The sequence below is a fragment of the Callorhinchus milii genome, unplaced genomic scaffold, assembly GCF_018977255.1.
Source record: "Callorhinchus milii isolate IMCB2004 unplaced genomic scaffold, IMCB_Cmil_1.0 Scaffold6, whole genome shotgun sequence".
NCBI classification, from domain to species: Eukaryota; Metazoa; Chordata; class Chondrichthyes; order Chimaeriformes; family Callorhinchidae; genus Callorhinchus; species Callorhinchus milii.
Window position 1 is genome coordinate 5,512,466 of NW_024704747.1, and position 72,089 is coordinate 5,584,554.

Sequence of the window (72,089 nt, forward strand, 5' to 3'; positions counted from 1 at the left end):
CATAGTCACTATGCTTTACAATAAATTTTGAGACATCAATTTGACGTGAACGCATCATACTGAATTATTATTTCTTATTATCTTGTCCCCATGGATGCAAGGCTTTTTGGAGCAAGAAACTTGGCTCATTTTCTTCCCTGGTCATTGAGGCCTATCCTTGTGTCTCCACTCCTATCCAGGCTGAGATCATCCAACACAATAAAGGGCAGTGACTTGTGCATTTTGGCCAGGATACTGAGAAGAATTTTACTTTTCAAATAGCGGCATGGGAGCTTTAATGTCCACCTGAACAGGTAGACAGGACCCTTGCCTTAATGTCAGCTGGGGAAGAGTGAGGATATTACAATTGGGCCCAGTATCTCTAAGCTGGGAAGAGCTTAGCATTCCAGATCACTCTCAAGTGGAATCTCATGATAGTGTATGAAAAGGAGAGACACTGGGTGAAATACAGGATTAGCTGATTGCCTCTGACACCCCAACTGTTTAACAGTCAGCCCAAACTCATTCCCAACCCTACTGACCTGCTCCTCCTTTTCTCAGAGTGAACATTGGTTGCTTCATGCCTTTCGGTGGGAATTATTTAGCCATTCTGCCTCCACTCTCCGAAACTCCATCCCAGAGTTCCTTCAACTCGACCCCTCCCTTCCCAAGTTCAAAGCTCGCCTCAAGACATACCTCTTTGACTAGTGGATGAACTATAAAAAGCAAATAAAAACAGAAGTTGCTGGGAACACACAGCAAGTCAGGCAGCATCTATGGAGAGAGGAAAATGAGTTAACGTTTCAGGTCGATGACCTTTCGGCAGAACTCAAACTCTAACTATAAAACTATCAAAAGCAAAGCCTTGTGTCAGATAGAAACATAACGTTCTGCTACACAGTTCATGATCTAATTAGTCAGTTCCCATCCACTGATATTTTTAAAATGAATTATTTTTTGTTTTTGCTGATTTTTTTTTGACATTCCACCAAGACTAATTGGGAATCGTTGCAGTCTCGCAAGCCTCAATGCTACGTTGTGTTGTCTGACTTTGCTTTGTCAGTCTGAAGTCAGTGATACTTGCATTTATTCTGTAAACTTATTTCACCCAACCTGCTGATTTTTTTTTAACAAACATTTTTTTAATGCTATTTCTGCGGGAGATCAAAAGCAACATAACTGCATCAATTCCTCCCCCAATGTAATTTGGTGTTGGGACATCACATGGATGTCTTTCATTTCCAGTTAGATTTGTAGATTGTGTAGTATAACTGAGTTAGTCAACCATGCCTTAAAAATACAGAAAGGACCTAATTTGTAAGATCTCCATGTGACTTGCTTGAAAGATTGCATTGGTATTAATAGATGGTTTATTTCTCTATTTATTTGTCCATTATGACACACTTTTGGGGGGATTATGATTAGGGAAATTCCTGTTCAGTGCAATAGGTTGGAATAACAACAAAAAATCACTTTGAATAAGATAATAATCATTGTATTTTGTATAGTGCCTTTCACATTGGGAACCTGTCAAAGCGGTTCACAGGATATACAGGATGTGGAGTAACTGTAGGCGAATATGGCACCTAATTTGCAAAGACCAATGTCCCAAAAAGAACCATGAAGTGAATGGACAATTTTATCTGAAGGATTGTTGGCCAGGACACGGGAAGAGAAACTCCCTTCTCTTTTTGAATAGTGCCAAGAGAATGTCCATCTAATAATTTGGTGTCACTCAAACCACGACTGTTTGTTGGACACTGCTGTGCGTAATTGGCTACCGCGTTTCGCCCACAAAACTATACAGTCAATTCACTTTACGGTATATTCTGTGTAACTTTGAGACTTCTCGAAGACGTCATAAGGCGCTATATCAATTGCAAGGATTATTATTATTATTATTATCAGACAGCATGGTAATGCGCTACGAGACGTTACCTCGTGTGTAAAGGGCACTATATAAATGCAAGTCGTTGTCGTTTTTGCTGCAGTGTCAACTTTTCAATGATTACTTTATACGTTAATTTTTTCTCTATGTTTAGAGGTAAAAAAAATATATAGGCTGGTGCCAAACAAGAAGACGCTTTGTATTAACTGCGAAACAGCGCCCCTTTAATAATGCCCCTTAAAGGTTTTGTTCCTCCATGTATTTTTGGGCACCAAAGCTGTTCAAGCGTTGAAGCCTTATGCCACGAATATCAGTGTTTTAATGCCCAGCTGTCCTACGGAATGCACAGAGCTTTTACCATAGTGTAGGCAGTGAAGCTGCCTGTGTAAAATAGGCCAATGATTTCCAATCCTTTCTTTTAAAGTGGCACCACAGTCATGGGAGTCACGGGAGGGGCCAAGTGGGGAGTGGGGCCGGGGAGAAGAGAGAAAGATTTGGGGAAAGGGCAAGGAGAAAGTTTGACAACCCAATTTTCATTTCTTAACGAACAGGTAACCTGACAACGCAAATCATCTCTGAGCGCCTCTCTTGAGCTTGCCTTTAATGTTATAGAAAGTGACACAAAGCTCCACTCCTTGTACCTGTATAAACAGGTTGCAATGTCACCCGACAGAAAACGCTTGATATAAATTCACCTCTAATCTCTGCTAGGTCCTATATAGTCTTTAATCCCTAAAAGCTACTTTGAATGCTCAGGTGGAATAATATTTATTAACAGTAAGGGCCCTGGTTATAATCAGTGCTCAGCTGTCTTAAGTCGACATACCTTATTCAGTTTTAATGGGATACGCCAACTTAAGACTGATTAGACTGATCTGGCTCCTGTACTATTTCTAAAGTGTAGGCTGGGCTACCAATACAGAGAAGGAAGTGATACAAAGCACTGATTTAACTGTTCATCTTGTACTTGTTAAATATTAATTATACCTGAGCCTTTCTCTGTTAAACCGTGCGGTTCTTATTAATTGCTTCCAAGTGTGTGTATCAGGTGGTAATATGACTGAGATATTCCAAGGTTGAGGCAGCTAACGCTTTAAACCTTGTCTGTGAATAGATTTGATACCATTATTAATTACGTTCCAAACTATTCTTGTTGCCTTTTACCAAAAAACTCCGGCAAAATGAATATCCAATGGCTACTGCAAACAACGGCAACAATTAATAACGAAAAAAGTGCCACTTTATCTGAGAAAGGCTCATTTGTCCTCTGGTGCCATTCAGTACTTAGGTTTATAAATGCATTCATACGATGATTCATTGTTGACGAATCTCCTTCTGACATTGTGCGTTCAGAAGGTGAAACAAATGCCTTGTGTAACAAAACAGATGTTACAAACATTGCAATTTCATTCTGTTAAAATAATCTGTGCACACATCCCTTCGGCAGCACTGACAGCATTAAAGGGCACATGTCATTCTGCCGTCAACATGGAGCATTATCTCAATATGTCGAGGCGCCTGTAACGATTGAACTATTTCCGTAGCAACGGCGTCTGGATCACATCTGTAGTGTGGGCAAGTGAAGCCCACAAGAGACAATGATGCCAACATTATACCAACCAACAAGTGAAACAGCAACACTGCAAAGGGATCCTGCTGGGCCATTTATAAACACTTTATTTTTGCTTGCAAGCCAGAAATGCAGAACGCCACATGCCCTTTAAGATGATTATCAACACACAAGATTGGTGCATCTCACTCGTAAACAATTTTAAACCTTTCCAACCTGTCATCTGATATTTTGCACTTTACCAACCAATGCATTTGAAAGCAAATCATTGAGTGACTGGGTAGATTGAGATGGTACTTTCGCCTTGCGTTCCTTAGTTCAACATCAAACCCATTATGATGGGAATGCAGTGTCTTAGAGTCCTACAGGAAATTAGGTTTAAGCAGTTTCAACCCAGTTGCTAATGAGCATGTGCCATAATGCATAAGTGCCCTCATTTCTAAGCGAAAATGCCAAACTCACTCAACATGTGAAGAGCGTATTGTTGAAACTCCTCAGAAACAGTCTCGCTGAAAAGATTGTGTGCAGCAACACTCTGTTGCAAAAATGAGCACCACATCAAACCGTCCACATACAGCCAATTTATTTAACTCATGAATACATTACATGAAAAGTGGCCCCAGCTATTCCCAGGGCCAATTTACAATCGTCTGTTTGTGCAGTGGTCAGAGGCTTCATTCCTGGCTTGCTCAGGTAGTTGATTGTCATTATTGCTGATATACAGGGGCCGAGTGGCTTAACTTATCACTAGTAATAATTTCCGAAGCAATGGATATGAATAATGGACCACAGCAGCTGAATGGTAGCTGAATCCTGTTATGCCCAGTTTCCACCAGAAGTGCTTTCCAAAGTGCATGTCCTAATATACAGGGAGAAATTCCTCCTGAGTCTGGATTACGCTATTTCCATAACATTTTAGAGCCTCCAGACTTCGGCAAATTGTTGAATTTGGTCCTAACTTTAAAGTCAGTTTCCGTAGTTCTTAAAAGATGTTATAGAAAATTCACTGAAACTTAAGGCTGTACTTGCCAAATTTCAGATGCTTTAAAATCTAAACCCAGGCATATATTCTCCCCTATAAGAGTTTAAAATTGCGTGGTTAAGAGCTGGGGAACAACTCAATTTGAATTGCGATTGGAATTGGAAAGAAATAAGCCGAAAGTATTGACAGGAGAAAAAAATTATTAAATCAATCAACTTATAAACATCGTGGAAAAATCAGCTGAAATCTGAACTCAATTCTGATCAAAGCTGGACTTTGGATTCAGACCAAGTCTTCGACGCTCATCCTACAATGTGGGATGAATCTAGAACCCATGGTAGATCTGATCCTGACTCAATCCGGTTTACACTCGAAGCCTGACTAAGAGTTGGCACCATAGAAGGATATGATGTCACTGCACTGTTATTTATTTATTGAGCTTTTCTCTTCCAGCCCCTTTTCCTTTCCTTTCCACCCCCTTCCCCCCTCCCTCCCGAAATTCAATCTGATATTTAAGATCTGAGTTCTGCTGTTATGGTAACAGTACAACACTCGCAATTGCAATGAAGCAATGAATGGCACATAAATGCAACCACACCATTGTTTTTATGTTCTATGGGAGTAGAGATGTGGTGCAAAGTCAAGCCAAATTAAAAGCGACGTTAAATGAAATGATCTTCAATAGACTCCACTGTATTCTCGCTGAAGGTTTATTTACATGCAATTCACAGCAACTTGTCAAATCTCCCCAAACAGCCAATTCTGATATGATGAATAAAAAACAGTCCCACTGGTACTGGGAATTCAAATGAGATGAAAGTCAGACATATTAAGATTTGGCAGCTTCTTTTGTGTTTGCCTCCCCCTGCCCCACCCACTTCCATTGACAGAGGAACACACAGAGCAGACGTGAAAATAAAATATATTCATCCACAGTTGATTCCCCTACATGTGCAATGGGCCGCACATTGTTCTTGATGGGTGCAGCGCTTTGGGTCAGTTTTTTTCTAAAAAACGGGGGAGCAAACAAGATAATTTTATTCCTCTTGAACGTCTATGTTTATCACAAATAAGCACTAATAAGTTAACATTTGAGCTGCCAGCACTCATGTCCTCTGAGGAGTTATTGTGCGGCGAGGTGTGATTGTGGCAGGCACATTACTTTTGAAGACTCCGAATTCCACTGTCAGGACTCAGGCAGCTCATTAACGCAGACTCCCCTCTCCTTCACTGCTCACCATAAAAGGTGTTTACAGCAGGATAACCCAATGTGACAGGAATCCAAAGCATGGGGGCCACAAAGTCTAGCCTGGCGCTCCAATACAATGCTGGGGAAGTGTGGTCTTTCAGGTGAGACGTTAAACCAAAAATAAGAACATAAAAACATAAGAAATGCTAGACAAAAAAAAGACCAAGGTCCATCCAATTTGCCTTCCGCCTTTCTGGCGGTCGCATGCACACATGTCCCAAACTAGCTATGTACTATATCCCATAATGTTATTTCCTAAAAGAAAACTATTTAATCTGTGTTTGAAGGGATCAACACTTCCTGCTTCAACCATCTCCTATTGTAAGCCTGTTCCACAGGTCTACTATTCGCTCACTGAAATAGTGTTTGCGTAGATTCCGTGTAACCAAAGTCTTGGCTATCTGATCCAGGTGGACGTTAATGATCCCACAGCATTATTCAAACAGAGAAGGGAGTTTCTCCCAGTATACAAGCCAGAAAACGTAGATAAAATAAACCGTTCACTTCATGGCAGTTTGTGGGACGTTGCTGTGTGCAAATTGGCTGGTGCGTTTGCCTGTAAAACACACAGTCACTACACTTCACAGTAAATCAATACAGATATTGAACCCAAAAGATCTTGTGTAAAATTGCTATTCACAGGAATTTTTCCAATGCTGGTAGGAGATCCAAAGCTCTGTAGTCAAAGCAAATTTCTCTCAGGCCATTATAACCTGTAAAACATGGCACTGTACATTTTCATTTCCAAAGGAAAGCTGCTTTATTTTATTAGGCAGCTGACAGTTATGCACCACATTGGGGAACTTTGACAAGAACAGTTATATATACTGTACAGAATCACCTTGGATCAGTCAGGTGTAGTGCAGCTGAAATAAATACAAGCTAACAGATGGCTGCCAGTGAGATACAGGCTTGGAGCTCAATCAAGCTCTTCTGATGGCTTTTGAGTGACTTACGAACACCATCAGAGCCCAGAGATTCAATTACCATCTTAACGTCACTATCGGACATTTCTTATTATTTATAATGTGTATCATACAGTTGCTTTCAGCAATCCTTTTTTATTATTATTATTATAACAGGAGGAAATTTGTGATGTTTCATAACAGATTCAATTGAGTTATTGGCAACCATATACCACTGTACTTTCCCAGCTACAACAACCTCATCCTTTAGAGGCTCTCGTTTGAGCATGCGTCTATACCTATAAGTTTACTTTGAATTACAGCGGACCTGCCAGGCATTTCTTGCAAGTTCCTCTATCTTCTTGGTTGAATCTTGATGCCACTCACTATTTCATGATGGACAGAGCACCTAAGTGACCTTGTTGGATATTTCTTCATCCCTGCTCATCTTCATTTCCCTAATAATTTCGAAAGCCATGAGGCAACCTCAATTTGGCTCAAGATCTAATTGTTCATACCTAGCCGTGGGGCAGCATTACATCTCCATACCCCAACCCCAACTCCAAATGGCCAGACTGATATAAAGAACTTCTGTAATAGAGGGAAATCAAAAGCATGAGCTGGAGCGATGAACGACTCTCAGCAAACAATCGAGTGAAATCGAGCTGTTTCCAAATGCAAGTTTTGCGTTTTTCAAAAAGAAAACTCTAAGATATTACCATCAAGGTTCTCAGTTGTTCCATCTGCTACATCAGTCTCCTTTACTTCTGTACTCCAAATTTAACATCTAAACTTCAAACACTTTAGTCAGCAGGAAACGGATATCTGCAGAAACCAATCTACTGCTTCCAATTTACTTTGAAAGAATTCCCTTTTATTCGGTGCTCAATGCCTACTGTGGATTTTGATGTGGGAAATGTTGCATCGATTTTTCTCGTGTATGTTTTACTTGCTTAAAAAGTGCTGCATGATTTGAACCAACTTTTTCCATTCCTAAGGCTTTTTAATAGTGAACAGCATTTTGTAAGCTGTCCTTTCTTACCACTGCAGGGTTGAAACAGGCAAAATTTAGTTCAACTCCCCCAATCTTTAATTGAACATAAATTCTCAAGAAAAGTATTTGAATTGTTACTAGATGACCCATCACACAACAACTTTCACTTTATATAGCACGCTTTGCAGGAATTACTATTTTAGGCTTATGACTTGAACACTTATATTACTTATCTTGATGTGAGTTTCCTTTGTAAATCTATGAATCCCATTTTATTCTTTATTTCTCCTTCTCAACCCCTCCCCCCACCACTCACGCCCCTTTCCTTCTATCCCATTACTCAGCAGGTCCACACACACACACCTCCTGAATCAGGAGAGCATTGATGTCCCAAATCCACAAACACAATGAATCCTGTTCACTGGCTGATGCGAGGAGGCTCATGATGTGCTGTGTAGAATGGACTCCTTCACTGGTCACTTTTCCCCTCCTTGAGCCAGTGCTGAAAGCCACCCTCCAGGGAAAGGCCAAATAAGAAAGTCAATCAAGCCAAGGACTCAAACTCTGGCTCCTGGTCAAGATTTGGACTCTTGTGTCAGCCACCAGGCTGCCCTCATTTATTTAAAATTGTTTTCATTCCCATCCTGGTTTCATTATTTTCTAATATAAATAAATGTCAGCACTGGCAGGTTATTTAATTTGAGTCATGAAACTGTAACTGTGTGTATAATGCAAATATGACTTCATTCACATCATTTACTCTACAAAGTGATAGATTGGCAGGAGTGTAGCACAACGCACAGTAATACACTTTGCTTATCAATCATTAAAATGTTACGTTAATTATTTTTGAGCTAATTGTTACCCTCCTGGAAATAATGGCATTATTACAAATTTTGGCAAAATAGCAATACAAGAATTTTAATTAATTACTGCAAGAAGCATTCACATCAGGACTATCGCGATTTAAACACCTGGTTTAAACGCAGTTAATGTCCATGTCGGGATACGTGGTTGAAATGCCTTTTAAAAACAGCCTATGTTTCACCAACATCTGACAACTTCAGGGTTCATTGCAGAACTGGCAGGGAGTTCATTGAAACCTAGGAGAAGAAACGCATTAATGAATTGTGGGCAAGCAGCCTGCTTTAGTGACTCCTGTTTTATACAACTCTCGTACTCAGTGGGGTTGGGAAAGGTTAGGGGCTAGTTGGGAGGCAGATCTGGTTGTGTGCAGTTCCAAATGTGATTCCAGGCTGACACAGGGATTATAGGAAACAGATGACTTACGCTTCTAATTTGTGGCCTTAAATTGCAAACAGAATTTCAGGAGTTGAGTAAAGTAATAAATAGCAATAGAGGAAGCCACACACAGCCAAATCAGTATGTGGTGGTTGTAGGTTAAAACAAATGCGAAGGGACAGGTTATGATGGTTTACTGTATTGCAGAGAAAATGTCTTAAATTGCCATTGCGAGAGCAGATAAAACTGCACACTGCTGCACGTTTCTTTTCTATGAAGATCTCTACCTATTTCAAGCAAAACGGTGTACAGTGTGATATTGCATAAGATCAGATACGAGCGACACACTTTATGGTTTTTACAGGCCACGGAAGATAAGTTTTTCTTTACGGTTTAGCAACTGTTGATTGATGTTCTTTTTATCTCTCTCAGTCAGCACTGTTCATACCAGAAGTCTGGTGAAAGCAACTGGAGAAAGTATTCTCTAAATAGAGTCTGGAATAGAATCATCTCCCCGGCTCACCGACAGAGAGGGGAAGATAAACTATTAACGTTGTTAAGAAAGAAGCATTTTGTTCTCAATTCGTGGGTTGAGGGTACAATTTGGCACCACTCCGAAGCTTATCAAATCACGCGCTCATCACAGTTTTTTTGAGCAGACAATGATTCTTTACACCAGGCGATCATAAAACCCTACATAATACGGGTTGATTTGTGCACAGGACCTGAGTTAACACTGTACATAAACTGCACTTCCAACCGGAGCAAACATAACTTTAATGTGAATAATAAGTCTCCTTTTAAAAGCAGCCTGGCATGTAAATGTTAGGAATATGAACAATGCAGACCACCTTTTATGGTCAGACACTCATTAATTTCAGGAGCTGGGAGTGCTCTGAAATTTGCAAATAAGACATCTCAAATTAGTTTTTTTTTGGAAGAGCCTTCCTCCTCGAATAGACCAAAGGCAGTATTTTACAAGCCAACAGTGTGACCTGTTTATACTAAGCATTTTTTTTCCAGAATGCATTTAAGAGTGCAGGCTTAGAGAGTACGTTATAAAGTTTTCCTGAAGGATTTGTTCTCCAGATAGAGGAGTTCAGATAGTGGAGTTACTTTATTTGGAGGAGACAAGGTCACGGTGACATCACAGATGATGTGATACTTGTACTGCGGAATGTGCCCTTTTTTTTTGTTTGTTTAATGCAACTCATATAGTCCTGTGTGATTCAAGCTTATTTAGCACCGTTTCACAAGTTCAGATCCCGCTGCTGACTTGGAGCCTACTAACTACCACGGACCCAGGGTTGTCAGCTCTCAGCCAGGCTGTTAAAAAGTGGAATGCTTCCTACCTTGGAGCGAAACATGCAAAGCTTTCATCTTGTCCCTCATTAATGGGCCTCCTGTTTTTTCCTTCTTCACGGGAGGCCCAAATATTTGGTGAGGCATAAAGCTGAAAAACAACCTCAATATCTAGGTTGAACATCACCCTCACAATAGCAGGATTGGCCACTTTGTGCTGTACATCATTATCCTTAATCCCCCGTTCCCAACACATTTACCTTGCTTTGAGACTATCAAGGAGTGGACACAACTCTAGTTCCTTCACTCTCCGGGGTGAACATATACACAAATTGGAATAAATGCTCTAACCTTCCCACATCACTAGGATGTGGACACATACAGTTTCAAGGGTGACCACCTTCTGTAATTAATAAATGTCTGTCCTTAAAAGGCAGTCTGCATCGTTCTTATTCTTAACATTTACAAGCTAGACCCTCCTCTTCAACCGCGCCTTCGGTCACCCTCCTACTCCTACTCTCCCTGCACTACACCCCTCCTGATCCCAAACCCCTGCTCGGGTCCAAATCCCTGACTATCCAGCACCTTGGGATGTCCTCCTGATATGAAAGTTCTGAGACCCAGCTGAACAAAATCAAGCCAAGATCCCATATCCAGTAGTGAGGGAGAACAGTGCAATCTGAATTTAGAGGAGATTCTCAACTCTCTTCCTGGCAGAGTTAGGGAAAGACTAACCCCTTGCCTGAATATAAGAGAAGATCCCTTCACTGATGATCAGTAACTGGACAGATTTTCATCCTGGATCATTGGGGATTGAGGCTTTTTTTCAGTCAGCCGGGTGTCTGATACATGTGGAAACCCATCACCATGCTTAAGCATATCCAAACCAAGCTGAGAATTCCATGCATCCCACCAACACATGAAAATCCCAGAGATAGATTTTTGGAATGGAATACACACTCTCTCCCTGGAGGGATGCATCCTGCTTACCTAATTCCATAAAGTATTAGGTGCAGGTTGGCAAGAGCCAAGGCTTGGGGATTCCAGAGTGTGCGTTGGGATACTATATTCTTCCAAGTTCACCTGAGATTGGGTGCATTTTCTCCAAGCACCAGAATGGATACATGCCCTCCCTGGTCCCTCAGAAACTGAATACCTCACCCCTCCCAGGTTACCAGTGAATGGAAACCTGCCCCTCCCAGTCACAGGAACCAAATGTTATGAAATCATCAAATGTGGTTTAAAAACTAGGTGGAAGCTGTGAGAAATTATGTTTATTTTTAAAATAAGGGAACAGAAACAGCGAGCAAAAGCACCCTAAGCCTGTGTGTAAAAATCGCTGAAGGGAAGCAATGTCACTGACAACAAATCGATTGACAAATCATGGTGTTTTAGCAACTAGTTCAGTGACCTGGTTGAATCATAGTGGTGTCATGCGATTTACCGGCTACTTGAAATTTACTAATTTGGCCAAATTTACTCATCTTTGCAAATCTGTCACTGACGATTTTCAATTTTGAAGATTTGTTCAGGGTTGATCTTTGAGACTTTCCGAGTGCAGAAATGATGGGGAAATTCCAGCATTTGTCAACTACGGGATCAAATTAAAGGTAATTCGTAAGTTGGATTTGTTGTGTAAAATGTGACCTCTGGCTTGTGTATCTATCGGATTGTACAGTTAGCAGCCAAGATTCACAGCCAGCAAATGCCAAATCCCAGATCAGCAACATTCTCCAGTTTACTCTCCAAACCTTCCTCCACCTCTGAGTCAGAAGGTGTGGGTTCAAGCACCACCGCAATTTTGAACTCACGGTCTAGGCTGATACTCCACAGTTCAGTGCTGGAGGAGTGCTGCATTGTCAAAAGTGCCGTCTTGCAGATGAGATTAAGGTCCCGGCTGCCTATTCTGGTGCATGTTAAAGATCCGATGCCACCACAGTACTCGAAAAAGAGAACAGTCTCTCCCAGTGTCCTGGCCAATAATCCCCAAGATAAAATTGCTCATTCACTTTGTGACTGTTTGTGGGGCATAGCTGTGTGCAAAACTGCTGTTCACCTACAAAATGCACAGTTGGTATATCCTGTGAAGGGCTTTGAGACGGCCTTCTGAAATGGAAGGCGTTCTATCTGATGCAAGTATTATTATTATTATCCATTGTGGTCCATCATGAGGAAAATTATTTCAACATTATCCAAACAACATGTTTTTCAGAGCTTGCAGTTTAAAAAGGGTGGAACAGGACTACACTGGGTGCAAGTTGATATCTCAGATGCAGCTCATGCCGTCTCATTCCCACTTGTCAGTCTACTACTGCAGTGCAAAGGGAGGCGGAGGTGGGGGGGGAAACAGGAATTGAACTGAATGAAAAGTTATTGAGCTCAATGTTATTATCCTAAATTGTGTCTTACGGGCATATTTTCTGACAAACTGTTATAATTTCTAGAGCAGCCACCAATCACAGTGGGGGTTGTGGTTGTTGCTATGAGTTACATAACCGGTCATTCAGAAATGTGCTACTAATGCTTTATTTGAATGATCGCTGTACTCGGTGCATTATTTTACAAACAAGTGAATTATAAGAGTTTGTGACTGCACAACAACAAGTACAGTCAAGACTTTTTGGGGGGAAAAAGCATTAAAAATTGCAAACAAAAGGTAAAGAGGAAGGAAGTGAACTGAAGTGTATTGAGAAAGACATTGCAGAAACATTGCAAACCAACAGAACAGAACAGACAGGGCAACACTGAAGTGTGACTGTTCTTTATGTCAAAGTCAAGGTTAATTCATAGGTCTGGGAAATTGCACCTATTGACGAGGGTGAGAGTGTCACTTTGGCTAACTTTCCAATCACAGAAGTGCTACACTGCAAATGAAAATATGTTGAGCGGAGTTTACCACTAAATTAGTTATTCAACAGGACCAAAGCCAAAATGCACAGTGAACTGGGATAGCTTAGTTCCGAGTCCATTCAGACCTCAGTAAAATTTTGGATGAGATGTAAATAAGATCTTTGGTTCCTTTAGCTTTTTGAAAATTTCTAAGGAGTGGGTTGGGACATAAATGAGGATCTTCATAAAAGGCATGAGTAGCCGCCAGACTGAACTGGAAACTTAAAAAAGGGATCCATAGTGCTTCTTTGTGAAACCAATACTGTATCAGATTGGCCCAGCTTGTAACTTGAGATCTTTGGGTCTCAGTTTCATGGATGCAAGGCCAATGTCAGATCTTCCAGTCTAGGCTGACACTCCAGTGCAGCACCACCTAGGCTCTGTTGTTGGAGATGCTGTCTTGTGGATGTGACATTTAAACTAAGCCTGTTCAGGTGGATGTTAACTAACCCAAGGATGTTTCTCCCAGTGTTCTGGCCAATATTCCTTCAGATGAATTGGTCATTTGTCAATGTTTGCTCTTGCAAATTGACTGCCACTTTTGTTTACAAATACACAATTACTGCACTTGAGGAAACAGTGAAGTGCTTCAAGGGTTTTTGACAGTATAGGTGCTGTATCATACGCAACGATTATTATTATTTGGGTCTTTGCCCTTGAATTACAGCCAATGCAGACTGGATTTGAGTGGCAGAGATCCTTTCACAAAATCGGTGCCATATATGGGCGGAGGGAGATGTGTCTCTGGGCTATGGCTAGGACGGTGGGTTTCATCATCACACCTTTAATTTCCTGGCATCTGTGTCTGCAGCCTCAGCATCAAAGTTAGGTGTTAAAATGAATGAATATTTAATTTGATATGTGGTGGTCTAGTAAAAGGTGTCCAATTTCTGCCAGTCAAGCAGTGAATCTAATGGTGTGATGAGCTTGCATCTATGGCAGGAAAATAAAGCAGTGAATAAGTGCATGAGCTAACCATGTGGACACGTTAGAATCAGGGTCAGCCTGGCTCGGTTGATAGCACTCGATTCTTGAGTCAGAAGGTTGTGAATTCAAGTCCCACTTCAGGACTTTGAACTCATAGGTTAGGTTGATACTCAAATGTGGTGTTGTGTGGAAATTGATTGCCACATTTGCTTACACAGTCACTATAGTTTGCAGTGGAGACGTTAGGGGCACTGCATAAAATGCAAGGACTATTATTATCCTAACATAACACTTCCTATGCTGATCTGTGCTTCTAGTCCAGCCTCTGTTTCACCTTATGTGCACAAAACTCTCAACAGGGAAAATGCTTAAAGATGCCTCGTCACCCACACAAATAAGTTCTGTTTTAAACTACGTCAACTACAAAATAGGTTTGGCGGATTTTCGCCTAGAGTGACATCTGACTGTCAGGTGATTTCACTTCTGCTACGGCCTCTGTTGCTGCCTTCATGACCAGGAGCAATGGGTGGGGAGGGGAGGCAAAAGCAAACTGGCAAAACAAAGCTGATGGTGCTCTTGCTATTATCTGTGCCCAGGGTAGTCCTCTATTGGAGTGGCCTTTCAATAGACCCAGTATCTGACAGGGCTAATCAGGAGACGACTTGGCACTTAACCCAGTGGGGAACAAGGCTCTTGTTGATCCAGTGGGTGCTAAACTACTCAGCCTTGAATATCAGCAGGTCTTGAATTGCGAACGTTTCAAAATGTAAAGAAGCCAAATGCAAACTACTCTACTCCTCATTAAAAAAAAATGGGTTTTGTTGAAATTAGCTGAGGTGCTGACTGTGAATCAAAGAGGCTTGAAATTTCGCTAGGCCCACCCCTGAATTTGATTGGAAAGTCACCTTTTGAAAGTCCTCTCACTCATCTACAAATCCTTTCATTCCTTGTCACCTCCGGACCATTCTGACCTGCTTTCTCCCCCACTCCCCCTCCCTCTGGCCTCCTGCTTTTCCCCCGTCCCCTCCACCATCAACAACCACGCTTTTAGCCACTAAGCTCCGAAGTTTTGGAACTCTCTCCTCCAATCCCTCCGCCTTGCCCCCTTTCTTCCCATCTTTTAGATCACGAGTGAAGACCTTCTTTTTCGATGATATTTATGGTCACCTCCTCCCTCCTCTAGCTTGGTGTTAGTCCATTGTTAAACACTCCGAGAAGCTGCCCACATGAAGGGAGCTATATAAATGCAAGTTGTTGTTGATGTCTTAAGAAATGCAGGAACCAAATACAAATAAAGAATAAAGTCAAGAACCTTCTACAATTCTGAGCAATCCTAACTAAATTATAGCCTAAGACTGGGTGGAATCTTTCGTCTTAAAATGGGATGAGGAGAGAGGCATTACACTGTACTTAATCTAAATTAGATTACAGTATAAAATGAAGGCAAGTACTTCCATTACAACTATCTACACAATTAATATCGATAAATATTTAATGTACTTGAGGAAGGGATCTTTTCAAAAGCCAATGAGTTAAGCCTTCCTATTTAAGTGCACTGCACTCTTACTAGAATGTAGTCCTCAGAAGGAATGCATTTTCTGCGTTCTGCTTTACACCGAACATCCCATAACATTATAAAATGTTATACAAAAAGTCAGACACTAAGGTCCAGTAGTCATATAAGACAGACAGCAATATAACATAGAGCTTTATAATGAATGCTGGCTGTATAATGCATGCCTTGCCTGTTGACTCTTCTGAAAAGTTTCCCTTTCCCCCTGAGGAATGAATTCCAGTTGACAACCCAAGCAGAATGCAAATGGTGAGTGCCTGGAGTGCTTATGTTACCAGGAACTGTACTGCATTGCATGATTCCACAGGTAAATGTTGATCCATCCCTGGTTGGTGTGCAATTGGCTGGCGCGTTTCACCCACAAAATATGTCATAGAATGTGTTCACATAGGTCTAACATGCAAGACAGCTTCACACATGGTTTGCCAAATTCACACAATACATTCCGATAATCCTGATTCCCTAACTGATGTAAAAGTAAAAGCTACCCGAAAAACAAAAGTAGACATCTCAGTCATCATGGACTGCTGTCAATCACTGCTGAAACCCCTCAGGCTAACAGTTTAGTAGAAATAGCCTCAACAACATTCATTGCTACCAATGGGGTCAGTATCTACAAAATGAATTGAACAGGACAATGCATCAGGAGTTGTTTGGCAGAAAAACGCTCTTAAAACAAGAATAGTGTCAAGGGACTTCCTGTAGCAAAGTAACCCAGCCAGACTTTACATTTTACAAGTACAGTAAAGTCGAACTCACTGATGGAAGAGGAATTTTTTGGTATTATTTTATACTCACACTATAGCCTGTGGGTAAGATATATGCACAGACAAAATAGGAGGCTTATAGGTTTTGACCATAACCAGTAATTAGCAGCGTTATCAAATGTGATGCTGCAGAGAGCAGTAAACACATAGCTTTTGGACAATATTTCGAAAGTTAATAATAATAATCATGCTTGCATTTGATAGAGCGTCTTCGAGACGTCTCAAAGAGATTCACAAAATATACTGTAAAGTGAATTGACTATATTTTGTGGGCGAAACACAGCAGACATGGATTGAGTGAACACAGCAGCCATGGATTTATTTTAAGTTTTTTGAAGGAAATATTATCCCCAGAAAAGCGATCCACTGATCGACTAACAACCGGGTTCCTACTTACTGTTAGGTAAACAGAGAAGTGTGGAGTAAGGAAACTGGCCCAGCGTTTTGTCCTGTCGGGAATCGAACCCAGGTCTCTCGCTTGCGAGGCGAGTGCTCTAACCACTGAGCTACAGGACTATTTGAGGCTTACTCAAACAAGGTGATACAATCAACTGCTGAAACACTGATATAATGAGATCACAAGCAGCACTGCAACCCTTTAGCTTGAGAGAGGGCGAGCCATGAAGGCAGTCCGAGGCAAAAAGCATGAAACAATCAGTTCTCTCCATTGTTTCTTAAGGATCTCTAGTGTTTTGTCAGTTTCAGTCTCATTTCAGTCCTCTAGTTAGGACATGGGTCGCTTTTCATTTTAGCCATTCATTTTGGTCATACCTTTTAATTATTTTGTAAGCCTCATATAACGAAAGTCATTAATAAATCGAATGGCCATTTTTGTTTATCAGTCCTTAGCGAAGGTCAATAACACCAATCCAGACAGAATGAATACTTGTAGACTTTACAGAAGCACTCGAGGTAAACAAAAACAGTAGGAATCCAATGAGGATAAAAATCCACCTGGGTCGAGATTTACTCGAGTAACGTAGCATTTCAAAGCCTGCAGAATTGACAAAATTGTTGAATGCAGCTTTAACTTTTTGGGTTTAACTATTTTCTGAAGTGTGAATATGAGGTGCGAACAGAATCAGACTTAGCAGTGACACTCTCCACAGTTGAAAATCTCACTGCTCACAAGTGAAGAACAGCCAACAAGGCTAGATACTGAACACCCCTGTGGACCCGTAACCCCAGCTAGACGCCCTTCATTGAGGAAAAGCAATCGTCACAAATATGTCATCATGGCTCAGTTCTGGAGGTTGTATCGAACAATCCATTGTTCGTGTCTACTGTATTTTGTAAATACATGTTTGATCCCTGGCAGTACAGTGGGGGGGGTGTAATTATGGGTGTATGGTCATCGGTGGTCTAGTGGTGAGGTTAATTATGTGTTTGATCCCTGATAGTCTGACGGTAGGGTTAAGTATATATATATATATATGTAATCTTTGGTGGTTTAGTGGTTGGAAAATGTCCTTTCTTGGTGGTCTCACAATGGGTATGGGGTAGTGGGTATGCATCTAACCTACAGTGGTTAACTGGTAGTCCATAGAATACCAAGCCTATGCATCGGTTTCTTGGTGATCTGTTCGTGGGGTTTGAGCATCTCGTTGTCTAGAGAAGGTCATTGACATCAATGCTCTAACTTCTCATTTGAATGTGAACTGTCCAGCTTTAAAGACCATTTCAATTCACAGTTCACATGTACGTACAATCCTCCATGTCAATCAGATGGAGCATTCTCAGGAGAGTAAAGAATGGAAATATTGTTCAACTTGATCCTGTGCAGTTGGAGAAAGGGGCCTCCTGTACTAATAACTCTGGATCTATAACAAAAGCAACAACACATTTGTATAAAGCCTTTCACGTCAGGACGATGTCCCAAGATGCAGGACAGTCAGGATTTGGACCCGAGCTGGGGGTTGGAATCAGGAGGGGTGGAGGCCAGGGAGAATAGTAACCAAAGGTGTGGTCGAAGAGGACGGTCTTGAGATGGGCCTTAAAGGAGGCAACATAGGGAGCGAGGTGAAGGGACTGTTCGATGCAGTTCCAAACAATGGGGGCTGAGAGGTTGAAGGTCTGACCACCGATGGTGAGCGACAAGGAGCAGCCTGGAGCGTGCTAAGTGGAGGGAACGGGCAGGTCTATATGGATTTAGAAGGTCATAAAGTTAGGGAGCACCAAGGCTGTAGAGGGCTTTGAAAGCGATATATATTTCTAAGCACACATCATACAATTGTTTAATCCTACTGCCTCGACCCTTCTCCTGCTCACCAACTGGCAAGAGTTTTCACAACCAGATTATACCACTTTGGATACTAGCAAATTTGGTTTAATTCCCAATAGGAGCAAAAAAAAAGCTACAACTTTGACGAAAAGAAAACTCTCATCAAATCCCTCCCTACCTTCCTAACCCCAACTACAAAAAGGCAATTGAGCATAAATGCCCAAATATCAATCTAGAACTTTAATATACCGAGTTGCATTCCGTAGATAACATTCTCATTGTCGGAGCTTTAATAATTCAATGGAAGAATTAACCATCTCTGTATATATACTTTGTTAACCTTTGGTCTTTATGCACAGAAAGTCTAGACAATTCAGTAGCAAAAGGACCTGTAGAATATTTATTTATTAACCAGCTCGTCAAACAGTTGACAGCAAGTACCATTTGATGATTCCCCCACCCACCGCCCCCTCCATGCTCTTTCTTTGGTCGTTTCTCTCCACTTCCTGCCCGTCAGATTATATATTTTGATATTTAATGTTCTTTTTAAATCTGCAAGATAGCATCAGGCACATGCTTCAAATCCAGGACTATTATATGGTGGCCACAAAGGATTTGCCTCACAGTGTCTGAAAAAAGCAAAACAAAAATAAGTTATTTTGGGTGAAAGAAACCATGCATTTATTTTGGGATAAAACATAGTTCTGAGACAACTGTTCATTTATAGATAACCATGCTCTAGGCAGCATTTATCTCAGTCTGTGACTTGTAGCTCTTTTCTTACCTTTCACCTTTATCACTGTGAACCCGCTAACGTCAGCATCTCAGTTGATCTGTGCTGTCTTTGCTGGTACTCAGTGTGCTGGGGGTGTGCTGCATTGTCAAATGTGCTGTCCTTCAGATAAAAAATATTAAACCGAGATCCAGTCTGCCTGCTTAGGTGGGTGTCAAAGATCCCGTGGCACTAATCGAAAAGAGAAGGGAGGTTCTCCCTGTGTCCTGGCCAACAATTCCGCAAAAATAAAATACAATTGGGCATTTATTCCACTTTACATTATATCTTGTGAAGTGTTTTGACACATCCTACCAACGTGAAAGGCACGGAATTATACATAAGGGTTATTAGTGTTATTCTTATTGACATTTCTGAAGATGAAGAATATGAAATGGTAATGGGGAAAGAGCAGGGAATTGGGATTAGAGGCGTTAACTCCAGTGAATAAACTGGCACCAGTTTTGGCTCTATGGACCAAATAGTCTTTAGTGGGGTAATGTCTGTGATCTTAAGGTTGTTGGGAAGTCAAGTCATCTACTGCCAGATTGCACTAGGAATGGTATTGAATCTTTCACTACAATGGCTTTAGTGTATGGAAGTCACAATTGATAGTGTTTACTTCTTAACACCTTGTAATGGGAAACGGAGACTTGGCTTTCCCTAAGAATGAATCCAACCTTGATTGGCCATAATGAGAAAGGCTTAGGTGAGTGGACAAGCACAAGTCTAGGCCTTCCTCAGACGTGTTGCCTCTGCTGTTCTGAGGATCAGTCAGGGGAAGGTCATTACTCAGTCAATCAGCTGCTTGGATGAGAAGTGACAAAACAGATTGAGGTAACTGGGAGTATAAGCGTTTCTTCTGACCTTAAGACTCCATGGAGGTTTGGAGCAGCTTCTTTACCGTTTACCAGAGCAATCACGGTGGTCTCGATCCATCTGCTGCCACCTTTGATCTTAACGGTCTGGCTGCTTACTCAGTGGCAACATCATCGTGCGATAAATACATGTTTTAAGAAAGAGGTAAGTTTAGGTTGGCAACGCAGAACCTCCATACCTTTTTATCAATGAATGTTTTAGAAAGGCTCATTACTACAGTACATATTGGTTAGTACAAGTAGATCCAGGATTTGATGGTATGATATTTGGCAGGTAAAAAACTTGACCGGTATCAAGCTTTAAGAAGAATGCAAAATTATGTTGCTTATAGTGGAAACATGAGAGGGTATCATGCACCTGAACTGTAATTTGTTGTTGTTGAAATACTTTTAATAGCCTTCCCTTTACACAATGGAGAAACAATGGGTACTATAATCATATAATAATAATTATCCTTGCATTTGATATAGCATCTTATCAAGTCTTCGAGACATCTCAAATTGCTTCACAGAATATAAGTCAATATACTGTAAAGTAAATTGACTGTATATTTTGTGAGTGAAATGCGGCAGCCAATTGCGCACAGCAGTGTCCCACAAACAGTTATGGATTAAATGACCAAATTCTTCTTTTTTTTTGAAGGGATTATTACCCCCAGAAAAGCGATCCACAAATTGACTAACAACCAGGTCCTATTTACTGCTAGGTAAACAGAGGCGTGTGGAGTAAGGAAACTTGCCTAAGGTTTCGCCCTGTCAGTAATCAAACCCAGGTCCTTTCGTTTGCGAGGCGAGTGGTCTAACCTCCCTCCTTCCCTCACTCACTCCCTCAACTGAATTGAGATGATTTTGTGGTCTGGGAAGAGTTAAGAGTGTAAAACGCTACTGAAATAAATACATTGCAAGTCAGCATTTGGGTAAGGTGTGAGCATGCAGCCACCATGGGGATAAAAATTGCAGTATTTCTAAACACATTCTGTTCTTATATTATCGCCAGCGACAATTACTGAACGGATTGCTTTGGTAATGCCACAATTTTGGACCCTGTGCGTGTTCTCTGCACATATTTCCTGCGCTCTTGAAGCTCTGCCTACCTACAGTGCTTGAAAACATGGCAGCTTCATAGAGGCCTTATTGTTGGCCTGGCCCTGATCCAGCTTGTTAACTATTAGAGTAATGGGTAATTGGTAACAATGCTGTGCAGGTATTGCATCCCCTGACAACCATCAGTGGTAGAAACAGCTCACCTTATTAGTAGTCTCATGCCACTAGAGATTTGCAGACGACATCTCCCTTGCCAGGACAAGGTAAGGAGTGTTGGCAGCTCTCCCATTGCCCTGCCACATTGCTGGTTCACATGGAGATATGTATGCAGCTGCTCTTTGTGAACCTAATGAGCCTTTTTCTAACATCAGTAAAGGCGATGTGTGAACCGGAAAACATAAAGAGTCTAAGTACCCTCTCTGTAACGCTTTGTGTGCTATTGGATTGAAAACATCAGCAATCCTGCCCCTCCATTCACTCTCGGAACTCTTTTTTGTCAAATATGGTAGGGAGAAGCGGCAATTTGGGAAAAAAAAAGAAGCAGTTATAGCTTGACAGCTAAAGAAAACGCAGCCCTTTAATTATGTAGATGAGTGATTCACTTCCATCATAATAAACTGCCCTTGTTAATGTAATACTTGTTAATGGGCTGGTGGATAAAGATTCCTGAAGGGGCCCTGACTGAAACAAAATGACTAGCTGCTGGATTGGAAGCATAGCCAAACCTGCCCTATTTTTCCCCCCTCCCCTTCATCAAATCGTGCTTTAATTGACTGATGCTGTCTTTAGGAGTGACTGGAAAAAAGAGTCATCCCTTTTGTCTCCCCGGTAAAATAGCAGGATATTTATGTCCGCTAATTAGAGGACAGAGGAATGAAAACATCTTTGCAAACAAAACAAATGAACCCGGGCACTTACTATAATGCTAAAGTGATGCCGAGTATCTTTAAGTGGTCCCTGACCTGCTGTATAAGACTCTGATGAGTAGCTCATTTTAAAAAAAAATACATTAGAACAAACCTACTGGCACAACAATTATTTTGGCGCAACAATTATTTAGACCATAATGAATGAGAAGGCGTGTGTTTATCGTAGGCTTGAGCTCACCAGAGATTGGCTTTCCATGAGCTTAACCAAGCCCTAACCAGCCAGTTGTTTAGCTGTCATTTTAACCCTTTTACTATAACGCTTTACTCTCCAGACAAGCTTTGTCCCACCTCACGTGAAGGCTGAAAAGCTCATTGGCTGAAAGTTGTCACAGCCAACGAGGAATACATCGTAATACATAGTGCCATTGACACTTGGAACGTACCAAGTGTTCTCTTCCTCGAAGGATGAACCTATTATTTATTGTGCTCCATGTTTGTGATTTTGGGACATCCTCCTGACGTGAAGGCGCAATATAAATGTAATTTTGTATTGTAATTTACATTCAACTGAGAAGGATGTACCAGCAGCAACAATGCCCACACTTCTGAAGCATCTGGGAGAGAGCTGTTTGAGTTTCAGGCTCACATGACTTGCCAATCTCAGTCTGGTTATCTGGGGTGAGGAAAGGTTGGCAAGGAAGGGAGAAATGGTTGGAGGGAAAAGGAAGAGAGGAAAAAAGGGTGATATGAATGAAGGATAAGAGGGTGGAAAGAATGAAGAAAAGTAGGGAAGGAGAAAAGGTTTAAAGAAAAAGAGGGAATTTGAGGGTACGAGAGTTTGGGAATTCACACCTGCTGGAAAGAACCTAAATTATTTTATTTTACAATCCAAGACAGATTTGGGATACTCAGTATCAAAAGATGTGCTTTGATGAATTTTATCCACACGAGAGTTCAAAGGAAATTTCTATATTTAAGAGGGAGGGAGATTTTCTATGGCTATTGATATTTGAAACTACCAAACAGGGTCTTTGCTGCCTCTTTAAGATTAAGTGTAGGTCCAGATGGATGTTAAAGATCTCATGGTGCTATCTGAAAAGGGAATGGAGGTCTGGTCAACAGTCCTCAAAATAAAATTGGTCATTCACTTCATGGCTCCTTTCAAATGGACGTTAAAATCCAAAGGTGCTATCTTGAAGAAGACTAGGGAGTTTCTCTGGGGTCCTGATCAATCTGAATTTGATCCAGATTGATTGATCTCACATTGGTCATCTGATTGCTGCTTGTGGCACATTCCTGGCGGAGATTAGCTGCCACAATCTTACTTCACAGTTACTTCAAAGTAACTCGTTCTGTGAAGTGCTTTGAGACGTTTCGACATGATAAACCACCTTGCCAAATGCAAGTACTTTTACATATGGGTACACATCAAGGACAGAAAAGTGTTAATTGTTTACCTGGTCATATTAGTTAAGCCTTTGAAGACTTCTGCAATTGATCACAGAATCCACATGAAGTCTCTTGTCTTACTGTTGTTTTCATAGTAATGATAATCCTTGCATTTGATATTACTCCATATCACGTCAAGCAACTTTATGTACAAGAATGTACCACAAACAGTCAGTCATGAGGTGAATGGCCAATTTTAACGAGGGAATTGTTGGCCAGGAGACCTGGAGAAACTCCCTTCACTTATCAATGTCACGGGATCTTTAACAGCCCACCTGAACAAGCGATTCTCAGTTCAGCGTCTTTAAACAAATGAATGATGGGACCTCCGACAATGTAACGCTCATTCGCTTGCTCAGCACAGTACTGGAGCGTCAGCCTAAACTGTGGCTGCATGTTTTTCATCTGTTGAAGATTATAAGGAAGAATTACAGACCTGTAGCAAATAGAACTCTTGGAACTGACTGAATACTGTAAATCTTGCTGTGTTTCCTTTGTTGTGGAGTTTATCTGCAGCGTCAGTGCCCGGAGGGTTAAGAGCTCTTCATAATCTAATCACTTTTCATTCAGGAAAATCCAGAAATGCTTTTAATCCTTTGATCTGGGAATCAGAAGATGCTTTAAAGTCTAGCTGGCTGCAAACGGTTATCAATTTTTCTTATAGTAATTAACTATGGATTATGATAAATTAATCACAGTTTTTTAAAAAAAATCTTGTTTCTATTGCATCCAAGATTGTTATTTAATTTTTTTTGTCTCCTTTCCCCCCCGCTACCAATAGCACCCCCAACAGCGCCCTTCCCCCCCCTCCTCCCACCTCACCCCATACCGCAAGCTGTTTTTATCCTTTCAGATTTGAAAACAAATCCTTAACCCATTAGCTCTGATGTTTATTTCCCTTATAAATTAACAGATTGTTAGAGCCATGCTAAAGGTGAAACAGAATACAACTTCACTGACAGCTTTATAGGCTGAGTCTCTGAGTGAAACGTCTGGAAATTCTCCTGGCTATTGTCCAAGACATTCAGGTAGAACAGTCGGTTCATTGGTCATGTTAACTGAAACAATCTGGCTCTGAACAAGCCCACCTTGGGCTCAGCCAAGTGTAAAGCTTAATCGCTGTGCCAGGCCAAGACAGAGGGAATTATTTACCTTAGGATATAAAGTGAGTGCTGGAGCTGTGAAGTGTGGAAACATGTGAGTGTCAGGTTTGATCACCTACAGGTTTCTCACAGTTCTGCCAAGGTCAGCGCGTTTAAACTGCCAGCAATAGATGGAGACGGACACTGTGTCAAAAAGGTAGAAGGGAGATTAAAATGAAGAGGAGAGTTGAATAGTGTTAAGTAGACGGGCCAGAGAGGAGAGCTGGAAGAGAAAGGAAAGAAAATATCAAAGGGCAGAACAAAAGGCACAATGTAATGGGTGTGTGGGACCGCAGGGGGGGGATGGGGGAAGGGGGAGGATGGCACCCAAAAACAATATCTTAAGGAATGAGGAAGGAAGAAATGGGAAGAAATCAAAGCCTCAGTTTGATGCGAATTTTTTTTAATATATGTGGTCAGATTTCTAGTTAACGGGCAGGAAATTTGGCAACCTTTATGGAAGGTAAAGGTTTTAGGTTGCGAATGCAGTCAAGCAGGAGAACGTAGAGAAAGGGAATACTGTCTACTAGGTGTTTTCGCAAAGAACGTGTGCGTGGAGCGTATAGGGAGGGGGAGTGGGGGAAGCAGGACTGTGACGCAAATAGGATTTAAAGCTCTCTTTACATTTTGCATCAGAATATGGGGGTGGGAGAGGAGAAAGTGTTGTGTGTTATCACCATCAGTCCTGTAGCTCAGTGGTCAGAGCACTCGCCTTGCAAGTGAGACACCTGGGTTCAATTCCAGGCAGGGCGAAACCTTGGGCAAGTTTCCTTACTCCACACACCTGATAATAATCCCTCCAAAACAATAATAAATTGGTCATTTTCAATCCACAACTGTTTGAGGGACACTGCTGTGCGCAATTGGCTGCCGCGATTCGCTCACAAATATACAGTCAATTCACTTTACAGGGTATTTTGTGAAGCGCTTTGAGACATCCAGAAGCCGTGAATAGCGCTATATCAAATGCAAGGATTATTATTATTATTATTATTTACCCTCAAAATACAGGGTCACTACACTTCACAGTAGTGCTTTGAGATGTCCTCTCGACGTGAAAGGCAGTACGTCAATTGGAAGGATTATTATTATTGTTCCATGCGATAATTATTATCAGTGATGTAGACTGGAGTGGAAAACTGGGATGTCACAATAGACAATCATCACACATCAAATCTATTATGAAATTTCACATTTTTCACCCAATATCGGTCGTGTGAAGGAAGGGGAAGGGGTACTCTAAGTGAAATACTGCTCAAGGCTGAAATTACAAGCGAGAAGGAGGACATCAATGGAAATGTTAAGGTTTGTGATAAAGGCCTGTTCGCCAGTGTGAAGAAACATTAGTTATAAAGACAAGTGCAGAATATAAAGGGGAATAATGTCTTCTGATCACTAAAAATAGCAATTTTGTTTCTCTTTTAAGATTTTTAATGCATCATGATGTGGTTCTTTTGGCAAATGTTTAGCTCATATGGGTAGGGTGAAGAGGCTGTGACATTTTCACCCTACATTCAGTGCACAATGAGTGTTGCAGTGACTTTCTTTGATGAAGCTTAAATCACTGCGTCGCCCATTTGCCAACAAAGGATAACATTTGTTTCATAAGGCATTGCCCCTTTAAGGAACAAACACAGCAAGCTCAGTTGGGAGAGACTGAGAAAAGTAGGTGAACTAACTGGTGGAATTTAAATGACCTTACTTGTCCCCCCCACCCCCCCAACTCCCCTTTCCCAACCACCAAAGTTGAATGAACATATGTACTCTACAACACTTCCCTCCTCCAGAATGCCCCTGGGTCGTAGACAGTAATGCAATTAGATATCTGCTGCTATTTCAATTGTCTGCCAAAACACCATTCAAGTCTATTAAAGTATCATGAAAAACACCCATTACATCAATTTTCAGCAATGGCATAATTATTCTCTTTCTGGAATGTCATACGGAGTGAGTCACTCCGCCAGAGTGGGATTTAATCTAAAAACTCAAGGAATGCTTTATATGAGAACAGAGAATAGGGAGGGCCCTGCTCGCTCCCGGGTTTGTTGCTGTACATGTAAAGAAACTTTTCATAATTGAGCTTTTGTTACACGTTGAATGTGCATTGCTTAGATCTGAGGCAGAAAAGCAGACCTTGTAGACCTAGGCTTCAGTTACAAGGAACAAAGATTCTATCTTGAAAAATGGACTCTCTAAAAAAAAATTTTCACGATGCGTCCATTTCACTTTGTAGTGGATATCAATGCAGGATGAACGCTGTTTTTTTTCTTAAAAATAGTACTACACACAACATTTAAAATATATTTGCAGAAATGGAGCTTGATTTGGAAAATAATAATCCTTGCATTTGATATAGCGCCTTATCACGGCTTCGAGACGTCTCAAAGTGCTTCACAGAATATACTGTAAAGTGAATTGACTGGATGTTTTATGGGCGAAACGTGGCAGCCAATTCCTCACAGCAATAGCCGAGTAACAATAACAGATGTTAAGATGTGACAGATGTGCTATTTAAGACTAACCTATTCTTTTAGAAGAGACGAGATTTAAGTTTTATCTTTGCAATGACCTGTTTGTTGGTTTATTGCTTGATTTGGACCCTGATTTGACAAGAAAGAATATTTGCCAGCATCTTTCAGGTTTTCATGTGTTTACACGGCACCCTTTAATGCCTGGTAACATGAAGGACGCATGGATCCAAATGTGCCCCCAAAATGCTGCTAACTGGAGGGCATAGAGTTACACACTGCTCGAACGGAAATCCAAGGCTGCAAATGAACAACTTTTAACACAGTTCTAAGATTGGCATCAGCATGGTCTTGAGAGCCTGCCTGCGTCTCAATCAGGGATAAGTACATGACATGTAATCCAAAGGAAAGAAGACATTGTTGGGACATGGAGGAAAAGCTGGCAGAAGGCATTGTGAAGTCCAAAGACCGTGATACTGATAGGTCTGCATGTTCACACGGTTAATTCCAAATTTCAGCAAGGCTACAACAACAACAACTACAAAATTACACTTGTATAGCTTCTTTCACGTCGGGAGAACATCCAAAGGTGCTGGACAGAGAGAGTTACGGACCTGAGCTGAGGGTCAGAGTGGGGGAGGGTGAAGGGCAGAGGGGGAAGCAGGGAGATCGAAAGCACGGTCGAAGAGGAGGGTCTTGAGGTGGGTCTTGAAGGTGGCAAGGGAGGGGGTGAGACGGAGGGACTGCAGTTCCAGATGGTGGGGGCAAAGTGGCAGAAGGCCCGCCTGCCGATAGTGGGGCGAGCAAGGCAGGGGAGGTGAAGCAAGCCGGAGCCCACTGAGCGGATGGAGCAGACAGGGTGGTAGGGGGTTAGGAGGTCAGAGAGGTAGGGGGGAGCCAGACCGTGGAGGGCTTTGAAAGTGATAACCAAGATCTTGAACTGTATCCTGTGTGTGATGGGAAGCCAGTGGAGTTAGGCAAGGATGGGGGTGATAGGGTCGCGGAGCCAAGTGCGGGAGAGGACACGGGCTGCAGAGTTCTGAATGAGGTTATTGTAAAAGTTGTTGGCAGAGACTAGATAATGCAGCTTACATTTGATATTGTGCCTTTCACGTCGGGCAAACATCTCAACATGTAATGACCATGTTTTGTAGGTGGAATGCCTACCTTGCAGGAGAGTGGAAAACACAGAAGGAGAAAGTGCCTCAGACTGGTTTAAAAAAAATGAGTTAAAGCCCCTAAGTGGGTCATATGTTTGTCCACGTGTAGAAAAGTGGGTGTAGAAACTAAATCATTGTTTGGGGCTTAGATAATAATTGAACAAAAATTTGGTGGGGGGTAACTGGGGAAAGAAAAGTAAATGTTAAACTCCTAAAATATATAGATTGCCTGTATTCTAATTTAATTAGAAAACAAATTAGCCCTACTTCAGGACTTGAGCTCATATTGTCTAAGATGACAGTCCAATGCAGTGCTAGTGGTGCGTTGTTTTATCAAAGGTGTCGTTCTTCGGATGATTCGTTAAACTGAGGTCTACAGGCCTATTCAGTTGGATGTTAAGGAACCCATGGCACTACTCAAAAAGAGAAGGGAATTTCTCCTGGTTTCCTGACCAACAATTCCCCCAAAATAAAATTGGCCATTTAATTCATGGCTGTTTGTGGGACATTGCTGTGCACAATTGGGCTACCACATTTGACTGCAAATACAGAGTCACTCCACTTTACAGTAAAATCCTGCGAAGCACTTTGGGCCATCCTCCCAATGTGAAAGGCACAGTACCAAATGCAAGGAATATTATTATTTAAATGAACACTTCAATTTACTTATTATATATTTTATATTATTATATTACTTATAAAGTCTATTCCAAATTCAATGCAATGCAAAATTCAATGCAAAAAAAAATAAGTTTTTTTTGACAATGAATTTAGAACTAACTTTCAAAAGTAACATTGGCTCCTAAATAATTTACATTCGGAGAAGATTCGCTGTTTTCAACAAGGAGAAATAGTTCAATATGTTTTGAAGGCAGCGATCCCTTTAACAGTACATTTTTGGCAGTCAATAAATGCAAGGGCAGATACGGGCAGATTCTTTTATAGTTATCCAGCTTTGGTTCTTTAAAGGAAAGAGTTAAAGGAAAGTGGGCACCCCTGTGACTGGGCTGCCAAACAGCTAGCACGATAATAACAACATGCACGGCATTTGGGGATCAAAGGCACATCACGACTGGAAGAACAAAGTACTTTTACAAATCCCTCAAGGTCTTGCAACCAATGTATTCTCTGGGTAGTGGGGGCGTTACTTCCTGTCCAGTGATATGACAGTGATAATCTACTCCAGGAAAGTTCAAAATAGCTCCAGAATACCTTCAAACCCTCACACGGGCTTGAAGGATGAAGAGAGCATTGGATTGGTAACATAGACGTACAAAATAACAATCCTTGCATTTGATATAGTGCCTTTCACATCAGGAGGTTGTCTCAAATATAATGGCCAAATAGTCTTCTTCTGTTCTGTAAATTTCTATGGTTATATATATATATTCAATGGTGGTGAAAAATGGCTTAAAATATATTCAATGTAAAAATTATCACTCACAATCTGTTATGCAAAATTGCATTTTGCACTCCAGTGTTTCGTAACAAATTGTGTGACATCTTATTTTACGACTGGTCAACAGGATTAGTACATGTGACAGCAAAGAATGTGATTTTGTCCACAGGGACATTTTATGTTGGAAAATGACCAGGTCAGTCAGGATCGGGTGCTTGCTGAGGTCGAACCCAGAGAAATCACACAGAACGATGTGAAATTCTTAAATCCACTCCTAATTTGGAAGACGTTCAATAAATACACAGAAAAAAGCTTCCAAACCAGGACAGAATTTAAGATTCTTACAGTCCTGCACTATAATAATAATACTTGCATTTGATATAGCACCTTATCATGTCTTCAAGACATCTCAAAGGGCTTCACAGAATATACTGTAATGTGAATTGATTGTATATTGAGTGGGTGAATAATAAAATAATAATAATAATCCTTGCATTTGGTATAGCGCTTTTCACGTCGGGAGGACGTCCCAAAGCGCTTCACAGAACACACTGTAAAGTAAATTGACTGTATATTTGTGGGCGAACGCAGCAGCCAATTGCACACAGCAATGTCCCACAAACAGTCGTAGATTGAAAATGACCAATTTATTATTGTTTTGTTTTGGAGGGATTATTATTAGGTGTGTGGAATAAGGAAACTTGCCCAAGGTTTCGCCCTCTGCCTGGAATTGAACTCAGGTCTCTCACTTGCAAAGCGAGTGCTCTAACCACTGAGCTACAGGTGAAACATCTGAAGACAAAATAGTCTTGCAGCCTAAGACTGGATGGAATTTCAGACCGCAGGACTGACTCTTACAAGAACAACAACAACAAATTACCATAAATTATATTTGTATAGTGCCTTTCACGTAAGGAGGACATCCCAACCAGTCATCGTGGTTGCAAGCCCCTCAGAAAGGCTCCTCACCAGACCATATTGTGTGCACTCTATCCTGTATGCAGTACAGCGTGAACATTAGGTATGAATGTTTGACCCTTACATGCGATGCTTGAGAGGGGTGACCCTGTGAGCCAATTGTAACATCCTCATATTTGGGATTCTCAGTTAGTTAGATTCAGTTAGTGAGATGCTTTAAGTGGATCTCCTTTGCAGAATTTTTTTACCAGCCCAAAGGGTTGTAACTGAAAAACATTTGCAATAAAAATATCAGAGGGATAGTTGTTAAAATTTTGTCAATAAAAAAAGCTATTTGTATTTATGAACAAATGATGATAAGATACTAAACCGCGCAACAAATAACGTTTGATGCAGAAAGAAGTCAATAGATTTTCTCCTATTATGTTATTTCCACAGATGCTGGGAAATTGCAGAGTGCTCAGTATTCAAAGGTTTGGTGAAAAAAAATTGTTTGACATCTCAAAGACAGCGAAAAAAGAATGGACCATATTTAAATGGGGTGGAATGCTAGCTAATCAAATAATAATAATCCTTGGATTTGATATTGCACCTTATCAAGTCTTGGATACGTCTCAAAGCGCTTCACACAGTATACTTTAAAGTGAATTGACTATATATTTTTGAGGGCAAAACCTTTGTGTCAACTAGATTTCATTTTAATTGCAAAGAAATCAACACTTGTCAACTCTGTGTCTCACTGTGTTCCCATTGTTCTAAGTGCTTGTGAGAAAGTCTTTGGGTGTCCATTATATTGGTTAGTTATGTTATGATGTACTTTATGTTGGTTAGTTGTGAAGTGCCTTATGCCGGCTCTGGCCTCCTGCTTTATCCCTCGGCCCCTCCGCTCCACCATTGGCAGCCGCCCTTTCAGCCGCTGCGTCCCTAAGCTTTGGAACTCTCACTCGCATCCCCACCCACCCATCCTCTGTTCTTTGTTTTGGAGCATGACTGAAAACCTTCCTTTTCGACCGTTTTTACAGTCACCTCCTCCCTCACCCCAGATCAGCGTCAGACTCTGCCACTGTTAAGTGCTCCAAGAACATTGCCCTGCGTGAAGAGTGCTATATAAATGCAAGTTGTTGTTGTTGTATTGTGTGCTCTCTGAAGGCTCTCTGTAAGCACAGGAATTGTGTGAGTTAGGGTATCAATCATGACTGACTGCTTACCATAGCTGCTGGTAATGGTATTAAAAGGACGGGATGGGCAACAGTTCCAATTGCCTATAACACCCCACCCCCCACCCCCCACCCAAAAAAAAATACATGCAAAAAAACGATAATACAACTCATAATGTGTGCGTGTGTAGTTAGTTATCCGACCAGCACTCCTTCTGCATATGTTGAACATATCCCAAAGGAGTCCTGTAGCTCAGTGGTTAGAGCACTCGCCTTGCATGTGAGAGACCTGGATTCTATTCCCGGCTGGGCGAAACCTTGGGCAAGTTTTCTTACTCCACACGCCTGATAATAATCCCTCAAGAAACAAAAAATAATAAAATTGATCACTCAGTCCACGACTGTTTGTGGAACACTGCTGTGCGCAATTGGCTTCCACGTTTTGCCCACAAATATACAGTCAATACACTTTACAGTATATTCTGTGAAGCGCTTTGAGTCGTCTGGAAGATGTGAAAAGCGCAATATCAAATGCAAGGATTATTATTATTATATCAGCTTTTGTTGGACCATTGGCTGTTTATGAGCTGGCATTTGATGCCTTAGTTTGACCCATCAGGCAATCGAGGCATTACTCAGAATTCAGTGTTCACCACAGGATTGGGTTTTGGATGAACAAGACTTTTCAGTCCATTTGATATCATCCTTCCAGAATGCCCATTCTCCCATTCCTCCCATCACAGTAGCAAGCCCTTTCTTAACAGTCCAGTGTCTTGGCCTCAATGATCATACTTGGGAATCTATTCCAGTTGTTGATTACTCTCCGAGCAAAGAAATACTTCCTATTGTCTGTCCAGAAACTGCCCTTTTCTACCCTGAATCTGCACCTTCTTGTTCTGCTGCCCTGCCATATCTGAAAGGATTGTTTTGGGTTTGCTTTCTCAATCCTATTTAAAATTATATATAGCTCTATAAGGTCCTCAGTGAGAGGTGCTCTTTTCAAGGCCACAAAAGCGCCAATTTGTCTAAGCTTTGCTCGTATTTCATTTCCTCAAAGACTGGGAATCAGCCTTGTGACTCTCCTCTGTAATGCCTTCATCGTCTTGAAGACGTGATATGGCGCTATATCAAATGCAAGGATTATTATTATCATTATCTCCAAATGTAGGGGTATACAGAGTGCTCGAGATGAGGTGGAAGGCATTCTTTGTGTAGACGCTGCCGATCTTATGAATAAATAACCTTCTGGAACTGCCAAGCCACGAGCTTTAAAACGCTTTAGGAAGTACACATTGTTTATTAGCTAGTTTTCAAATTACTAGCAACTCTCATTCCTGGAGTTGAGTGAAGTCATTTTAAAGTGGAATTTTTTTTTGTCCTTTTGCTTGGAAATATTCTTGAAAGGGTTGCAGTGTGATTCTGAAGTTTAAATGATGGTTGCTGTCGGAGTCAAACAGATAATTATACTCCAGGCTGCACTTCACTCCCTTACATTGACTACCACATCAGTTCACCAAGCAAAGTAGAACAGAAATAAAACCTAACCCACCTAGTTCTGCCTTTGCTGGATGTTTTTCTTTTAGGTGAAAGGTAACCCAGTATCACAGTTCAGGACATTTTGTGATAATGGCAGCATGTTACTTCTCTGAATGACAACAGGCTAAAGCTGTTGACCAACAATGAACACACGTATCTGTTATTACACAATGTCATGATCCAAAAAGGGAAGGTGGGTGGTGTAGTTTAATAATGTGTCATACTGTTTGCGCAATAAGGTATTTGGAAACACAGAGGCAACAGTCCGTCGGGAACTCTCTGTCTGAGTTTACGCTTCAAGGAGCTCTTCTGCGAATCACCCGCCTGTGGTTATGTCCGTGACCCGCAATACTAGCCGTGTTCCAGCCAGCAAGTCTGGAGAGGAAAATGGAACCAGAGGAAAGGTCTCCTCCAAAAATGAAAGGCAAAATGCACACAGCCAGCTATTTCCAGTTATTTCCAGTGCTTTGGGACGTCCTCCTACACAAATGTAATTTCTTCTTGTTGTTGACTATTTCTGCAAAGACTCCCACTCGCAGAAGCTCTCACCAACACTGGTCAGAATTGATCACCGCAGACTTCCTGAAGCTTTTTACCTGCTGATTTTCAAAATGCCCTTTTTTTTCCAACTTGCAACACATCACTTCTTTTCTAACCTTACAATGCAAAAATTTACATTGTTTTCGAGCCTTTTATGTCAGGAGATGTCCCAAAGCACTTAGAACTTTACACACAAATGTCTGAAACACTCAAAGAAGTTTATAAAAAAAGCTTTAATTACTACAGAATGTCAGAGAACCTGTCCCACATTTCCCAATAGCTTCAGTGAGCATGAGTATGATATATGTAATCGAAGCGTAGAGGTGCAACAACTTAAAATTGCACAAGGGAATACTGTAGCACATTTTTATAGCATACTAGTAAATGTTGTAAACTGATGTTTTCAATTATAGTGGTTCAGGATTAAGCTCTGTACTTGATGGCTAAAAAAAATGCTGAACTGACCTTGCATAACCCTACACGGCAAACTGTAACGACTTTATACCACTTCATACAGTGTAAAACTATATTACTTGACATTTCATCCGCCAACTCTTGGCACAATAAACATCCAGTGTTTATGCCACACATGTAGAGTTTAGGATAGTGGTGGAAATGTTGAGATCTCACTCCTCAAAGCAGTGGAAGTAAGTGCTGGGCAGTAACAGGGAGCCTAACAGCCCACACCTGACCAACATACCTCCCACATTGACAGCCAGTATCGCATAGCTTCCAATGGCCAATACAGTTAAAGACCATGGAGGTATAGTTCTATCACCACTTTTAATTCCAAAGTCAGAGCCGACACCAACAGTGATCCATCCGGTGCCCTGCAGCACAACATATCCTGGTTACCACTGGGTGAAATCCAATTTGCATATACTGACATTGAAGTTGTTTACTAGAAGTTATTTTCGTTCTGGAGAACTGAGCACAAAGGTGAATTGTTAAACTAAACAGTTCACTCCCCTTGTGGCTTAATATGGGGCTCTAAGGGCCCCACATTCAATGGGGAACTGAGGCAAGCAGCGAAGGCTACGCGTTCTGGTACAGATAAGGCATGATCTAATAGCATAGCGGAACAGGCTCGAGGGTCTGAATGGCCTACTCTTATTCCTTATGATTCATTCCATGGCTTGTGTTTGTGTTAACTGAACTCATCCCTGGTGATGTTAGTAACAACGTGCCACTGATGGATTTCAACACTCACAGGCTGAGAAGAACAAATCAGCCAGGATGCCCACCGTCTCATTGCTGATCAGTGATCGATCCTTGAAAGTTCAGGAGTGGATCAAGATCAGAACTCAGCTTTGATCCCCTTCATGATCGATTAACCCGCATGCCTTATGCTCTCTTAATCACTCATACTACAGGATCTCAACAGAACAGAATCTACCAGAATTTTGAAAATGCTTTGATCTCTCTTTTTTCTCATATCCACATAATGTTTTCTGTATAGCAAGAAACCATACGATAACACAACCATGGCTGGAACATAGGAACAGGAGGAGGCCATTCAGCCCCTCGAGCCTATTCCACCATTCTTTTAATGGATCCAGCTTCCACCGCCTTTTGGGGGAGAAAGTTCCAGATTTTCACTGCCTTTTACGTGACAAAATGCTTGCTGATTTCACTCCTAAATGTATTAGCTCTAATTTTAAGTTTATGACCACTGCAAATATTGTGGATAGTTTCTCTGTGGCTGTCCTGTCAAACCCCTTTATCATTTTAAACACCTCAATCAGTCACCACTCATAGAATGGGGCTCATATGATGTTTGTTGAGGGAGAGAGAAGGAAGAGTAAGTGGAATAGGGGGTTTGCTGAGAGCGATCCCGTAGGTAGCAATTTAGTTATATCTGTTGCTACACTGTATATGATTGGCATGTTTAATACTGTTGCTGTTTCCTATAGTTCAAAAGCAGAAATATTATTTAACAATCTATAAATGTATCTGCAATCTCTATGATTTTCTGATAAGTGTATAGAACCAAGAAAATAAATAATAATAATCCTTGCATTTGACGTCTTCGAAACGTCTCAAAGCACTTCACAGAATATATTGTAAAGTGAATTGACTGTATATTTTGTGGACGAAACGCGGCAGCCAATTTTACACAGCAATGTCCTACAGACAGCCGTGGATTGAAGTGACCAATTTTTTAAAGCAATTTGAAGGAAGATCTAATAACCATTAAGGGAGAACATTAATTTCAACCTAATGGGCCACCTATGTATTGTAAAAATGTTAAGGACAACCCTCCTGTCCTGTTCATTACACTCTAACTTATCTCGCTTTAGGACATGATAATGTTAGAGCATAATAATGAATTGCCTGTAACAGCAGAACATTGAATTCTTAGGGATAAAAATTGTCACCTGTGATGTGCTAATTATCACTGGTAAGAATCATCACATTGATGATAAATGCAACCAATAAGGCTTCGAAATAACTGAAGACCTGGCTACTGGTGTGCACAATCCCCACCCCACCCCGACTCCATCATAAAGGCTGGTCCTGAGGTCATGCCGTGTAGCCAATATACTTCCCGGCCTGGATCGCAGTGGACCATCAGTTAAGATGCCAACTTAACCCAACCCAAAGAAAGCGGAGTTAAGCTGATGCTATAAACAGTGGTCCAATCTGCGTGGCAGCAAATCTGTGGAGGAGCTGCCCAATTTTGGGCCCAATCATTGAACGAAGGTCATTGGGGTGGGAGGGAGTCACACCATGACCATTTGCTAGTTATGGATTGTCTTTAGTTATTGTCTGTCCGCGATAACCACAACAACAACAAATTACATTTGTATAGCATCTTTCACAATGGGAGGATGTCCCAAGTGCTGGACAGTCAATGATTTGGACCCGAGCTGGTGTTGAGATCAGGAGGGCAGGGAGGGTAGGGGTAGGATGGTGACCAAAGATCCGGGTGAAGAGGTGGGTCTTGAGACATGCATTGAAGGAGGCAAGGGAGAAAGAAAGGTGAAGGGATTGTGGGATTCCAAAGGGTGGGGTAGAGAAGCTGAAGGCTCGACCGCTGATGGTGGGGCGGGCTGGGTGGGGGACATAGAGCAGGCCTGCTGAACAGAGGGAGCGGACAGGTTGATTATAGCATTAGCAGGTCACAGAGGTAGGAAGAAGCAAGGCCAGGGAGGGCTTGATTTTTACCAATGAGGTGATACAGTAAGTTACCAGCAATACTAATTAACACAGCACAGCTCACAATCTTCAGCCATCCCCCCAGAAGAAAATATGAGCAACTCTGCAACATAACCTTGGAATGTGTTTGATCACTGGAATCATCATCATCATCACTATAGTTACTCTTATCCCCGGTACAAATACATAGTTCCAAGCCAAAGGTTCCATTGATGGTTACACATTGTGGTGCCTTTTACTATCGCTTCATGAATACCTATTGTAAGCCTTTGCTACAGTTCCAACAACTCCTCCCTTTTCCTGCTCTGATGAAGTACTTTCCTATCGTCAGTTTCTAGAGCGTTAAAAACCCTTCAGATCCTGGAATACTGAAACTTATACTAAAAACAATCCTTTGACACATGGTGTGTCCTAATGCAAGAGAAATGACAAAGAAATCAAACTTTCCATGACAGTCACTGCAATATAGGAGTGTGATATTCAAGCTCTTCTGAAATGCTTCTCTGTAGAAAATTACATAATAATGGGTTGAAGCTTGACATTGGTCCTGTCTCCTCTGACTGCTTCTTTGGAGGAGATTTTCTTTTGGCCAGCTGGGTGTCTGACACACGCGGAAACCTATCACCCATCATACTTAAGAGTATCCAAACCAAACTGAGAATTCCGTGCATCCAGAACTGGATGGGAAAAAGGTCCTGTGTGAGAGTGCATCAAAGCCATGAGATTTGAACTGTGTCCACTCCACCTGGAACAGACACATTGGTGATAACACTGCTCACTATTGTGTACCTGAACACAAGCTCAATGTCCCAGTGAAGAGAACACATAAAGCCTAAGGGTCCCTACAAAAGCATTGGACACTATTACAATGAAGAGAAACCTATGACAACAAAGGATGAAGACTTGCTCGAATTCAGGGAGGGAGGGAGGGAGGGATGTTAACACCGTGATAGCTATTGCCATCCAACATCTCACATTTTCATTGACTGGTGCCGTCATCCATTAGGAGGCAATTAATGCAACAATCCTTGGATCTCTTAATTCAAAATGGCTTTTGCCTTCATCGTAGATGTTTTGCACTTTGAAGAAGAAATGCTGCAGAGTTAATTATTCTGAATGTTGCATATAATTAGGTGGGTTGTAGTGATAAACAATACAGTGGTAGGCAGAGCAAGCGAGTGCTGGATGAGAAGTAAGGTGTGAACAATCTCACTGGTTTTTGTGCCTGCTCTTGTCGTTTGATGTCAAGCACAACCAATTTAGACGTACCTTTCTTCTCACATAGGAAAATTATGAAGGCTCAATGCAGACGGCAATGAGAAGGTGTGAACAACCCACCTTCAGTGTATGGCTGGTAATCGTGCTTAATGCCAAATTAAATCACACAGAGGCTTATCTGGGTGTTCAAGTAAAGGCAGAGGAATTACTTTACATACTGCATGCTTGCTATTTATTTTTTTGTCAAAGGTATTGTCCATATCATATAGTTTGGAGCACCATTCTCCTGTTTCAGTGTGAACAGTGTACTGCTGATACACAATTTGATAATACGATACACAATGTTAATGATCACATCACATATATATCTAATTTTCCGACTTCTATCCAACTTTCTAATTATTCTTCCCCTGCCTTCCCTTCACCAGCCCCAACCCACCCCACCTCCATTTTCCTAAAAAAAAACTCTCCTACTGAGGTATGGTTTTACAGGCAACCACTATCCTTTGGTACCTTGCCCAATTGGGTAAGCCATGAAGAATGAAGCGCATGAGAATCCACCAACTGTTTGTCCGTGGGAAAAAGCATGATCATCGTCAAGCCCAATCCTGCAGTCAGTTATGATACACGCTCTAGCAGAAGTCACTGGATAGTAATTGGGACTGGGATCAATGGTGAGCTATAGCTCCTCTCTAACCCCAAGGGTATTCAGGCCAAAAGCAATTTTCCTTTTTCTGCCTTCACTAGATCAACTAACACAGGGCAATGCAATACAAAATTACATTTGAGCAGCGCCGTTCACGTCGGGAGGATGTCCCAAAACACTGGACAGTCAGGGATTTGGACCCGAGCTGGGGGTTGGGATCAGAGAGAGGGTGGAAAGCAGAGAGGGTAGGAAGGTGGCCGAAAGCACAGTCAAAGAGGAGGGTCTTGAGACGTGCCTTGAAGGAGGCGAGGGAGGGAACGAAACAAAGGGAATGTGGGATGGAGTTCCAAAGGGTGGGGCAGAATGACTGAAGGCCTGACCGCCAATGGTGGGGTGGGCTGGGTGGGGGGACATGGCGGGGGACGCCACAGCCTGCTGAGGGGAGGGTGTGGACAGGTGGATATGGGGTCAGCAGGTCACAGAGGTAGGAAGAGCAAGGTAATGGAGGACCTTGAAGGCGAGGATGAGGATTTTGAACTCTATCATCTGGGGTGTGGGGAGCCAGTGGAGCTGGGCGAGGGTGGGGTTGATGGAGTCACGGAGCAGGGATCAACCTGGAACGTTCTTGGTCTGTGTAGATTAGCTGCACACTGACACCACCTTACCAATTGAGCCGTTGGAGGAACACCCTTTCTTTTTTTTAAAAAAAACTTTTATTTACTCTTATCTCTGATTATGAAGTAATTTGCCACGAAGGCACAGAACTGGAACATGCTGATGCCAAAGAGTTTCCATTTGATGCAGTGCAGGCATTTCCTCTGCTACTTTGTCTTGTAACACTTTCATGTCAGAGGATGATAATGTCCCTTTAAGGAATGCTTTCAGCTATTGAATGCGAGTACAAAGCCTTTGATACCCAGTTGCGTCCAAGAAAGATCTGGTTCACACAGAAATCCAGATGGACTCAAACTAGATTAATTCGCTCCACGAGACCAAAAAGAGAATCAAAGTGCTCTGACATCTTCAGAAAAATATGACTGGCTCAGAGTTGTGCCATGGACTTATGGTTCCTCATTTCTAAACTTTACATTTTGTTCTGAATCCTGCGTGTGGAAAGAAACTCAACAGAATCATACACTGAGGTGAAAAATGCAACATTCAATGTCAGAATTATCACTGGTACAGTTGGATATAAAATGTTACATTCTTCGCATCACGTGTAAAAATACGAGGCTTTTATGTGTGATCCACAAAGGTGTTTTCGAGAAGCTAGGAAAAACAAGATCTTTAATAACAGTAATCCTTGTATTTGATATCTAACACCTTTCGCATCCAGGAGGACATCTCAAAGCACTTCATAGGATTTTACTGTAAATTGCATGGCTTTGTTTGTATTTAACATTGTAAATGTTAACTTGTCATTTTCTTTCAGACCTGCTGCATACTTCCAGCATTTCCTGTTATTTCCCTGCACTTGGGTATTTTATCTTACTTTTCTTACACAAAGTAGGGAGTGGGTTAGGGGTGTGTGTGTGGAACAACAGGAATAATAATGAAGTGAATCCTGCCCTAAAGGCCAATGAGCAACCTGGCTCAGTTGTTGCAGCAAATTAATAATGGCAGAGATGCCTCTACTGTTACTGTTACTGACTGTGAGTCACATTCCAAGCACCAAACTTTCATGTGATACATCAACCACCCACATGACTGCCATGTGCACCTTGTGTTTCTGCACAGATCGCATTCAGTGTTGGTGGGGTTCCTGTGCAGTTGGCACGCAGAGATTTCGCCTCGGGAGAGATTCGGATTTTCTTTGTCCTTTTCCCGAGCTGTGCGCTCTGCAAGAGTTGTGTTCTGCCTGCCTCCTCCTCCTCCTCCTCCTCCTTCACTCGTTCAATGAGTACAGTCCCCAGAAATTCTTGCGATATTGCGTAGACTAGGAATATGTTGAGGATACGTATAGGAAGCACTGTTCTGTAATGAATACCCCCTTCCAACCTGTCCGCTCCCTCCGCTCAGCGGGCTCCAGCCTGCTTCAAGTCCTCTGCCTTGCCTGCCCCACCATTGCCAGGCGGGCCTTCAGCCTCTCTGCGCCCACCCTCTGGAACTCCATCCAACAGTCCCTCCGCCTCACCGTTCTCCCTCGCCTACTTCAAGACCCTTCTCAAGACCCTACTCTTCGACCGTGCCTTCGGTCACCCTCCTACCCCTATCCTCCTCGCTCTCCAGCCCTCCTGATTCCAACCACTAGCTTGGGTGCGGATCCCTGACTATTCAGCGTCTTGGGATGTTCTCCTGACATGAAAGACGCTATGCACATGTCATTTGTTGTTGTTGTTTCTTGTTGAATATCTGCATGGCGAGGCTGAACATATAACTCATGGTTCAGCTAAGAATGAGCTGACATTAGCCCATGCAGTACAGAGCTTTTGCAATGGGAAGCTGTATTCATGTAGGGCCTAGAGGGTGGGGGAGGGGGGGAAGAGGAAAGAAGACAGAAAGCACAGTAGAAAAGGCAAGTCTTCAAAGTGGGGAGAGAGGGGAGGGGGGCAAGTCAGTTGAATATCCAGCAGGACCGCAACACATAGTCTTGGATACACCTAAGCATGGCGATGGGCTTACACACGTGTCAAGACACTCAGCTGACTGAACAAAATAGTTATCACATAGCATGACATGTTATAATGGTAATATTTTCATTGTGCTTTCAAATGCAAACAAATTACTTTTAAGAACATTTTTATAGCTTTACAAAACAGCTAATACTGATAACATCTTGCTTCAGCTTTTATTTTGACAAGGCTATTGCAAATAGAGGGTCCTGTGAAACACGAGATGTGTTTTCACTTCTAAAATGATCAAGTAACACAAGTAACACAGTCACAAATGGGCTCAGGCCGGTACTCTGGATCAAATAAAGTATTCATGTTTCAAAGAGCATTGTGTTCGCACTGAATGTTTGTGATTTCCTTTCGAGAATTTCTTTTAATAATTTGGTCACTCACTCCACGACTGTTTGTGGGTCCCTGCTGTGCGCAATTGGCTGCTGTGTTTTGCCCACAAAATGCTCAGTCACTACACTTTACAGTATACTCCGTGAAGCGCTTTGAGACATCTTGAAGATGTGATAAGGCGCTATATCAAATGCAAGGATTATTATTATGAAGAAAACGCTATTTTTTTGGATTCATTATCATGGGAGTATTTTGTGAAGCTTGAGGTTGTTTAATTGTCTCCATAATGTCACTTTTCTGACCTCTCCAGCAGCTGACCATCAAGCACCTTTACATCACGACAACATCTCAAAGCGCTTCACAGGCTGCACTGTGAAGTATAGAGACCATCTATTTTGTAGTCAAACGGAGCAGCCAATTTGTGTACCACGTACAGCCATGAAGTCAATGACCAATTTTATCTGGCAGATTGTTGACCAAGATACTGGGAAAAACTGTCTTCTCTTTTAAAATAGTGCCATGACATCTTTTATGTCTACCTGAACAGACAGATAGGATAGCTACAGAGGGGCTGATAAACGTCCATTACTGTGGTCAAGTGCAGCGACTCTTGGCTACTTTATTTGACAAAATTATACCCGTTTGCACATGATAAAGCAATCAAAGGGATTATGATGGCCCATAGCTATGGTATACATTATAGTTTTAATATATGCACACCTAATGGTTCTGCGGTGTAGGGATTACATAGAAAACTACTTGAACATAGTAATGGATCATGACATTGCCCGGAACCTTAAGGCTGGTGTGGGAATCATAGAATTATACAGCACAGAATGAGGCCATTCGGCCCATTGTGTCTGTGCCAGCTCTTTGAAAAGAGCTATCCAAATCAATCCCACTCCCCCGCACTCTCCCCATAGCCCTACCCAAATAATTATCTACTTCTTTCTTAAAAGTTGTTATCGAATCGGCTTACATCACCTTTTCAAGCAATGGCATTCCAGATCCTAACAACTCGCTGTGTGAAAATAATTCTCCTCGCCTCCCCTCTGTTTCTTTTAACAACTATTTTAAATCGGTGTCCTCTGGTTACCGACCCACCCGCCAGTGGAAATAGTTTCTCCTTGTGCACCCTATCGAATTCCCTCATAATTTTGAAAAAAGTTAAGTCTCCTCTTAACCTTCTCTGCTCCAAGGAGAATAATCCTAAGCCTCTCTCGCCTCTCCTGATAACTGAAGTCCCTCATTCCTGGTACCATCCTGGTAAATCTCCTTCGCCTTGACATCCTTCCTAAAGTGTGGTGCCCAGAACTGAACACAGTCTCTAGCTGAGATCTAACCAGTGTTTTATAAAGGTACATCATAACTCCAGACTTTTGTATTCTATGCCCCTATTTATAAAGCCTAGTATCCCGTACACTTTTTTTTAACAGCTTTACCTACCTGTCCTGCCACCTTCAAAGATTTACTTATATGAACCCCCAGGCCTCTCTGTTCCTTCACCCCCTTTAAGATTGTACCATCAGCTTTTATTGCCTCTCCTCATTCTTCCTCCCAAAATACATCACTTCCCATTTCTCCACATTAAACTTCATCTGCCACAGGTCTGCCCGTTTTACCATTTCGTCTATGTCCTCTTACAGTGTGCTACTATCCTCCTCACTGTTTACTTTTCCTAGCTTAGTATCATCTGCAAACTTGGAAATTGTGCTCCCCATACCCAAGTCCAGGTCATTTATGAAGACCAAAAAGAACAGTGGTCTCAATACCAACCCCTGGGGGGCACCACTGCACACTTCCCTCCAGTCAGAAAAACAACCGTTCACCGCCACTGTCTCCCAACCGGTTCTGTATCCGCTGCCACTGTCTCTTTAATACCGTGGGCTTCTATTTTGCTTACAGGTCTCTTATGTGGCACTTTATCAAACGCCTTTTCAAAATCCATTTAAACTACATCAGCTGCACTACCTTCATCCACCCTCTCCGTTAGTTCATCAAAAAACTATCAGGTTTGTTAGACATGATTTGCCTTTAACAAATCCTTGTTGGGTGTCGATTATTAACCCATATTTTTCTAAGTAAAAAGTTATTTTGTCCTGGATTATAATCTCTAGAAGTTTCCCCACTACTGACATTCGGCTCCACTGGCTTCCCATCACACAGAGGATACAGTTTAAGATCCTGCCCTTCACCTTAAAAGGCATCCATGGCCTTGCTCCCCCCTACCTTTGCAAACTTCTAACAACCTACCATCTTGCCCGCTCCTTCTGCTCAGTGGGCTCCGGCCTGCTTGATGTCCCCCGCCTTGTCCGCCCCACCATTGGCGGGCAGGGCTTCTGCCACCCTGCCCCTACCTTCTGGAACTCCATTCCGCAGTTGCTCCACCTCGCCCCCTTCCTTGCCTCCTTCAAGACCCATCCCTCCTCTTCGACCGTGCTTTCGATCACCTTGCTTCCCTCCCTGCCCTCCACCCTCCCTAATCTCAACCACCAGCTCGGATCCGAAACAGTAGGTAATCCTTGCACGGCTGTGCGAACTGGCTCAAAAGTCCAAATTGGAGTTCTTAATGTGGTAACTTATACAACGTCTTCCTTTTGAGAATGTTTTAATCGGTTCAATTCAGTTAAAGATCGTCTGTTGGATGACGTACCATTTAAAGCCCTTCGGAAAATCATAGCTCACGCTCCACAAAACTACCATGTTAAGATAGGAAGTGGAATTTGTGGCCTTAAAAATAAAAAAAATTCTCCCTTGACAACTTAGCTGGTAAATCTGTTGCCCAGTGCAAGACGGAGCCATACAGAATAGGAAAGTCCCAGGTTCATTCTCTATTCTCACCCACGGAGTCAAGATTATTTGCCCCTGGTCTACAGAAAGCAAATCTTCCCAGGGTTCTGTTTCTGTTCACTATCCAGTCACCTCCTGCTGGGAAATGTGTGTGTGTGTGTTGTGCGAACATCAATGGATGAGAGGTTTGAGCTAGGTTGTGATGCAATGCTCACCATCCAATTTCCTGCTGACAGTCACTGGGTGATGATCGCTAAAAATAATCTTTTTGCTACGTCTTTAGAGTGCAATTTCGGGAAAGCAGACAAATGAGGTGTTGGTACTCCACGCACTGATGTACTGTGTATGAAAAGTCCCCAATTCAATCCTGTCAAATCTTCAATCTTGTTCTAACGAAACTCTGTTGGAGTCTCATACAAATAGCTGACACCCCCTCACACTCACACACTCATACATAGATTCACACAACTGGATTCCCCAATTAGACAACCTAGCAATAAAATATAGCCTGTACTTTCAACAGCATTCGTGTGTTCCTCAATGGCTCAGTCAGTGTATGCACACAAACACTTGCAAGAGGAAAGACTGCAGAGTGAGTTGGATTGGGAACCTTGTCTGATTGTCTTTAAATGGGATCGTCTTCAACTCCCTCATGCCCTAGTACCTCCCTACCTGTCCAACCTGCTTAACCCCAACCCGTTGCCCGCTGCTTGACTCAACTGGGCCTCCTGCTTGTCCTCATGCCCTCCGTTCTGCCCTTGGGGGCCGTACTTTCAGCCACTATGCCCCGAAACTCTGGAACACTCTCCCTCTACCCCTCCGCCTTGCCCCCTCCTTTCCCATCTTCTGGTTGCACGTGAAGACCTTCCTCTTCAATCGTGTCTATGATCACCTTTCCTCTCCCACGGCTCGGTGTCGTGTTCCGACACTGTCAAGATTTCTGGGAAGCTACCCTGTGTGAGGGCACTATATTAATGCAAGTTGGTGTTGATGATTTTCCCTTTACTTGGTATCCAGACCATGTTAGATCTATTTCAAGTAGCATAAACTAGGGAAGCCACTGTTAAACCTATTTACCCTCTGAACTAATACACCAAACTGACTTCAGGGACTGGACAGACAGAGAAACAGGTGGAATCTATTCAATCCGTCAAGTTTGCTAAATCATAGGAGACCTTTTAATTGCATTTCTCACCTTTTTCCATAAACCCTTAATACCCTTGCTTCCCAGGTTACCTATCTTTATTTCCCTTTCAAACATTCCAACTGATCCTGTCTTTATGGATTTCATTTTTTTTTAAATAATAATAACTTGGTCACTCCATCTATGACTGTTTGTGGGACACTGCTTGCGCGCAATTGGCTGCCGCGTTTCGCCCACAAAATAGACAGTCAATTTATTTTACTGCATATTCTGTGAAGTGCTTTGAGAGGTCTCAACGATGTGATGAGGCGCTATCTCAAATGCAAGGATTATTATTATGATTATTGTTAAATTGGTCCGAATTCAGGGTATCTACAAATAAATGGAGAGTAGCCCCATTGGAAAGATTCAATTTTGAATACAGTTTGGTTCACATTCTTGCTGTAAGTGTAGTGATTTGCTGTTGAACGCTGATGACCCAGCAGGAAATTAGCATGACCTCTGAGGGTGAAGAGTAAAGAATTTGCAAGTGGGGTTGTGAGCAGAGCTGAGCGTCTGACTGTTTCTGGTATACCCTTAAACATTTTTTTACCTCTGACCCCCAGAGGCCATTCTAACTTCCTGCTTTGATGCCACGAGTTGAGGAAATAAGCAGATAACAGTTTACAGAACGCGGGTCTTCGAGATCCCACAGGTCTTGGGTTTCTACGGACATAGAGAGAAGGAAAACTACATGCTCTGTGTTTGTGTAGATAAAACGTGTCTGCTTCACATAAACCTGCCCAACACTGTTACTCTGGAAAGAAAGTACCCACCTCTGGAATCCAACACAATTACAGGCCAGGAATCTGAGACCCACCCACTCCGCCCCCACCCCCACATACACATCATATTATTAACAGAGTGGACTAAGGTCAGCTCGAAATTGGGTCAAATCTGATCTTATTTTCACTTATGTTTCTTTTATCTCACATCTGTAGCATAATTTACTGGCTTACGCAATTACCGATTCCGTTGCTAGCATTAATAATAATAATAATCCTTGCATTTGATATAGCGCTTTTTACATCTTCTGGACGTCTTAAAGCGCTTCACAGAATAGACTGTAAAGTGAATTGACTGTATATTTGTGGGCAAAACGTCTCAGCACATTCGCCCACTAAACATGCGATCGATTCACTTTACAGTACATTCTGTCAAGCTCTTTGAGACGTCTCGAAGACGTGGTAAGGCGCTTTATCAAATGCAAGGATTATTATTTTTATTATTATTTTCTTGTGTTTTAGAGATTATTATTATTATTATTTTCTTGTGTTTTAGAGAGCTTGTCTTCTCCCTAAAAGACAAGCTGAAGCTCAGCAAAAGTGGCCGCAGTGTCCAGCAAACCTCAAAAAACAAGCAAGGTGATATTTGCGTTCAGCTGGACAGACAGTCACCATTACGTGGAAAAAGGCATTAGGGACAGAGCACTACTATCAACTCTAATCTTCCTCACTGCAACCAACATCTGGCCCTGCACATGGGAAGATAATAAGATAATGCCATACATACTGAAATGATACTGAATATTTGAATACAGTTCACTGCGGAAAAACACATACCTGATCCAAGCATAATTCTATCAAAGTATAACATTCCAATTTACCTAATCACTTCCCATTCGTTCCCATTTATAGTGCCTTCTTGATCCATGCATTATGTCTAAATGGATAATCTTGCTCTCAGCGTTTCCCTAATTATTCATGGACTATTTCACTTGCTACCTCTCTCCAAACATACGTATAAACATATCCACTCCGCATTTTGGTACAACCTCTATTTCTGGAGGGGCACAATAGGATTTGTGTCCGTGGGTTGGCTCTATCATATGACTTTTGCCTCTGCATAAGAAGACTGAGGATTATGTCCATGTGTTTTTGGCGAGAAGGTTCAAAGGCTGGTTCAAACGAACATATCAGAAGGCTTGTTCACCCATGAGAATCTCCAACTGGGACACTGATGTAAGTAGAATATGTTATGACTTGGAATGCTGTAACATATTGTTTAGAGCACCCACCTCACAAGCGAGAGGACCCGGGTTCGATTCCCGGCATGGCAAAACCTTAGGCGAGTTTCCTTGCTCCACGCGCTTCTGTTTACCTGGCAGGAGTAGGAACGTAGTTGTTAGTTGATTGGCAGATTGCTTTCCGGGGTAATAAACACTTCAAAAAAAAATTATATTAAATAATAATTTGGTCACTCAATCCACAAATGTTTGCGGGGACAATGCTGTGTGTAATTGGTTGCCACATTTCGCCCACAAAATGTACAGTCACTACACTTTACAGTATATTCTGTGAAGCGAATTGAGACGTCTCAACGATGTCATAAGGCGCTAGCTCAAATATTTATAGACACATATATATATCAAATGCAAGGATTATTATTCATGTGATCACATCACAACTTGCATTTACTTCCCAGTAGTCCAGGAGAGGCTAGAGAAGCTCAGGGTTTCTGCTTAGATCACGAACAGCGCTGTTTTTTTTGTCTAATTTGTGGGCTTTGCAATGTGAATTTCAGCCACTACGCCCTAAAACTCTGGAAAACTCTCCTTCAATCCCTCCGCTTTGCCCCCTCTCTCTCCTCTTTCAAGTCTTGCCTGAAAACTTATCTCTTCAACTGTGTATGGCCACCTCAACCCTCTACCCGGCTCGGGATCAGGCTCCGCCATTGTTAAACGCTCTGAGACTCTACCCTGCATGGAAGGCTCTCTATAAATGCAAGCTGTTGTTGTTGTTGAATAATAATAATAGTAATCCTTGCATTTGATACAGCGCTTTATCACGTCTTCAAGACGTCTCAAAGTGCTTCACAGAATAGACTGTAAAGTGTAGTGACTGTGTGTTTTGTGGGCGAAACGTGGCAGACAATTGAACAGTTGAATGCCCAGTGAAGGGCGCTATATAAGTATAATTTGCTGTTGTTGTTATTGTGGTCATATTTTATTGCAGTCTCTTGCGGAATATTAAATCAACAAACCTCCGCCCCCACCAAAAAAAACTCTAAGTGTGTTAACCCCTTCTCATAAACAACTGACAAAAGTGAAGCCAATTTGCATCCTGCACCTAAACAATCCCATATGGGCTGAAATTACAACCTGCTCTCAATTGATTTTCGACATGAGCACTAATGGACTCATGCCTTTAGCAAGGGCCAGCCTTCAGTCACCCAGCTGCTGGTCAGATAATTAAGAACAGAATCAAAAGATATTTCTTCTATTTTGCCACCTGAGGGTGAAACACATAACATGTGACTTGCATGTGATAAATATCACTGATGATAATTATCACATCATCTGTTGCATTTCCCACCACCCACCCAGCCACCCAAGCTTCGAGGAAATATTTTTCAATAATGATAAAAAAATTCCTTTGATTATAGTGCCTTAAAAAAAATAATAATAATAATTTGGGTCACTCAATCCATGAGTGTTTGTGGGACACTGCTGTGCGCAATTGGCTGCTGCTTTTCACCCACAAATTATACAGTCAATTTGCTTTACATATATTCTGTGAAGTGCGTTGAGATGTCTCAAAGACGTGATAAGACAGTACATCAAATGCAAGGAAATGCAAGGATTATTATTATCATCACATCGGCGAAACAATTCAAAATGCTTCACAGGATTCACTGGAAAAATGTTCGTCACTGTAGGCTGCTTTTAAAACTAGAGAAAAAGTACTTGACTACCAAAAATAACCAGAGTGAGAGAACAGATCCTTGTAATCGTCATTTCTACCAGGATATCCTAATAAGGAAACCGTATGTACGTCATGCAATCTAGCTTGTGAGAGCATTTCCCCTGAGTCGATATGATGTGTTTCAAGCCACCAAAAGAAGTGCCCACTTCGGTCACTTGTTAAGAAATCCTGTTCAAAGCCCCCTGCCCCCACCCCCACCATTAGACCCGCCCATTAATGGAGCAGAATAATTACAGAACAGACCATTCATACAGGTCATGTAGTGGGGAAGCAGTCACTAGTCTGGCTGCTGATGAAACCTCACCAAATATACCGAGGGAAAATTTCATTTACGTGATCACTTTCTTAAATAGGTTTTTTTCAACAACAAAAATCTGGATTGCGATTCACGGTCAGTTGCAAACCAAAACAATCAAACAAGGTTCAAGTGTTGTAAATTCCTTTCTCGCTTAGGTCCAGCCCGTAAGAAACCGGACCAAAATTTAATCCCTATCCCAGTACAAAGCTTCCTGGTTTGTTGGTTCTGTATTCATCTCTGCTCATCTTAAGTTACCGGAAAACTGTTCCTGCTATGGGTGTGAAATGAACCAAGGAGTCTCACGTTGATCTTTCAAGGCACGACTCACACTTTGAACCTCTCATAACCACCCAATGAAACACTACTGAGGTTCCTTTTGGCCCATTTACTGCATTCAGATGACTTTTTTCTCTCTCTCTCCCTCCTTCCCCTCCACCTCCCCCCTGATTTAGGCAGATGTTTTCTTTCCTCTCTTAAGGGTGGGCCTGGGTAGATTTATCAATCAAAGACTGACTCAAAACAAACAGGAAGTCTTCAGCAGACTCCTGGGCAAGCAGATATAAAGGTAGAGAGGAAACCGAGGGCTGTCTCAGTGCTGGGATCCAGACACATTAATCCCTCAGTACTGCACTTCACTAGTACTTCGTTATAAATGCACTAGTAAATCTACCTGACAGGGCTTTATAGGTATTGCTAATACCTTGTGAGTATATTTAGTTTGCAAAGTGACGTGCAACTCTTTCTCTAGGGATTTTATCTGAGCTTCTTTTTTTTGTTCCCTTATTATCCTACCTCCCTTCACATTTCCTTCCTGTGCTGGTAGTCACCGCACAAAACTGTCCCTTTGCATTCCTCTCAATAGCACTTCGACCTGGGCTCCAACCTTAAGTGACGGGAGAGGAAAAGCAGGCTTTCATCACCAGGGCCCTGCAGGTTTCTCGTGTGTGCGTTCAATAGACAGACGGTCCACATCCTTCTGCTTTTTTTCTTGCTTGGGAAAAAATAATGTGTCGCCCTATCGCATCTCTGTCCGGATCGACTGCCCTGTTTCCTGCGAAGCTTCTGAGGTTGAAAGGCAGAGGTAGTGAGGGCAGAAATGTGTGTGGGGGGGAGGAAGGAGGGAGCTAAAAGGCTCAATCTGTCAAAGTGCATTTTTACCGAAAAGGAAAACTGAAAATAAAGCATATTTTATAACATTAGCCATTTCCTGCACTCTGCGAGAGACAGAGGGAGGGAGAGGAGGGAGGGAGGGGGGGGTGGGTGAAGAAAGCATGTAAGCTAGTGTTGTGTTTGAGGCACTTTGCGCTGGCGTTATCTCTGACCTGCAGCTTAGCCCTGGTGTCTGTACTGCCAAAATGCTCCTATTCAACATTGTGCTGAGTTCATCAATGCTCCACGTGTCAGGATGCTAACAGGAAAAGCAGGACAAACAGTCACTTCATTCAGCCACACAGAGACCTCATGATAAGCAAAAAAAAAACTCAAATGTCCAACTCACATCACCGTGTTAGCAGGTAAACCCTGCTGCCCTGACCCTGAGCAAAACCACAGCCCCCACTGGCTCAAGCCCTCACCTCTTTCCCCCCCCCCCCCCCCACTTGTCAATAATGCCACTGTTAGCTGGGGGCAGACAGCTTTTTTTTAATAACACAAAAGCTGAGGCCCGTGCGACGGTTAAGATGGATTGCATTAAGCACCTCTATCCATGTGGTCCTCTCACAATTAACAATAACCTTGCAATGTGTCTGTCCCACACAACTGTTGTGTGTGTGTGTTTGTGCCCTGAGAGAACTGCTTTGACTCTGCTGAGCTGTAGAATATTCAGCAGAGATAAATGCTGTCCACACACACACACACACACACCCATACTGTATACAAACAAGCTCAATGTTCTGAAGCAGAGAGAGTATTTACAAGTCTGGTGAAGAGAGAGGGGAGGAGGGAGAGAGAGAGTGAGAGTGAGTGAGTGAGTGAGAGCGAGAAACCAAATAAACTCATATGGCTGGTAAAAATTACACACAGCTTCTGTAAGTGACAAAATAAAACAGGTGCCACAGGTATAAAACTTTTTTTTTAACCCCCCCCCCCTTTCTGGAACAGCCTTTCTCCATCTTTCTCTCTCTTGACACACACACATATGTATACACACACACACACACCACTGGAATGCTTTGACAGGTGCAGAAGTTCATGTTACAGTGTGGAACTGGTGAATAAATATATGGTATTATTAAAGTCTAACGTGCTCGCTGGGCAACCGGGAACGTTAATAACTGGCAAGGTACACTAATCTCTGATTGCAACATTTGGTTTACTTTAATCTGGAGGGACAGCTGTATTAAAGAGGGAATTATACTAATCAGTTCAAGGCCCTTGCATATAAAACTTCCCATTAGGCTTAAAGTACAACAGCTTACTGCTCATTCTCTAGGAGCATACATCTGGTTCTGAATAAGGCCATCACTAATTTGCAAGGTACAAACTGAAAACAAGAGGCTGACAGTTGCTGGGGGATGGATTTGGAGGGAGGGGGGGGGAAGAGGGAGAGAAAGAGAAGGAGTGCCTCATTCTATGAGAATGTTTCAGCACAAAAGCAGCTTTCAAGCATCTCAGAGCTGCCGCATGTGTTATCATCCTTTGCCCATTTTTTTCCTGTCACCAGAGGTGACCAAACTGAAAAAAAAATCTGATGATGTCAGTCAAACGCTAAATACAAAGCTTGGCTTTGTTATCTTAAGTCAGAAGGTATGATAGGCCATGCCATATGGCCATAATCCTCCTATATCTTCCATCACCTGACAGGAAACCCTTCGCGTCGCATGACCTTATACGGCAGACACCAGGTTAAGACTGCCCGAGGGGTTTTCTCTTTCTGTTATATCCCTGGGTTTACCATGGTTCTCTTTTTTTTACCCAGGCAAACTATAAATCCGACTGATTACTCTGCACTCTTTTGCTTGACTGAGTATTTACAATCAGACAGCTCTGTTAACAATAAACCCCTGATGAATCAAACATCTATGGCATTAGTTTCACCTAGCTGCCTCTTTCCCATGCACCAGAGCTCTGTCAGACCTCATCTGACGAGGAGAGCAACTGACACATTTTCTCCTGATGCACCTATTTATCAACAATTCGGTAATGAGGGGGAAAAAAAAACGCAAGAGTTCTCCCTGTGAAAACTCAGCTCAGATTGGCAGCAGCTTCCTCGACATGTCCAGGTTAGCTCCTGTGAACCAGACACTTAAAGCAGTGTGTTCTGTGGATTCAGACCAAGCAATGTCTGGCTCTTGATCAAAACCGAATGTACTGTAAACACCTAGTGTATTAATAAGACAGTGATTGAAGGCAGTGATGGGTGGGGGAGTGGAGAAAGCAAAGGGGGACCACACAATTTTTTTTAAAAAAAAACTTGGGTGAAATTACAAAATGGTCCGAATTACTGAATTATCTCATAACACAATTTTTTTTTGTAGTTTCCTGCTCTTTTCGTTCCCTTTAAATAGAAAAAAAAATTCCATCTGATCTGAACTGATCTGGTCAAGAGTTTGCTGGTAACCTGAAACACTGACATTTTGTCAACTGTGAATTATTGATTGCAGCCCCTTGTAACGGGGGATATTTGTGTCAGACGCAAAAACCACACAATAGAGCGCCTTTGCACGTATCAATCTTTAAAATCATAAACCATTGGGTTTTTTTTGCTTTCCTTTTTAGCAAGCAATCTTACATAATACAACACGGGTCTTAGAATGTAGACGCCTGACCCATTTGATTTGACTCTCTCTCTTTCTCTCTCTCTTAGCTTAGAAGTCTGTAGCCACTCTAATAAAATGTGGCTGCAGACTTGTAAGCTAAGAGAGAGACAGTCAAAGAGTCTATATCTGCATTGCCTTCTAATTTAAATGGTGATTTAAGCCCTTAAATATGCACCTGCTTTTTTCAACAAAAAAAACTCAGACCAAAATAAATTCAATGCAGTTCCCCTCCATTCGCATTGAACCAGATTTTGTTTAAAAGAAAAAGTTCCTTTCATTCCAAAGGATATTCAGATTCAGTCTGCATCTCTCGTGGGTGAAGGAACCAAAGTGATTTTGGATTACCTATATACCAGAGTGCTTTGCATACCTCTGAGGCTGACAACAACAGCTCTGCATATGAAGTAAGTAACAGATGGGACTGCAAAGTACGGCCAGAGAATAGTGTCATTTACAATGATCTCAGATCATTTCCAAGATTGGTGTTAATAAAGGTTGTCACAATGCCCAGTCCAAGCGCTCAGCACAAACCAGTAAATATTTAATCCAGTAAAACATTTTTTTGTATATAAATAAATCTTTATACACACATGTATATATATAATTTTGTGCACCCTAGTTAGTTTGTGTCATTTACTGTCCATTGAGTTTCACTCATTGCTATGGTGTGTTTCCCAATAGCAGTTCCATTAATCTTTTCCTGAAGGGCGCCTTTAAAGTTCTTTGCTGGGTTCATCCTGAGTGAATAGAGAAAGCTTGAAATTTGTTGGGATCCACAACTGGACTGTGCATTAGACAAATGTTCAGACATAATCTATAATGCTGCTTCTAGTGCTCCACTCTTCACGTTGCAGGATTGCTGCCAGACTTATTACACGGTATTACAATAAAGGGCAGCAGATATAACTACAGGTACAGGTACTTTAATCTATCAGACAATAAATGCTTAGACAAAAGGTAGATATTAAGTTACAAAAGCAAAACCCCACACTCAAAATTGATTTTATCAACTATCCAAATTGCAATTTTCTCCCCCTCCCCCACCTTCCCCCCACCACCACATATACACACATACAAGTTTTCTTTCCCCAGCAAATGTTGAAGTAAACCTGCAATTTATTTTGCAAACCTGAAGTCATCAACCTTATTGGAGAAAAAAAATCACATTTTCAACCTCAGTCTGCAACCTCGCACCAAGTTTGATTGTGCTGACCTGACAGTCACTGGTGACAGTGCTGGGAAAGCCACATCGCACAACATTTAACAGTCAAAAAAACATCACAGGACCTTTTCTGGTCTGAGGGGTTGCAGAGTACAAAGGTTTTCGTGAAATATCGTGGGATACAATATATGGTGTGGGACACGACATGTGCACGCGACTGTTAGGACGGTGGAAGGCGAACTGGATGGACCTTGGTCTTCTTTCGTCCAGCAATTCATATGTTCTGATGAAATCTGCAAACAGCAATTTACCAAAACGCTATTTAACTATTCATCTTCAATGTTGTCCAAATTCTTGCTGGGGCAACCTTGCCTAGCCAAACTCCATCAGGATCATAACTAAATTGCGGTTGAAAGGGCGCAATTCCCAATTGGAAAGACAGGTGTAATCTCTCCAATTCACATCACTTGTGTTGGTGTTTATACTCCATGCAAGACTCCAACCACAAAGCCCCCATTTCTCCATGATCCCTACCACATTATTCTTTAGGTAAATGAGAACTGTTGCTCACAAGTTTAGTACCATCCAAACCAAACCTGTCATAGGGTGGTTTGGAACATCAGGTTGGTCTGTCACTCCATGAAGCAAGCACTTAACCCTACATCAGCAACATGACTAGGGCAATGGTTTTCTCTGTGTAGGAACTATAAAAGAAAATTTCCTCCTGTCAATAAACCAACAAAGATCCAACAATTCAGGCTTTTTAGCACACAACATCAACAGCGCTATATTTAGTGACAAAATTTGTTTTGCCCCTAGTGCTGTCACCCACCATAACAATGCTTTCACATGGGGTCTGGGCCGATGGGTTGTGTGGTTTGACTGTTTTACTTCTCCATGTGAATGAGCAACTCTGCTCAGTTTAGGTACCGGTTAGTTCACTTTCAGGGTATTGTGTCCAGGTCCTGATGTTCTACTCTAGGAAAGACTCAAGGCCTCGGAGAGGGTACAAAGTAGATTCACTGGGATGATCCCAGGTTTGAGAGGCTTCACTTATAACAGTAGGCTGGAGAATTTTGGATTCTAGATACAGAGTTTTTTCTCTTGGTTGGAGGTGGGGAGGGAAGTGGCTGTTTATACAGCAGGATCTCTGCCTTTCTATCTGTATAACAGGACAAAACACAATAAGAAGATCAAGATAATTTTTACCAGGATAGATTGGAGTGGGAGGGGGGGGCTGTGATCTTTGGATCTTTGTGCAGTGTGTAAGTACCTTTCTTAGGCAATCTGCTGGCAAGATATGACCTTTTGCAGGACAGGATTTGTTTGTCAGTATAGAGTGATCCAATGAAGTTCTCCATCTTTACAGTCATTGAAATGTCTACTGGACGATGGCAGCCGAGTTGAGAAACACCAGCACATTTTTGATGGGGAACATAGCCTGTTTCTGTGCCATAACATTCCAGGATTCCACAAAAAGCCAAGCTGCGCTTACAAATCTCTCTGGTGGGGCATCGGACACTGCGGGGTCCAATTTGCATTAATATTTTTAAACAGGTAAGAAATGCAAGTCTCACACACGCTTCCAGTAACTGGGAAATCCATAGGCAATCCCCCTTAATGTAATCTTCCATCTCAAAGAGCCAACAACAACAACTTGGGTTTATATAGCGCCCCTCACGCAGGGTAGCATCCCAGAGTGTTTAAATCCCTTGGCCTGTTGATCCAACAGATCAATAGGAATTCTGTTTGGATTCTTTATTAAGGATACCGACTTAAAAATACCGCAATTTATTATCCCCCGCGCCCCTCCCCCCACAACACACCACCCCCTTTATCAACGCAGCTGCCCATAGACCTGGTTGATTTTCTCCCTCTCCGCCACATCCTGCCTGGTTACCTTTCCATGTACTTCAGTACCCTGCCAATACTGAAATGGATCTCTGCTTAGTGCCCATGTGAGACAGGTAGAGTCTATGTCATTTTTCGCTTCAGAGTTGCAATGTCCAGTTTCTGCTAAATGAGAGCCCACTTTCTACAGTTGAACGTCAGCAAGACCAAGGGCCTCCTGATTGGCTCGTGCCAGCGCCTCCGCACCTCAGGCACTGGCAGCATCAGCATCCATGGATGCACACTCCACCTCACCAAGCCAGTCAGGAACCTGGGCATCTTGTTTGACCCTCAACTGTCCTTTCTGTGCCATGACCCGCTCCGCCTTCCTCCACCTCCGCAACATTGCCCACTGCCTCACTCCTCAGGCCACTGAAACCATTATACATGCCTTCATTACAACCAGGCTCGACTATGCCAACTCCCTCTTGTCGGCCTTCCCAAATCTTCCCTCCACAAGCTGCCAATCATCCAGAACTCTGCAGCTCATGTCCTCTCCGTACCAGGCTCCGTGACTCATCACACTCACCCTCGCCCGGCTCCACTGGCTCCCCGTCCCTCAGAGGATTAAGTTCAAAATTCTCATCCTTACCTTCAAGGGCTTCCATGGCCTTGCCCCCTCCTACCTCTCCAACCTGCTAACCCCTTATCAACCTATCTGCTCCCTCCGCTCAGCAGGCTCCGGCCTGCTCCATGTCCCCCTCCCGTCCTGCCCCATCATCAGCAGTTGGGCTTTCATACTCTCTAACCCCACCCTTTGGAACTCTATCCCACAGTCCCTCCACCTCACTCCCTCCCTTACCTCCTTCAAGGCACGCCTCAAGAGCCTCCTCTTCGACCGTGCCTTTGGCCACTCTCCTACCCCCACCCTTCCCGCCATCCACCTTCCCTGATCCCAACCCACCACACCCACTCGGGTCTTAATCCCTGACTGTTCAGCGCCTTGGGACGTCCTCGCGATGTGAAAGGCGCTTTACAAATGTAATTTTGCATTGTATTGTAAATCAAGCGCTACCCTGTGTGAGTGTTGCTGTATAAATGCAAGTTGTTGTTGAGAAGGGGAGGGTGAAACTGACAAAATACCTCCCAAATTCCAGGGGCGATGGAGCCGAGAATTACAGTCACACAACCATCCACAAACAGCATGAGCCACATGTCAAAAACATTAAGACGTTGGTATAAACCCTCGCATCTCACATTACTACAGGCCTGATTTTCATATTATCCCGTTGGAGTGAAGATTCCCTATTGTTTTGCCACATTAAAGCCCACATTAATGACTATTTCACATTACAGGCTATGCTATCTTGCCTGATTTCACTCCGAAAGTGCCTAATTTTGTTGAGGAACATCTCAGCTCCCCACAAACTTCGAAGAATCTGATGAAATATAATATGCACACATTAACATTTTAATACGTATTTTGACACATCATACAACTGGTCTCGGTTTATGGTACCTACATCACCAGCACACACCTAAACACACCTACACTACTGAGTGTCACAACTGGAAGCATCCAAAATATCTGACTGAAAAAACATGGTCCTCAGCAGAAACATGGTTTAAAAAATAGTCAACAAAGGTAATGGTGTCCAGTTTGCTGTGCGTGTGTGTGTTTTTTGAGAAAAACTTATTGTCAAACCCATGTTATTTTTCCAGGTGTTTTGCCTCCAGTAAACTGTGTGCGTTTCCCACAGTTGCGCAGATGGAATGAGCTTTTTCGAGTGGATTTTTTTCCAAGCACGAAAATCTAGCAACGAAAGTAAAAACAAATCAAAGTTAATTGTAATTGCCTGGAGCAGAATGCCCGAATAAATGCAGCAATGGCTGATCTGCTCATCATTTAGCTATTACCTGGGAGATGGACATCTCCCACTGTGTTTGATTTTTTTTGCTGCTGCAGGATTTACTGCACTCTTCTTAACTTTTTTTTAAAATTTAATCCGCCTTTTATTTTCCTCCCTCTTTTGTTTTCTCTCACTGACGACTTTTGTGTATTCCAATCTACCTTTTCTTTCAATAACTGTGAATATACAAAACACAACACGCGCACACATTCCCTCTGTCTCTCTCTGTCTCTTCTATATCCCCCACTGCATTTGTGTGGGACATCCTCCTGACATGAAAGGCACTACACAAATATAATTTGTTGTTGTTGTTGTTATTTGTACTGTATAACAGTTTCCTGCCTGGAGTTTCTGAGGGATAATTATAGTGAAACGTTTCCTCCCCACATACCAGTCTGGGTTGCTTACGTAGCTCGCAACTGTAAGCGAGTCCTAACAAATGTTGTGATGCACTTAAATGTAACCGCACCTTACAATGTTTGAATCTATGCCCCCCCCCCCACCCCCTTGCCACCCCAAAAGAAAGAAAAGGGGGTGGTTTGGCATCTGTGTTCTCTCTAGACTGTAGATGTTTGTGGGCTACAATGTAATGCCCTCCCTCCCCTTCTGCAGTCTGTCTACTCCGTGTGAATAAATAAAGCTGCTTTTTTTTTGGATACTCTTTCCCATTACTCATGCTTCCTCGTTTCAAAGCACCTCTCATTGCTGTAGGGTGTGCCCAGCCTTGCACTGTGCAAAACTTTTGTTGTGTGTTTGTTATCTGGGTGGGTTTTTTTTGCGCTTGCCAGAAAGGAGCAATAGGAGACAGCAGAAGGGATGACAAAAAGAGCAAAAGGTGACTGGGGAGAAAAATGATGGTGCAGGGAGGGAGGGAGGGACAAGGGATGGGTGGATGGTTGGTGAGGGGGGGATGGGAGATGAGAGAAGGGAACAGATACAGGCACTAGCAGATGACTGCTATTAGCCTATCCACCTGCTGTTAGCTTCAATCTATAGAATATCACCTCGCTCCATAAGTTTCCACAAAATGTTACCTATTCCCAATGTCTAGTGCAGGATCTGACAATTGAACTAATCAAACTAAAAGTGTTTATTTAATATTAAAAAAATAGTGCTAGGAAAGCATCAACTAACTGTTTTTTTTAAAAAAAGTCACTGTGGGAGAATTACCTTTTTCACAAGGTCTCCATTTAGTGATAGTTCCTCTCGTTTACTCACTGCCTGCAAATCAGCATTTTCAGTGGACAATAGACTCAGCAGTGGTCTCATGATTGCTTCTTTTCAAATGGTAATGGGCATCCTAACTCCTTTGCCAGGTTTTCTTACCAAAGCGCAAATTACAGTTTACAAGACTGAGAGAGAGAGAGACGAGAGAGAGAATTTTTTTAATATAAAAAAATCCAAGCTGAATATCTTCTCTCTCTTCTATTTCTCCCCTTCCACCTCCCACCACCACCAACCCCCCAAACAAAACTGACATGTAAATTACCCTTTAAGTGCTCCACACTAGGGCTCTGATCATCTCCTAATTGTCGCAGTCAATTGTAGCCAACAGTCTCTTCATTCCCAAGCGCTTTGACAACAAGAGCAGGGATCAAAGGCGAAATCAGCTCCCTTCAATTTCCATCTGTTTAGGATACCACAAAAAGGTTGAAAGCAAAGGTGTAAAGGGCACCTCTGCATAGGAAAATTAAATGCGGAAATTATTAGAATTGTCATTTTGTTCTACCTTTTATTGTCACCGACTCTTGTAAACTCCCTTATTACCTATTTTGAGAAAATACATAAACATATGCAGTAGTAAATGGGTTCTTAAATACTTAAAAACCCCTGACGTGTTAGCATAATTCTCTGCATCCCGACAGGGCAGAGCATGATTTGAATCATTTTTCACTTATTTTGACAGCGTGGTATGATGCCATTAAAATATTCTTTCTTATAGAAACCTGTGGTACACAGTTGAAGAGATTATGAAATGCCTATATAAGACAGTGGCGGCTTTGCTTTCAGTGTGTTTGGTTTTAATGAGTTCAGATGACTGACTACTGCTGTTTTTGTCAGGCAGCTGTTTGTATTCACTCCACAACAGGACATGCATAAAGTTCCTAAAGTTCATTCCTTTCTGGTCAGGTTCCAATCCCAGGCTTCACAGAGAGAAGGGCATTTCATATAATTTCTGGTTCGGATAAAGGCACTTCCTGTTTACACAGGTCATTCTTAAACAACATGGAACAGCTTCCAGTGCCCTGCATGACAATGACTTTTTTTTTGTTTTATTATGGTTGCCTGGGTTGGCCATGTGCCAAGTAATCATTGACTTCTCCACCCCATTTATTGGAAAGAGAAGGGGTGTAGTCTTGGTATGTGGCCAAAATTCCCATTGAAAATTCTCCATTCACTCAACAAGATCATTATATAACTACACAGACACAATCCAAGTTATACTCTGTAGCCATATACATTGATAAACTTTTTGCACACATGAAAGTACCCGCAAAGTTCAAACATTGGGTTCCAGATCCAACCACACCCCCCCTTCCCCCCCCACACCAAACTCCCTCTCCCAATTCTTCCTGTCAACTGCACTACTTTCCTAGACACTGCATACATTAAATATTATTGATTCACTGGCCCCTCTGTAGCAAAGCTTTAAAGGGGGCACTGCCATCTGGTAAATTCCATCTGCTGTTAAAATATTTATAATCTATTGAGAAGTGTTATTTCCCAGTAAGTCGCTGCAGATTAAACTCTTGTCACTTTTCAGTCTCTGATTTGATCCTTCAGTGATTGACAATTATCAGCAACACAAATGTTATCAAAATCATGGCTTTATAATACGAACGATAATGGTTGGGTAGCGAATTACTACTGTAAAATAATCTCCAATCGGGCTCAGGTGCTTTGGTCTCAAGGCTCGTGATGTCATGATGAGATCCATTTCTGGTAATGATTTTCTCCCCTCCATCAATTATAAAAAATAAAGGAGGAGAAACTCCACCTGGGTCTAGATTCACTTCATTTTCTAAGCATTTAGGCGCATCCAGAATCTGGCACTTTCTGAATTTTGAAAGTGGATTTCCATAAATTCTTTTCAAAACCACAGAAAATTGGCCTCAAAGTGAAAACTCAATTGAACAATTTGCCACATTCTACATACTTCACTCGGAAATCCTAAGAAAATGAAAGCAAATCTCAATCCAGGTGGAATTTTGCCTTCGAGAGTGTAAAATGTGTCAGACTGGCTCACTTGCTTACACCCAATCGCTTCTGAGTCAGAAGGTTATAGGTTCAACCCCTACGTCAAGACTAATCTCATTATCTATATGAAAAAAATTGATAATTTACTTCATGGCTATATGTGAGACATTGTTGTACACAAATTGGCTGCTGCCTTTGCCTACAAATACACAGTCACTACACTTCACAATAAAAATTCCGTGAAGTGCTTTCGACACATTTCAATGATGCGATAAACCAGTATGACAAAGGCAAGGATTAATACCATTTATTATTATTTACTGCTGCACTGGGACAGAATTTTTACCTGTTAGCCCAATGGGGGGAATCTAAGGCTGGTATGATGTTAAACAAAGTAGTAAAGTCGTTGGCTATGAAAAGCTAAACCAGTCCTAGTCTTAACCTAACCAATGGTCCCAGAAGTAATTCCTACATAATAGGGTGGTGTAGTGCGAGTGAAAGACTGCATAAATCAGGGATATAACACCAGGTGAGGACCTACCAGTATCCATGCATTACACGGTATAATTGATCAGTGTAACTATAGTGTGCTTGATCTTCTGTATGATATTATTGTAATCCTGGTACAAATTCTAGTGCAATATGTAACCATTGACGGTGGTCCTCTAGATACATAAACAATCACTGCTGTCAATATTTTAAAGCTACCAATACTCCCCAAAAATCTAAATATTGATTCGATATTGATAAATCATTAAGCAAAATATTGTTTGACATATTGTATATGTATTGGCAGCACTAGCTATTAGCAACAATTGGGCCATAGATCAGTTTATACAAGCAAATACAAGCGTTTCATAAATCTAAAAGGCAGTATTTTGTAAATACACCATTACATTACAATAACTGCTTAACATAACCATTCTTAAAATGAATAAACTCTTTTAAAGTCCCCATATACTCACAACTCTGTGAGGTAGCAACATATCAAAGCTAATACAGTATTTACAGCATTAAATCGGCAAAAAGGAACAGACCATTTGCTGAAGTGATTTGTATTAGAGTTTAAAATCCTCTTCCACGCCTTCAAAGCCCTCAATGGCCTTGCTCTTTCCAATCTCTGTGACCTACTAATTCCATATTGACTTGTCCGCTCCCTCTGCTCAACAGGCTCCGGCCTGTTACACTTCCTCCGCCCTCCCCGAGCAACCATCGGAGGTCAAGCCTTCAAACTCTCTGCCTCCACACTCCCTCCCTTACCTCCTTCGAAGCAACATCTCGAGACCTTCCTCTTCGACCTCGCCTTAAGTCACCCTCCTACCCCTACCCTCCCTGCCCTCCACTCCCCCCTGATCCCAACCCCCACTGCTCGGCACCAAATCCCTGACTGTCCAGCACCTTGGGACGGCCTCCCGACGTGAAAGGCGCTCTACAAAATGTAATTGTGGCTGTTGTTCTATTCAGAAGTTCCATTTGCTTTGCAAGTTTATATAAACTAAATCCATCTCCCTCTCTGAAAATTCTGCATGCCTCTTTTAATCTGGAGCGATTGGCAGTGCATTGATCTTCAGAGTGGCTGCGCATGCCTTAGATGCACCAGGCCAGAAACCCACCTCTGCGGAGGTTAAGTAGGGTTCATGCCAGCACAGCTCAACAGGCAACAGAGTATAGATAGCACCTCAAGCTAGTATCTCTGTCCCAGCAGCCGCCGAGATCGCCTGGCAACCGAGACACAAACAAGGTGATGTTGGCAGTGCCTGAAGTCACCCGGCTGGAGTATGTCCATCAGCACTGAGCGTTTGTAGGTGTCATGTGTACTGCGATGCGATCAGCCAGTGGAGATGCCCTGCAGTGAGGTGCAGCTCCAACGAAGCATCTCTGATTGAATGCCCAGAGTAGACAGTAGCACTTGGAATACAAGTGTAAACAGGGCTTTTGATTCCTGACCTAATCGCACACATAAAGGTTGATTCTGGTCAGCATCCAAAGCATCACTGTCACTCTATTTATAGTCTGCCCCACTTAAGTATACCCGATAACAGTAAGTTTTATTTTAACAGCACGTTTTCTTCACTATCCACCGGTGGTGGGTGGGGTGGGGTGGGGGGGGGGAGGTAAGCAGGGTCTCCTTGGAGCTGAACTGGCTCCAAGGTGACTTGCCTGTCAATGGAAGGTCAGAATCAAGCCAGTTCTCTGTTGCTGTCTCGGGAGTTCGGTTCCTGAGCCAAGCCGGTCCGCAGTATTCCAGGGCACTGCTGGTGACAGCACAGCCAGCCTGGCTCATTGGCAGGACATGGAAGGGGCAAAGCAGTCACTGGGGGCAGGAAATCCTCCCACTCAGCTCCTGTTAACCCTGCAAGGCAAAGCCCTAATGGGTAGGATGGTCCGAGCTGGACAACCAGCGGGAAAGCTTACGGGACAGCAATATCAATGGCAAGCTGTGTGGTTTTAGATGGTTAGACTCCAGCAGTTACCCCAACAACATGCACTCGGGTCCCAAAACCTTGGCTCTTTCCCAAATTAGCTAAGCAGGATGCGTTCTCCCCGAGGGTTGAGAGTGCTCTCGATGTGAAAGGTGCTGTATAAATGTAAATTGCATTGTATTGTAAAATTGTCATTTACAACTGGCAGCATTTAATAAAAGAAAACAAAGGAAGAAAACTTTCTCCTGAATACTATCAGAAATCCTTAATGACACCAATGATCATACAAGCATCATGCGCAATGTCCTCTGAATCCATTTAAATTTGGGGAGGATTAAATTGAGAACATCAAAGTTCTGCAGGTTTAACTCGGATTGAAATTTCACACATCAATAAAATTCGCTTTGAAAACCCTCCAAAAGGTGTGGCTTTAGAATCAATGCAATTCAACACATGGAATCAGCAATCTACCTCTTCATTCGACGTGAAAAGCACTATACTAATGTATATGCATTGCACTTTATTGAGTAATTGATCACAGATCTTATACACCGGGAGAAACTTCTTGTGTAAGGTGGGTAAAATGTTACATTACAAATGTTTCAAAAAAGTGCAAATAAAGTAGTTGAACAATGGCTTTTAAAACATCTATGTTCATATGGTTCTACTGGGGAGGGTGCTTGGATTCAGGTTCAAAGATAAACAGTGGAGCTGAGGAATTCGTGAGGGGCAAAATGATCACTTTAAGAAACGTTTGAGGTAGGATGATAGAGAAATGGGTATCTGAGGAATCTCTAATTGGGTAAAGATGTGCAAAGGCAGCTCAGATCTGTGTTTGAAATCCCTACCAATTGGGACTTCGACTCTGATTGACAGTTTCTGACCCAGGGTGACATGGCTAGCAAGAATCACTGGTTAAACTGAGCGATCAGAACCAGAAGATTCTTGATGTAACACAGTCTCTGGAAATAAACTAAAACAGGTTCAGACTCTTTCTCGTGGTCTGAACTAACAAGGTAGACTTCCGTTCCTTGTTAACACTAGATGTAGTGAAACTAGGTACCAGTATTCTCCCAATTGGTCTCAGTACTTCAATGGGGAGGGGATTAAAGAGTGTAAGGGTTACATTAGATGAATTAGATTAGATACGTTAAATTAGATATCTCTAAGAAAAAATAAAGTGTCCGCCTTCCTTATAGTTAGTTCTTCAGCCCCATTCCCATTAACCTTTTGCTCATATATGGCTTCTAATTCCCTATCAATTTCTCCCGAAAACATAAAAGTTTATAGGAATGAGCAGTAATGTTCTAAATGTTAATCAGGAGGGAATACCTTTAGCACAGGAAAAATAAGACTCAAACTCTTTCATTGTCGCATTAATATATATGGTTATGTGTATTAAATCTTATTTCAAATGACACTGTATTGATCCAGTACATAGTGTAGGTTTTGTTGCCACATCATAAACCGCCTTTATAGAGTGCTAAGATTTTACGAGGTCATCACTGGTGACATCAGAACATTACTGTGATTTTACAGCACATATGTGGGATCTATTTTTTTGGAAAGGGTCTGTTTCAATGGCTGCCCCAGTGGTCTTGTGGATAAAGTATTATAGATCAGAAGGTTGCAGGTTCAAATCCGGTTTGTTTCGAGTTCATCAATCTCAGGTTGGTCAACAGTCTCAACGTTATTTGAAAAGAGAAGAAAAATGTTCCTTGTGTCCTGGCCAACAATTCCCCCACCCCCCCCACACACAAAATAAAATTGGCCACCAAGTTCACCTGCAACTGCTCAGCCACTACACTTTGCAGTATAGGCAGCGGAAGCTTTTAAGATGGGGAGGGGATAAAGCTGGAGGTCAGGGGGTACAAAACTAGAGAAACCTTACTTCAGTGACTCCCAGTGCCAGGCGAACAAAGACCCTGGAATTTGAACATTCATCTGGGGGAATGAAACAGTCCCAGTTCATCTGGGTGAATGTACACGATAATTACTGAAGATGATAATAATAATAATCCTTGCATGTGATATGCAATGAGTTCTTTCCACTCAATAAGATGCTATAAAAATTGCAATTTTTCTTTTACTTTATCATTATCACACACTGTGCCACTGCAATGTTATAATCATAATAAATAATAATCTTTGCATTCAATAAAGCGCCTTATCACGTCTTTGAGACGTCTCAAAGCACTTCACAGAATATATTCTAAGCGGAACTGACAGCATATTTTGTGGGCGAAACGCGGCAGCCAATTGCACACGCTTTTTGCCTGATGGAGAGTGACTGGAGTTCACTTTGCTCCTCTGAGTGGGTGAATTCTGAAACCCAATCCCCATCTGTGAAGGCTGTGAAGGTGAGGCCTCACTCCAGTAGCGAGCAGACAGAGCAGTACAAGTCACTTGGAGTTTCAAGGGTGGTGGAGCTTCACCAAACCTGCTTGGACACCACCCCTTCTCATTTCCTCAAATGAAAGTTCTTTAAATTCACTTGCTCATTCCCTCCTGCTTTTGGCCTGCCCGTGTTTCTACCGACTTCAACTCAAAAGAGAGGTTTTCTCAATCATTGCTGATGAATACTGGATCTGAAATAAAAGACAAATTGTCCATGGGATTTTCCCAGCAGCTATCGACGTATTGACGCATTTATTCAACAGGTGCTGTACATTTTAAAACTGCAGCATTCCTGTGCCTAATCCCATGAGCCAAACCTGTAGCATTTTAGAACTGGGGCTATACAACTGGAATGATAAAACAAAAGGAGACTTGTTTTAAAACGTCGAGCGTACAATATCAGATTTCACACTTGGTATTAGTTGAAGTTGCTCCAGTCACTCTCAATCAGGCAAAAAGCGTCATCTGGACAGATCACAAGCCTGTCTGTCCTTCCAGGGTAAATTGAGTGAATTGTTACTTCAGAATGAAACTAATTATTCTAGGAACCCACCAAAGTATGCCAGCATTCAACTGTGACTCATATCCAAGTAACAATTGCAATAGTGGCGTTTTTTAATAATAATAATCCTTGTATTCGATATAGCGCCTTATCATGTCTTCAAAACGTCTCAAAGCATTTCACAGAATATAGTGTAGAGTGAATTGAATGTATATTTTGTTGGTGAAACTCGGCAGCCAATTGTGCACAGCAGTGTCTCACAAACAGTCGTGGATTCAGTGACCAAATTACTATATTTTAAAAATAATTTAAAAAGTAAATTAAAATAATGGACTTTATAATGGACTAAAAAGAGCAAAACATTAAAACTGTAGTTCGGGTGGGGGTGGGGGGGAAGGAGTTATATATCTGGATAGCAAACATTTGTCCCAGCAATTCCTTGCATTTGAAGCATATTTTATAATTAACGAGTGTGGCATCTCTCATAAGTATGAGTACAAACCTCTCGATGTATAAAGTTGAAGGGGTGATGCTTGCAATGTTTCGTACCATGTTTCTTGTTTTAATTAACACACGGAACACATTGAGAAAGGCCACAAACTTTACCCCTAAAGGTGAAAGTATTGCATGTATCTGTCACTAAGGAAATGTCACTGCGTAATAATATATGATTTTGAGCTCATAGTCTGGGCTGACAATTCAATGCAGTGCTGGGAGAGTACTGCAATGTCAGAGGTGCTGCCCTTCTGATGAAATTTTACACCGTCATCCTATCAGCCTGTTCAGGTGCAAGTTAAATATCCCATGGCACTATTCAAAAAGAAAAGGGAGTTTTTCCCAATGTCCTGACCAACATTGCCCACCAAATAAAATGAGTCATTAGTCATTTCCTCCTGCTTATTGGCTGCTGTGTTTGCCTACGAAATTCACCTTCACTACATTTCGCAATATATCCTGCGAAATGCTTTGAGATGTCTCGATGGGCTAATATGGCGCTACATCAAATGCGGTCCAAGGATGATCATATAAGGATCATTATTGTTATTACGTTATCTTATAATACTACATTGGAGTGTCAGAATCGAGCCAGCCCTCTGTGGCTCTCTCGCTGATCCAGTTCCTGAGCCAGGCGGGTCTGCAGTATTCCAGGGCACGGCTGGTGACAGCACATCCAGCCTGGCTCATCAGCCGGTGGGATGCATGGAATTCTCAGTTTGGTTCGGATACTCTTAAGCACGGCGATGGGTTTCCGCATGTGTCAGACACCTGGCTGACCAAACAAAATATATATATAATAGCACGATAACTACTGAAGAGTGAACAGTGAGCAAACTGAGAGAGGGCAGAACAAGATGCATCAAACAGCAAAGACCAATTCTCACACAATTATAATATTAATAAATATATAATATACAATTCTAACGTACAAAATAATATGCTGCAGAGGGTTGCGGACTGGACCTGATAAAAGGAAATGTTATATGTCCGAACGGAGCCTAACCTGGCAACCAGTCACTTTATTTAGTGAGCAGTATCCACTGTATGTCCATTCCACAAGAGTACCTTGCCCGTTTGCTTTCACAGCATCGTGTCAGTTCTGATACACGGTGTACTGCGTGAGATTTAAGACTGCAGTGAAGGAAAGAAGAAAGGACTTGCAATTTTATTGCACCTTATCATGTTGAAAGTTCTCAAAGCACTTCACAGGTAATTACTGTCAAATGTTTTTTTTCGTAGCAAAGCTCAGCAGGTCCCACAAACAGCCATGGGGTAAAATTGACCAATTTGTCTGGAGAACTGTTGGCCAGGAGACTGGAAGAAATTCCCTTCGCCTTTCAAATAGTGTCAAGTGATTGTCGATGTCAACATGCAGATAGGGATCTTGACTGAACACCTCATTCGAAAGACAATGCAGTATTACCCCCAGCCAGTCCTGCAAAGGAGTGTCAGCCTAGGCTACAAGCTCACATCTCAACGTGGAGCTTGTGCCAATGCTCTGACCCATAGGTAAGAGCTTGACTGATAAACATCCACAAAGAGAGATTGCCAGAAGACACACACGCACGCACGCACACACACACACACACATCCTGTCACGTTGCCCAGTAATTCTCACTCATATGAGAAACGGTCACTTAATCGAAGTTATCAGATTGGCCGCCATGCATAGAGCCCCAATGTGAGGAAGTACCAGGTAGAGGGGTGGGGAGTCGACGGGTGTAGAGAATTCCAGAGGTGCTGTATCCGTTCTGTAGCAATACCTCCCGTCATTCCGAGCTGGGATAAGTAATTCGGCACAAATCGGAGTTTGAACATGTGACCTTTTTGGGTTTGCATGGCTTAGTTCCACGCCATGTAACAACTGAATAATAGAGAGAGCCTTGGGCAGTGAAGCTTTAAATAACTTGTTCTATAGTTTCCATCATATACAAATCAATACCTAGTGCCACTATTATATTGCCACAGAATTAACATCGGGCACATAGCAGAGTGAGTCAATATTAACCTGGGATCAACAGAAAGAGAGTGCAATCCACTGCACAAGGAACTTTAGTTATTTTGCTGTGACAGTTTGACACAAGTATTGAATCTCACCATTGGTTTCTCCAGACCGCATTGATCCATTCATTGGCAAGAGATTGGTGGTTCCCATGCATTCGCCAATGTCACTCTGAATAGCATGTCATATGGGATATGAGGACAGAGTGGGGTGACTTTTACTCTATAGGTTTAGACAGGGCTGTGCAAGTTAGAGTCATAGAAACTTACAGCACAGTGGGAGGCCAGTCGGCCCATCGTGCCTATGCCGGCTCTTTGAAAGAGCTACCTAACTTTTCCTGCTCCCCCCCTGCAAATGGCTCCTTTTCATGTACTATTGAATTTGCCTCCATCATCACCCTTTCAGGCATAAGTTAATGCTAACACATAAAACGGACACCAAAAATCTTTGTTCCCTTGTTTTTTTACACTCTTACTTGAGTGTTTTGCAACATGGAGCCACTAATGACAACCGTTAATAAGATTTGTAATTAATTTCAACAGTCAGGATGCAAATCTCAGAATTTAAGACACAATCCCATCCTTGACCTCACCTTACGCTGCCCAGTGTTCAGGTTCAAGGTTTCCACTTGGCAAAGGTGAGCAACTTACTTTTCACTACAGGGTAATAATAACAATAATAATCCTTACATTTGATATAGCATCTTATCACGTCATAAAGATATCTCAAAGCGCTTCAAAGGATTTTACATGTGAACTGTAGTGACTGTGTATTTGCAAACATAAGCAGCCAATTTGTGCACAATAATAATATAGTCCTTGCATCTGATATAACAGCTTATCACGTCTTCGAGACGTCCCAAAACGCTTTACAGAATATACCGTGAAGTGAATTGACTGTATATTTTGTGGGCGAAACACAATATCCCATAAACAGCCATGAAATGAGTAACCAATTTTATTTGGGGAATTGTTGGCCTCAAACTCCATCCTCTTTTCGAACAATGCTATGTGATCGCTAATGTCCACCCAAACAAGCAGACAGGACAGTTCAACGTCTCATCCCAATAGCAACGCCACTGTCTTTGTGACCCTTCACCAATAACATGCACAAAACGTTTATTCCAAACCTTTTCAATGGATACAAAATGTGTTAGTTTTGCTATTTGTGCGTATTTTTGTGAGTATACGTGCGTGTATGATTTATTTTACTGATTAAGTAGGCTTACAACATTTGTATACAGCTTTTCCACCATGGGCTTATTGTTCCTTTAGTCCGTGTATTACAGAGCTTTGACTGCCATGTTGCTATCTCGCTGTTAAATTATGTAGCATTCATGTTCTACACAGGTCCAAGGCAAATATTTGATATTAAATAATGATGGTGCACATGACTTCTGTAATGGAGCTAGCTGTTGCTGTCCTCTGAAACGTGAATACAAAACGGTGTATCTCATAGGGTTAATACTATTGCAATTTCTAGCACAGGACAACAGATCCTGAGGGCGCCCACTTGATTAGTTTGTTTTTAAGTACACAAATAGTACACATCAAGAAGTAGATATGCAGATTTATGTAAAGACTACAGAGGCAACAATTATTCAAATGTTTGATTAATAATTTATTACAACAATAGTCAATTATTAATTCTGTAGCACGATAATCCATTTTCCAGGATTGGCTTAACAGTCTACATCCCAGTAAGTTTACCATGACAAGGGCTGGGCTGTGTGTGCAGAACCGCAAGACTAGAGTTGTTTGAGTGCACTGTTCGGATCTGAGAAAGCCTGAAATTAAACCCGACCTAAACTGCCATGTTCAGGTCAGTGAGACACCTAGGGTTTAAAATGTGATTGGGATAATAGCCCGTGGGTTCAAACACATGTTCGAACGTATCGAGGCGCCCTTTGGTTATGTAACTGACCAATAAAAAGGAACACAGAATGGCCTGAAATTTAACTGATCAGTGGGTGCATGCATAATATATAATATTTCGCCCACAGAATATACAGTCAATTCACTTTAAGGTATATTCTGTGAAGCGCTTTGAGAGGTCTCAAAGGCGTGATAAGGCGCTATATCAAATGTAAGGATTATTATTATTATAATTAAGGCCACTTTTATGCGTTTGAACAAGGTCAGTCTATGGATGTGCAGCCAAGCCACATTTTACATCCCCAAATAGAAACAATACAGAATGAATGAAAACAGTTATCAGCAGTGAAATATTCTAAGTAGAAATGTGGAGACCGAGTGTAATACTGTTTCAGTGAATCATTGGAGCACAGCACAGTGTACCTCAAGCTACAGAGTCCTAGGACATAGGTTCACTCTTACAATTTTGCGAACCACAATCTCCCTCGTTCTGAATCAAAGGATAGTTCCACATCAGAGGCCAGGCAGATGCTCACAAGGAGGTGAGAAATACCAAAGGTCAAGGACTCGTGACTCCTATGAACTAAACTGATGGCTCTATCAGAGAGCCAGCTCGGGATACAGTATACAGTTTGGGACACGACATGTCAAGCCACAGCCAGGTTAGTGGAAGGTGAACTAGATGGACCTTGACCTAGCAAAATCTTATGTTCCTATGATTATTGAACAGGCCTATGAGTGAGTTACCTGTATGGAGTTTTCA

General features: G+C 42.0%; 1 long non-coding RNA gene across 2 annotated transcripts; it reads right to left on the minus strand.

Moving 5' to 3' along the window:
• Window positions 1-18,860: 18,860 nt before the first annotated feature.
• Window positions 18,861-20,240, minus strand: LOC103180469. Of its 2 annotated transcripts, none has more exons than XR_488110.1 (2): window positions 20,128-20,240; window positions 18,861-19,117 (listed from the first exon to the last, which is right to left on the minus strand). It is a non-coding gene; the product is annotated as an uncharacterized LOC103180469 (long non-coding RNA). The 2 variants fall into 2 exon arrangements; XR_488111.1 differs by lacking the exon at window positions 20,128-20,240 and adding an exon at window positions 19,273-19,452.
• Window positions 20,241-72,089: the final 51,849 nt, after the last annotated feature.